Source organism: Streptopelia decaocto (assembly GCF_964273445.1).
Source record: "Streptopelia decaocto genome assembly, chromosome: 2".
Lineage (NCBI taxonomy): Eukaryota > Metazoa > Chordata > Aves > Columbiformes > Columbidae > Streptopelia > Streptopelia decaocto.
This window is the reverse complement of record NC_138655.1, coordinates 92,223,742-92,295,056: the sequence shown is the minus strand read 5'-3', so window position 1 is coordinate 92,295,056 and position 71,315 is coordinate 92,223,742. Positions and strand designations below refer to the sequence as shown.

General features: G+C 47.7%; 1 protein-coding gene across 3 annotated transcripts; it reads left to right on the top strand.

Annotated features, from left to right (window-relative positions):
* Window positions 1–22,648: 22,648 nt before the first annotated feature.
* On the top strand, window positions 22,649–41,302 carry TFAP2A (transcription factor AP-2 alpha; the record flags this gene model as incomplete). Of its 3 annotated transcripts, XM_082045136.1 has the most annotated exons (8): window positions 25,662–25,715; window positions 29,070–29,096; window positions 30,359–30,793; window positions 33,709–33,760; window positions 35,696–35,927; window positions 36,871–36,989; window positions 39,301–39,442; window positions 41,014–41,302. In XM_082045136.1, the coding sequence occupies 8 exons, from the start codon at window positions 25,665–25,667 to the stop codon at window positions 41,300–41,302; spliced, it is 1,347 nt and encodes a 448-aa protein (XP_081901262.1). The 3 variants fall into 3 exon arrangements, with proteins under 3 accessions (XP_081901261.1, XP_081901262.1, XP_081901260.1); XM_082045135.1 differs by lacking the exons at window positions 25,662–25,715; window positions 29,070–29,096 and adding an exon at window positions 22,649–22,681; XM_082045134.1 differs by lacking the exon at window positions 29,070–29,096 and having other exon boundaries at window positions 25,665–25,715.
* Window positions 41,303–71,315: the final 30,013 nt, after the last annotated feature.

Below are 71,315 nucleotides of genomic sequence, written 5' to 3'. Positions count from 1 at the left end.
GGAAATCAAAGAAATAGAATGTACACATCACATAAGCCACCTCAATGGAAAAGCTCTTTCTCAAGTATTGGTGAGCTGCAGATTTTACAGACTCATCTGAAGTTCAGGTGGAGAGAGAAGCCCAATCTAAATGTAAATCTGAACCATATTATGGCAAATGTCATTGAAAAAGCAGCAAGCTAGCAGGAGACCTGTGGGGGACTATGGTGAGTCCGTGAATTCCCTGATGGATGGCATGGCAACAGAAATTAGCCTTGAAGATATTAAGGCCTACCCGTGAGAAAGATGGGAATAAAGGAGTATCTGGAGATGTTAAGGATGTACCCGTGCAAGAGAAGGGAATAAAAGAGTAACATTGATGATAGCAAAAATAGCCAATGAGATGTTACTGCTGTAACTTGTAACCAATAGTGAAGAGACACATGAATTAGTAAAACTGTATAAAAATGCACTTACGGCAATAAATGGTATCTGCTACTTTCATTCTGGAAGAACTTGGTCTATGTCGTTTGTCCGTCTCAAGCACAACATATGATGACCCTGATGTGATCCTGCCTGAAGAGGATCTTGCATGAAGAACAGACAGTGGTGAAGCTGTGACAGACAAAGACGAGCTGTGGAGACAGCCCGGTACAGCTGATAGAGCAGCAGGGGGGAGCTGCCAAAGATCCAGATCCTTGAAAAGACACCACACCAAGAGTTGGTGAGCTACTGGGAACGGCAGGGGGGGAGCTTATCTAAAGAAGAGGGTATCATATTATCTACATGGAGATTGCTTCTGAAGAAGCAGCGTATTAGCCTTCTGGAACTGACTTTATGAAGGATGTTACTATGGGGCAAAGCACTACTGAAAGATCCAAAGAAACAACTGAACTGTTAACGACATGGCACTTGTTGCTAGAGACTTTGAGAGGATTAAAAGAGCAATGGGAACACGCAGAGACGGCAGAGAGGGGTGGTGGCTTCCCTGGACGAGATTTGCTAAAAAAAAATAAAAATAGGTGCACTGTTCCGAACCTCGAACCCCCCTGTTACTAATGATTCTCCAGCACTGTTCAAGTCTGCATTATCTGATAACTTGGATGAGGGTGAAGATCTGCAGCATTTTCTTGGAAAGTTAAAAGGAAAAGGAGTATGTGTATGTGTTGCCCCGAGATCAGGTAAACACCATGAAAGACTCAAGCAAAATTAGATCTGTGCAACGTAACAGCTATAGATCATTTAGGACAGAATGATGGGGATGCATTGAAAGGGGTGGGTATCCCCCAGTTCTTGGAAGAGACACTAATTGGCACACCACAATTACAGGCACTATTAGTTTCTGAAATCCTGAGGCAGTCAACAGACCTCGCATATCAAGCTATGACAAAGCTGCCTGAAACCGACAAAGCAGCCAAATCATTTGCAACTATAAATCAGGGTCCCAATGAGAATTACATGCAATTTATTGACCACGTTCAAGAGGCCATCAACAAGCAGGTTGAAAACTTAGAAGCTAAGGATGCACTAGTGTTGAAATAAGCAGTAGAGAATGCTAATGTTTGCTATCAACATGTTATCTACGAGTCTTACAGTACATATTACATACTTCTGTGTATTGCCTCTCTGAAAACCAAGCAGCTTGTCAGGAATGTGAGATAATTGTTTTACTGGCTTTTGTTAGAATTGTTTCTCTGTGGCATAAGTACGCCGTAAAACCTTCTCTCCACTTTTCCCACTTGCGCTGTAAGCAGCCCTGTGCTTCCCCTCCCTCCCTCCTTCCCTCCCTCCCTCCTTCTTCTCATGGTTTTTACTTATGAGATGGGGTTGGAAACTTGGTTTTCAGTCATGTTTCTAAGAAATGGGTTGTTTTAAAGGTGTTTTAAAACATAGGAAAGCACTTGGAAATATGAGGAAGGAAGATCTTGTGAAATATTATGATCAATGGTGGCTGCTGTGTAAGTTAGATGAATGGGAAAAGCGGCTGGAGGATAGAACCTTGAAGTATAATATTTTGTTGCTATTAATGTTGTTTTTAAGGTGAGAAGAGCAGGACATAATAAATCTCTACAGCGATCGTTAGATCATTACAGACAGTTTTACAGGTGGAATGGTTTGAACTTCAACAAGCTGAGAGATAGTTAACTGATAACACACAGGTCACAGTAAACTTGCTGAAGTCTGCAATATGCTTTCCTCATTAACCTGTTTTCTTTGCAGGTATCTGTTTAAGCATGTTGCAGTTTTAGTAGGTCTTTGTTGTGTGGTACAGTGAGTTCACAAACTGTTAAATAATGAGAATCCATGGACTCAAATGTGCATTTTGTGATAATACAAAAGAATCATGAGCACTTCAGTTCTTTACTGCTTGAATGTGGTGGTAAAATTTTGTGTGTAGTAGCTGTTATTTTTCATTCTAGCATGCTAGCTTTATTCCGGCAATCAGACTTGCACAACTCTGTGATAGGCTGTGTCTCATCTTGGTGTACTAAATTTGGCTCTTTTGTATGCACAGTAGGCAAAGAATCCTGGTTCTGGGATAACAGTCGTAGCAAAACAGATGAGATGCTAATATAAGCCTTGCCCAGTCCAGCTTGGTGCGGCAGTGGGGGGCAGATGCCGATTGGGCCCCAGTGTGCACTGACCTGTTTTGTCAGGGAGACCCAGTGGTGCCTCCACCTGGCTGAGGAGTAAGGAGTTCAAAGGTGCAATGCTAAAATCAAGATGTTGTGTTGAATAAGTGTAACTGTGATCCACCTGCATATTTGAACTGGGTATTTGGTTTTCATATCTGAGCTCAGTATTTTAGTTTGCATATATATTTATGTATTTGGTACCAAAAGAATTTTGTTTGGGGAGATAATTACAAAATGGGAACCAGTTCCGCTGCTAAAATACCACCTTGCTGCCCCTTAGGATGCATCCTTACACATTAGAGTAACTTTTGGGGAAATATTCTGATAAAACTTGAAATGACACCATACTCGAATGTGGCTTAAATGTGGAACTCTGGGTTTTAGTGCTGTATTGCAATTAATGTTGTTCTGTAGAACTTTGGAAAAAATTGGGTGAAGTATGGTACTGTAAGTTAATCTGCTAATTTTGAGACCAGAAAAGAATTTAAATTGTTAAACTCTGATTCGCATTGAAAAAAAAAAAAATAAACAAACAAACAACAAAAAACCCAACAACAACAACACACACCAAAACCAAAAACAGAATCAAAACAAACCCTAAATGCTATGATGGATGTGAACTTGGTATTGTATGAAGTTGTGTTTAAAAGTTGCTAGAATATGAACTGATTTGGATCTAGCAAAATGGAATAATGGGTTGATGTTTAATATGCTGGTTTTTGACATCTGTAAATTGCAAAAGGTAAATGGAGCTAAGGAATGTAACTATTGCTGAGCTACTTGGAATTGCATATAAGTATATTATGGTTGGAATGAAATGTGAAAACAAAAAAGCAAAATATCCCAGGCCTGTGTTGTACAGTTTGAATATAAATTTCAGGCCTGTGTCAAGCTGCAAGATAAACTCAGCTCATTCTAACCAAGGAGTTCGCCAGAGCCTCCCACTGCATACCAGTGATTACACCACCTACCACCTGCGTGGCCTTGGCTATATCTAAACTGCAGCAAGAAGACAAAGGAAAAAAAAAAAAAAAAAAAAAAAAAAAAGGAAAAACCTGTTTTCCTGCTGCTAAGCAGAGAAAGGGGGGCTTTATTCCCCCCGCTCTGTCTCTTTTTTTTCCTGAAGTGTTGTCATCCATCCTTGTTGTGACACTGCGTTGCTTCTTGGCTTTCAGGGTGGTTGTTATCAGTAGTGAAAATGGGAGTGGTTGTCTTGATGATTGCTGTGGTTGTGTTACTGATGTTGCCGTGCATGATTTCTTTTCTGCAAAGGGCCCTGCAGCAGACAATGAAGGCAATTTTTTTAGCACGAATACAAAAAGGGGGAATTGTGGGACTACGGTGGGTCCGTGAATTCCCTGATGGAGGGCATGAGAACAGGAATTAGCCATGAAGATATTAAGGCCTACCCCTGAGAAAGATGGGAGTAAAGGAGTATCCAGAGATGTTAAGGATGTTCCCATGAGAGAGAAGGGAGTAAAAGAGTAACATTGATGACAGCAAAAATAGCCAATGAGATGTTACTGCTCTAACTTGTAACCGATAGTGAAGAGACACATGAATTGGTAAAACTGTATAAAAATGCACTTGTGGCAACAAATAGCATCTGCTACTTTCATCCTGGAAGAACCTGGTCTATGTCTTTTGTCCGTCTCAACCCCAGCAACACACTCCCCAGTAAGATTAGCAATTGAAATGCCTTCCCGGTGGGTGAATGGGAACAGACCTTTCCAGACACAGAGGATATTACCTTTGGAATATAGTTAGTGCGAGGGCGAAAAATCATGGACTCCACACAATCCAATCTGAATTCAAGCGAAGCCATTTATTACAGAAACAAGCCTCTTTACATATGCAGTTATTTCCTGATCACACATCCACGCTCCAAGCATGCATTAGCTGATTGGATATTGTCCATGTTCACAAGCTATCCATGCGCCCGAGTCTCACTGCTAATAGGCCTTGTTAATTTACATCTTGTTGAGGCCCTGTTATTATAGAATTGCCTCACTCCCATAGCAGGTGTTGGTTTTCAGCCTTCATGCTGGCCTTGAGATTCCTTTGGCTAGTTCAGAAATAAATCTCCATCTAATAGAAACCCCGTCCACACAACAACCTCAAGAAAATTCCTCAAATCTCCCACAAGTTAGTACTCAGTAAACTGCTCCTGACCTTAATAAATATAGATAATTGGTTTCAGCTGATTTGTCAGCTAATTAAAAGGCGAGATGCACAGGCTTTGCGCATAAAGTTTTGAATTCCTGTTTGGCCTCAGTCAGTAGTGAAAAACATTACACATTTCATGTCTATTTGGAGTCACTTGGCATTTTCTGTTCTATTGTTAGGACAAAAACATCTCTATAATGACATTCCTTTTCGTGACCCTCACATGAAAAGCTGTCAGTCTGAATTGGCAGCATTGTTAAAATAACAGTGAGACCATTGTGAGCATACCATTTCTGCCCAGTGTGGTTTTTCTGGTTAGGAAATGCAGGTAGCCACAATTCCACTGTTCTGTGCCCAAGTAAAGAATCTCCTCCTCCCTCACACCTTCTTGCACTAAGACTAATTTTCCCTGGTCTTGTGCTGCTCTGGGATGCCATGCAATGAGCACAGTCTTCTCCAAAACACCCCTCTTGGAGCAGCCCTGCCTGGAAGCTATTTTTTCTAACATGTGCATTACTCACATGTCCTGCCTGAGCTGAAAGCTATATACATACTGTGGAACACCGGGAAAGAGAAAGCAGCCACAGCACAAGAACAGTTAAAGTTTATTCCTCTCTCTTCTGCCCTCCCTTTTTTTCCTATTCAGAGCAGCCCCTGGCATTCCTGCACTTCCAAGCCAGCCACAACCTGACTATTCAAAGAGAAGAAAATACAAGCCTACCTGAAACAGGAGCTCCCAGGCAGACACACTGACACCGGACAGTCACAACGCAGCAGCACTTGCAGCGAGTGGGAGGAGAGATGAACTGACACATCAAGGCAAACGCTGTCTCAGCTCACATGGTCCAATGAAAGAATGGAGTAATCTAATCATACGCAGTCAGTGAGCACATCTGTCTGCACAAACAGCAGGGGCCGGACAAGGCACCATCCCGTCCGCTTTTGTCTTGCCGTGCTCTCAAGCTCCAGAGGCAGAGCCTCTATACTGCAGCAACTTCACTGCTTGTCTGAATTTACATTAGACTTTTAGATATAAATGTTTCAGGCATAGGTAAGCCGCCTAGTCTCTAGCAGAGTGCATTTGGCAAGTCAGACTTGCAACTGGTCCAAAGCAAAGGACTCTACTCCTCCCTTCTCCAATTAATTTCCAACGGGGACTCGTACTCACCTCTGTGCAAACTACTCCTCATCAGATACTCGGGAGCAGCAGCATGGCATTCTCTTCCCTGCTCATTTATCCTCCTCCACAGAGAAAGCAAGGCATAATTAAACCTGTCCTAATAGAGGACAGGCAAGCTGTGGTGGTGAAGCTGTTTTTCTTCTATTAAATGTAACTGGATTTTATAGGTGGCACTGGTGTAGTCAAGGCATGGAGAAAGATCTGTTTTCTTGTTGCAGACAAATGTACAGGACAGCATACAGTAAAGTACCAATCATAGAATAATTTTGGTTATAAGAAACCCTTAAGATAATCTAGTCCAATCATAAACTAGCTCTAGCACTAAACCATGTCCCTAAAAGCCTCATCTATACATCTTTTAAACACCTCCAGGGATGGTAACTCAACAGCTTCCCTGGGCAGCCCGTGCTTCACAACCCTTTCCATAAAAAAAAATTTCCTAATATTCAATCTGAACCTCCGCTGGCGCAACTTGAGGCCATTTCCTCTCATCCTATCACTTGCTACTTGGAAGAAGAAAGCAACACCCTCCATGCTACAACATCCTTTGAGGTAGTTGCAGACAGTGATAAGGTCTCAGCCTCTTTTTTTTCCAGGCTAAACAACCCCAGTTCCCTAAAACATGTATATGTGCAGCTATTATTTGCAGTGGATGAGTGTCCAAAGGTAGCTTACACTGGATTTTGCAAACATCTGGGCACTTGCTAACTGTATAAGCATGAAGCCAAGGTGTTCCCCTCAGTGGGTGAAGTGGGGCAGCTGGTGTCAGACCTTTAAGGAGGTGCCATGCCCAGGGCAGTATCTCTGCATGGCCAGGGACCCACTCCCAGCTGCAGGTGTCTTAGCAGCTTGAGGAACAAAGCAACTCCATCTGCAGGTTGGGAGCGATCTGCTCTGCCAAGTAAGGCTAACCACAGCCTTGCTGCTTGTACAGGTATCTGGCTATGCCAGAGGGAGCAGCTGTGTAGATCACTCCTTTTATTTCTAATGGCTCCACTAAACATTTAGCATTATTGTGCTCTTTATTCTGGCAATATAAGTTGTTGCTGGGTGTGAAATGAGCAGAGTCCATGGGGATCTAGAAAACATTACTTGTCAGGAATGACTGAAAAGTATATGTAGTTATTTTATCATTAAAAGATTAAAAAAAAAAAAAAAGGGCAGAAAGTATTCAAATATGTGAAAATGTAAAACCAGAAGCAAATCCTGGTGCAAACAGGAAGGGAGTAGCTGATTTTCCCTCTTCTCTGTGCATAGAACAAGAACTAATCATCTTAGATAACATCAGGAAAGGTGAAGATCAGACATTAGGGAAGCTTTGTAGTGATAAACAGTTAAATGTGGATTAGATTGTCTGGAGAGGCTGGAATTTTCCTGCTAATGATTTTTAGGAGCAGGTTAGGCGTAGTTTTTTCAGCAGTTTTGCAGGTCATACTGGTCCAGACCCAGTCATTTTCTAGGTCTTTTCCAGGTGTCTTTCCTATGATTGTCTACATTACAGAATCACTTAGCTTGGCTGTAGCTGGGCTGGGGATCTTATTACACTCAGGCACTGTAAGAAAAGGACTTTGTCATCATTTAGAAATATGCGCATCATTTCTTCTCATTACCATTAGCATTGCAATTTGGGTAAGCTCAGGACAGTCCTGGAGCACTCTAGAAGGAAAAGCATTTGTATGATACTTTTGTGACTCATCCCAAGAACAAAGAAAAATAATTTAACAAATGATAAATCTGTAACTGTTTACCTATTGATGGGTATTTCGCCTCTTATGTCTTTTCTCATCGTAACACAAATTAGCTGGATACCTGTTCCATCTCTTTGCTTAGTTTTCTTTTGTTAAATTATCAGGATCCCCTTTCCCACCAGTTGTAAGCAACTGTGAGGTACCACCTGGTTTGTGGAGCTCCAGAGTCTCCCAAAGGGCTTTAGGATTCAGTGTGTCCCCACCACACTGCACTCTGGGTCTGCTCAGGAGATAATTGTAGATATCCATGACCATTAGAGCCTCACAGGTTCTCAGTGAGTCAGGACAAACCACTGGCAGAAGTAACTTGTGACAAGTGACAAATGCTGGCTGTCAGACTGGAAAAGAAGTTGGCCAGTGCTGTGCAGCTGCATTTTTCTCCCCACTAGCAGAAATGCCACCTTTTTAGCCTAGAGTACAGTGTTTTTCTTAAGGTTTGGCCCTAGATTTTCAGATTTTTTTCCTTCACAGGCTTTATATATGCCAGGGTCCCCTGTTTGTATAACCAACAGTCTGAGCAATCTATATTGGTGATCCATCTGCCTCACACTGCATAAGCCACTGTACTACCGCAAAAACAGTTTTGTTAATTTTTTTTCCTGTCCTTGCCACCCACATCTATTAACTAGTATCATCATTTGCAGATGTAGCTCTGCTTCAGACTGTATCAAGTTTTCACATCCACCTCCATGATTTTTTTCTGATTATCTTCTAGAGCTGCTGATGTACGTGGACCCAAAACAGTGCTCAGCAAAAACCCCAAACTCCACTCCCAGGTGTTTTGAATTGCCAAGCACCTTCTTGTTTGCATTTGTTTTGGGTGGAGGCTCATGCTTATGTTTTGGTCCCTTGTCCTACTGCTTATGCAAAAACTTTTTATGGCTCTCTTACGGGAAAGAGAGTGGCTGCAATCACCAGTTGCCATGAGGTCAAAGACAGACCCTGATGGCATTACTGAAGCTGAGACAATCTAGTCTCCCCATATTGGGTGCCTGGAAGGTTGTAAAGAGGCTAGAAAACTACTGGAAGCTCCTGCCTTGCACAACAGTACATTCCTCAGCTCCTGCAGCCAGCCTTGTCTTGTCTGTTCCCTTCCTGCTAAACTGCCTCTCCCAGGCCAGGGTTTTCTCACTGGGCTCCCTGGTTACCATACATACCTGGCAGCTGGTACCCTGGCGTGGGCTTTCTGTCCCATGACAGGTTATTTCAAGGTGCTTTCTGGGACCTTCCTTTTGCAGCATGCCTGGATCCTGCCTTGAACTGCAATTCCACTCTGCAGTCTCAAAATTCTGCGTCTGTTTCTTTTCTTCCAGTTTGGCTCAATTTCTCTGTTTGGGAACTACAGCTTCTTGCCTGTTGCTCACCCTGATAGTGCTCCCTGGCCTGAACACGAAGCCAGGGTTAGTTTTTGCTGTACCCATTTTCATTTGCAAAGAATGTGCACAAAGGCCTCTTTTCCCCATATCTACAACAAGCAGAACGACACAGGCTGCTTTACTCCTAAATCTCTGCACACTCCATCTCTGTGTGGTGTCTGTTCAAGTGTATGGGTAAGTTCGTGAGAGACAGGACTACTCTTGGGTACGCAGCAACCACATCCATCTCAGGAAGACCCTGGTCTGAAAATGGTTGGAGGCTGGAAGAGTATCAGAAGTGCCACATATGCTTGCCTTGCTCCTTTGTTCTTCCATAGGCCTCAGCTTCTGGCAGCTTCTTGGGACACAATACTGGGGTGGGATGTTACAACCCTCCAAAGTTTCTGCTTCCTCTCAGGGGTGCACAGACAGTACATTCCTCAGTTGCTTTTCTCACTCTCAGATCCTTTTCATATGCATGCATATAGCTCAGGAGAGCTGCAAACGCTATTCTTCTCCAGACTGTTGGGTGCCAGTGGATATTGAAGTTTCTGCGAGTCAGGTCTTGCTCAGGACACTACATGCAGTCTGTGTCTTGGACAGTGGCTTCCGTTGTTTCGGTGATGACTAAACAGTGTGGGAGCTTGAGTTGCTCTGGGCATCTCTTGGCAAGCTCTGGGGTCTCTTACATACCCAGTTTGACACATCCAGCATGAGGCCACCACATCACCTAATCAATGCAGCAGTTCTTGAGTGACTTGGCTTCTCTGTCAGAAAACAGTGGCTGAATTCACCTGCTTGTATTCAGACAGTTCCATCTCAAAAATTTCAGTTGGGCCATCTCATAGTGGAATTAAGACTTTTTCCAGGGGCATTAGCTGTGGGATCTCCAGAGTTATAGCCACATTAATCATTAATTCCCCAGGAAACTGCCCTACCCCACTAAATACACTGGCATATTTTTTAATAAGGTCACCTGCCTTGTGTCGGCTGAGATGGAGTAATTCCCACTTTCATTACCACTTTGATCAATTTAATATCCAGCCTGCTCAGGGACTGAGCCCTAGTGATGCCTCTGTGTGTACAGCATGAAATTTGCAGTATTTTACGTCCTATTCGATTTCGTCTAAAAGCACATCAAGTCTGTCGATGTCCCCCTACTTTACCTCTCTCTTTTCCTTCAGCCAGCCCTGTTGTTGCCACACCACTGGTGTTTTTTTTCATCCAATTCGTAGTGAAACATGGCTGTCATTGGATTGGGCTTTAGTCCTTTGCAACCCAGCTGATTCAGCAGGTTTCCCTCTGGGCAACAAGAAATGGCAACGTGGCCGAGCCATGAAGAGTGGGTGAGTGATAGAAATGTTCCAAAGCCCTGACCAGATCAATGTAAATATTGCAGGTTTTCTTGGGAAAAAGAATGACTATATGTTTTTTGCAGATTACTTTTACAGTCATCTTCTGCATTAGTTACTTAACACTTGAGGGTTTGGGGAGCATCCTGGCTAGCCGCATCTCAGAAAAAAAAAATTCCATGGCCAGGTGAGAGACCACTTCTACTATAATGAGCTCTGCAATCTATAAAGCAATAATAAAGCAAACTTCTCCCTACTAAAGCACTGAAAATCTATACCAGGGAGAGGAGAAAAACAAAATAAAACTACAACAACACCCCCACACACACACATACACGTCAAAACAAACAAACCATCACAGACCAACAACAAAAACCCTTCAAAGCCCAGCAGGATTTAGGCTCCACTGGCAGCCACTGTCTGAAAGCAGCTGGGTGCCCCTTAGGTCACACACTGTCCCCTAGTTAAGTTCACCCCGTTCTCCACAGCATCCCGATGAACAGCAAGCTGGTGCTAAACAGTGACGTTGCAAGCTATCAATAAATGATGTATTATACCCAGCCATTAGGATGCGGCCCAAGTTTGGGCCAACCGGTCGAGCTGCATCATCACCGAGAAAAGCGATTAAACTATGACGACGGTTCCCGCCTCCCACAGCCGAGCCGCTCCGCTGTCATTTGTCCCCTGTGCCACTGGATGGCGATGCTGACTAAAGTATCGCCGAGGCTTCGCGGCCGGTAGCGAAGACCGAAGTGGTGAGGAGGAGGAGGGTTGGCAGCGCCGTCGTGCTGAGTCCGTGGGAAACGCGTCTCGCTGGGACATCACTCCCTTTGCTGTCACCTCCAACCTGACAGGAGATGCACAACTCACAGCAGGTGATTTCTCAGGATCCCCCCTGATTTAGAATAATTGAATCAGGGCAGACTAATATTTGGTGTTAGGAAGGGGTTACCAGCAGGAGTGACTAAGAGTCACGCAATAGCATGGCTTGCTAGAAATTGCCCAGTTTTTGTACTTAAAACTGTACTTAGATTTTGTAAAAAAAAAAAAGGACTTTGTAAGCATGGCATTGCTGGGCTCAATGACTATTCAGTGAACTCATTTGAATGTGCATAGACAGGGCTTGCTTGAACTGCTGCATCAAAGAGAAATGCTGAAATGAGTCATTTGTGAATCACGGCTTATTTTCTGTTGTTAGCTCATCTGGAATCCCATGGTGATCAAACAGCCTTTTACAATGTGTTAATACATCGCTACTCCATGTGTTTAGCAACAGCTCGGTTCCAATAAATTGTAGGTAGTCACCCATTATAAAGAGCTGTGTGTAAACCAGCTGGGATGAACTCGGAGTTGAAAATGCATGAGAAAATTAATGCTGTTCCAAACACTGTTTTCCAGAGTTTCCACTCCAATTTCATACCTGCTTTCTGCCTCCTCACTTGCACAGTCCAGCCAGCAGAGACTGCCTGCAAAGGCAACTGCTCTTGTTCTTCAGGAAAGTTGCAGGCAGCCTCTCCAGAAAGAGACAAGCTTCTATCCAAGCACAAGAATGGAAGGCAGACAGGAGAAAAACACCCTCCGTAACAATTTAAGTTAAGGCCCTGGTTTCCCCATCCTACACCTTCAGCTCCACGAACTGAAGAACTTGGGCCAGACTATGATCAAGAACTGATCCACTTAAATTCAGAGGAGAGGGTAATACCCCCACTCCCTCTTTTTTTTTTTTTTTTCTCTGATCAGCTGAATCAGTCCAGCAGGTCTGCAAAAGGTTGACAGGAGGCTGAAGAAGAGGGTGTGAGTCCCTCAAGGCTGCTATTGTCACTGAACTCTGTGGTATGAAACCACAGCCTGAGGTGCTGAGCTTCTCCTTGGAGCAACTGAGGCTCAGGAACCAACTCCCTTCTACCAGCTCTTTTATTGGAGTGAACAACTGAAGATGGAAGCATCTTCAATCAGCACAACAAGCTTCACCATAACGCGTCTATCAGTGCCCTAAGCCCTGTCTACTTGTATTGGTGACATGGCCGTAAAGGCCAAATACTCTGCCACCAGCTACTTAGACTTCTGTCACATATAATTGTAGCTGAAAGGTCCTGAATAATTGCGTTCTTATTGGGCCTGGTCCAGCCCCCAATAATAATAATAATCTTAATAATACTGCGCTTAACCAGCCACATGAATCCCTTTCAATCCCCAACACAGGCTCAGTCATGCTGTAATTCAGTAGTGGAGGCCATTCACCGTGGGGCTAATTTAGTTTAAAATGCAGACAGCCTATTTATGGGACAATTTTTTGTTCCTGCTCTAAATTCTTATGCTCAATCAACAGCCTGTAAACCAAGTCAAGTCAACACATGACCCATTAGTGTAGGCAGTTGGGCCTTACAGCCCTCAGGAGCTGTATTTGTGCTGCATTCCCTCACAAGTCAGATAGATCCCCTATTTAGCTAATGGGCCCTGTTGTAGAGGAAAAATACAGAAACATTTTTTTCTGCACTGGAAATCAATTTCATGTAATCGCAGGGTTGAGTTTGACCCCACATTTACCCTCTCAATTAGCCATTGACTTTTGCAACCAATGCTGGCTTTCCAAAATGAAGGAAGAAGCACCACTTTCCCTGTGTGCAAGAAGCATGCAAAATAAAGGGAAGCAAAAGAGCTTCACCCTATTGAGATGAAAACCCTCCTCTCCCCACTTGTGCTGCCAGAAGCAAGATTCCCAGGAACATGGGGGAAAGGTTTTCCTCCTGGAGAAGCTCCATGTGAATACAGAACTGTTAATAAAGCTCAGGTTCCTTTGTGAGTCTAAAAGAAGATTAAGAAGTAGCTTACCCGCAAGTTTTGAAACTCAACCTGTAGCATGTTGCAAGACCCAAGCAGGGGTTAAGACATGCCTGTGTTCAGCAGGGAGACGGGCAGCAAGGCAGACATATTGTATCCTTATCCAGGACAAGTCCCCTGATTTAAGCACCCCACTCCCTTTTCTCTCCAAGATTACTTTTAAGCGGGCTAGCTGGCTGAGCTCAGCAGCATGCCTTACCAAAAGCTTTAGTGGGACAACCTGATAATGTGTGAGGGGAGGGGAAGGGTGGAAACAGAACAAGAAATCAAGGGGAAGAAGGTGAGAGATGCCTTTATGGAACAGCTTCCTTTGGCTTGGGGAAGATGTGGCCTGAGGGGCCAGATTTACCTGCAACAAGAGAAGGTGCAGTGGAAGTGCTGGTGAAAGGAGTTAATAAGCACCCTAGGTGGGAAACAAAGGCAGGGTAACCACCCACCCATAAATATAGACAGGGCAGTCCTACACCTACATTGCCTACAGCTGGGGCCATCTGGCTGAAGGCAGGGAAGGGTAAGATAGGTGTTGGGAGGGCCTGTTCCAGGTTAGTGAGGTTAATTGTGAAGCAGCTGATGCTGATTCTGGGGCAAGTGATAGCCTGTCTGCATTTGCATACCATATTTTTCCAGTGACACTTTGCAGAGTGTGTGCATGTTTTCTGAATAGCCCCAAATCAACACCGCACCCCTCAGACATGCACATCTCTTACATGTTTTGAAATAAGTACTGACAGCTGGAAGACAGGAAAGGGGACAAAGACTTAGGAGACTCACTTCTGCAGAGCTCATTTATACCAGGACATCTGACAGAGAAAATGTCTCCAGAACTCAGCCTGGCTGGGTTTCCTTCCTCTTTGTCCAGCTGTCTCACCCCGTCTGTGTACCCTTAGGCTACTCACTTCATTCCTTTGTGTCCTAGTTATCTTGAAGATGTGGGATAAATAATGCTGCCTACCTCACAGAAAATATTTGTGGTTCCTCTTAGGATTTTGCTATATTTTTATGTTGAATTTCCCCTGCTTCTGCCTTCACCTTTGAAGAACACAATCCCGAAGCAGGGATACAGACATCTATTTCCCACAAGTACAGGATTGCCGGTGCAGCTGGTAAATCTGACACCTTGAGACCATAAGATACATCAAATGCGTTATTTTTACTTCTTTAAGGCTCTTTCCAAACTGCACCTCATGCATACTGGGAGATACTAGGATGCAGAAAAGGTGATGACAAATGTCATGACTCCAGGAAGTGGCATTTTTAAAACAATAGTCACTTTGGATAAGGTTGCCAAAGGCGGCAATTCGGGCATCTAAAGTAGGGTAGTTAAGGAGGTGGATGTCGCCCAGCTCAATTTAGGGTCAGGTTAGCGGGTGGCGTTGTCCAGGCTGTCCTTGCAGAGCTCTCTCACGTTCAAGCGCGGGGTTTCTGGTGCTAGGTTAAAGGAAGAAAAGTCTGAGGTTGTTCTGCCACTGAATTTCCCGAAAAGGAGACACAAAGGGGCGCCAAATACTTAGGAAAAGAAACCTAAGCCTCAGCCTTTTTCTACATAGCTCCTTTCTGGACAGGCTTCTCACCCCGGGAAGCCGGGCAGTGGGAAGGGCTCTGCTGCGGAGCGGGTGGCGTTAAGGGAGTAGTTTCTCAGCCCGGGCCCGATTGCATTAGCAAAGGCACCGAGACTTCGCAATCGCTTAAACTTGCTTGATGTAAACAGGCTTGGTGGCTGCTGGCTGCTGAATAACACTGTGCTTCTGTCAAGGACAGTCCTAAGGAGGTGCTGCTGAAAGAGGGATGGTGTGTGCTTAAGTGTGGGGGGCCTAATTCCCATGGGAGGCTGGTGTCGCTTTGTCACTCTTGCACAGCACTAGCAAGCACGACCTCAGGCTCGCTCCAAACAAATTTCCCAGATAAATTCACTTCAGTTTGCTAATACCACCCTTTGGAAAATAAGAATTTTGCTGTCTAGTCTCCGAGTAACTGTTTCCTTTCATGGGTGTGGTGATGATGATGGTCTGAATCTCTGTCCAGTTGGTTTGTCCTTGTAAACTGAATCTGGCATGGTGGTGTCTGTAGCTACTGTAATGGACACCAAGGTGAAAATCCCAGGGACGGCTGTGATGTGGGTACACATCAGCCATACCCTACATCCTCCAACTTCACTCTCATTTACCTTTGCTATAGGGAGGAGACAGTGTAAGAGCTATTAAATCAGCTCTTGACTGCCATTAGATTATACATATAGCAGGTTGATATTCCTTCAGTGGCTACATGGAATGTTTGTACTGAATTATCCAGTGCATGGCCCACTCTTTCATTGACTTAAAAAGGTTTTACTCCACAGTTGTCAGGGAGGCTGGCAGCACATGCTGGTATAAAACACCACATAAACAAATCTAAGCCAAACAAACTAGATCCATAGTATAGGCTGCCATGGAAAAATGGCCATGCTGTTCACCGTTTTGTTTTGTTTTACTCTCCCCCAAGTGATATATCTTAGTGACAAGTTGCTCCAGTCATATAGCATTGCTTTTAATACCATGAAGTATCATGGGGTGTAGGCATGTGCTAGGACAATGGCTAGAGCTAATGTTAAAGGCTAAATGTATTGCAGCTGCACACAAGCTGGGCTAGATTAAAGACTAGAGCTTTGGAAGTTTCTTGTTAAAAAAAAAAGTCACTCAGAGTTTTTTTTGCGTAGATTAATGTTGTTTCGGACATCAGAGCCTCCGCCAGTCGTTTTCCAGTAATACGGCTTTTTGTAATTATTCAACACTTTAAAATATATGCCTTGTAGACAGCAGTTCTAATGTTAGCATAGACATATCAAAGTAGATTTTATTTAAACTCTGCTGTGGGTAATACCAGGCCTTGTTTCTTAAACATGTCTTAGAATTATTAGGGGGATTTATTCAATGCACTAAAGAATTAAATTCCACTTCCAATGTATCATATCATGTCAGCATGGATGCAACTCCACAGTATTGTTAGAGAAGCTGAGAGTTTCAAATGTGTGTGTCCAAGTTTAGCTATCAAACGGACTGGAAATGACCTGTTTTATAGACATCCCCATCACCTGCTGCTCATCTTAACATTGCTTTCCTGGCTATGGGACACATCGTCACCAGCAGTAGGAGGAGCGGATACTAGTCTGGTGGTTAGTTCAGTCCAAATTCTTGGTTTCCTTTCCTTCCCTTGATCTCCAGGAAACCAGCTGCAAGACCTTGGGGAAATTCCTTATCTTCCTCTTGCATCAGTTTACTTATCTGTAAAGCAGATAAACTAATAACACTGTACCTCTTGAGGGTTTGTTGAAGCTTATTATACAATACCGAGTGCTTTGAGAGGGAAGTCATTATAAAAACGACAGTGTTAATATGACGTGAACGGAACATGGAGGAGCCCCGTTCTGCTCCATGCAAGTTAGTGGAGCTCTGTTATTTGCTTTAGTAGAAGCTGGGATTTGGCCTGTGCTTGAATGACTTGCATTTGTTTTTCTTCTTGAATGCTAATATATAGCTGAGAGATAGCATTACAAGGAAAGCTCATTCCTGCCTATGTGTAAATATTTAGCAGCTGAATAGGCATTATGTAGCAGGGCACAGTTTCTATGTCTCCACAGTTTCTAAGGATGCTAGTACAGACTCATTCTAAGCTGCTACAGATCAGGAGATACACCTAAATTACCAGATCAAAATCCTTCTCATATAAGTGTACGCATACAGAATTTATTTTACTGGGCAATTAAATGTGTAAGATAAATATCCCTGGGGGAGGAGGGTTGTTTGAGGTTTCATGGCATATCTTATTATGGGCTCAGTTTCGAAATCTTTATCCAAGGAAAACTCTCCATGTAGAGACTTAACACTAGAGCATAACTTTGTGTTTCGTACTCAGGATATGTGCAGTTGGGTGGATATGTGCAGCTGCATCTGTGGATGGGGGGGTGGGTGGTGTGGTGTAAGGCAGTGAAGCTTTGCCTAAAGAAGCCATTCCTAGAACATTTATATTAGCAATAACACTTTGATCAGATAGGTAACACTGAAGGATCCTAGACAGCATACAGTTCCCTGAATTGTATCAAACAATTTTATTGCTGAAAAATTAAAAAGAAATATCAAATAAAATCTATTTGTAATTATTTTGGGGTGGCATGGTCAGTAAAACTGCAATCTACCACAACTATGACATTGTTGGCAAAATAGTTGCCTGTGTTTCAAGTGCAAAAGCTTTCTCTGAGGACATGTGAGCAGTCAGAATTGACTAGAGAATACTCCAATTGTATGTCTGATCTGCAAATGCAACTGATTACTTAAAACTAGGTGGGTGTTTGTTGTTTGTTTTTTGTTTGTTTTTTTTTCTGTTTAGGAAATGAAATGTACAATAGAAAAAGCGGCTAGGTTGTAGTAAACAAATAATCAGATCTCGGCATGCTTATAGTGGATAGATTTCTTTTTTTAAAGACAAAAGTGCTTAGTGGTTTTATTGTGCTTCACAAAAGAGACACATTCCTCACAAACGTTTGTATTTGAGATCATACGACCACTCCCCGAGGAATCCAAAAAAAGCTGAAGCACAGTTTTACACCACAAATGCTTTATTCATAGTGGTGGACTTTTTAGGAGCTCAGTTGCTGGAGATGGCAATGACAGTACCTAGCCCTAAAGGGCCTAGGTTGAGAAAGATGTATCTGGTGAAGCAGAATATACCTGTTATATTTCCATAGGACACCTATAGCATGGGAATGTGTACCATGTGGTTGCTCATGCAAACGCTGACTAGTCCTCAGTAGACGGGCTGTATTGGTACCACAGTGTGCGCTCACTTTTAACTCTCAATTACTTCCCGTTTTGCTTGTTTAGTTGCTTTAGTGTAGTTAGTTTAGCAAACAAATATTAAAGGAGCAGGTGAGACACGCGTGCTTCTTGAAAAGTCTTTGCTTTTTCTTCCTCCCCCAAAAAAGTTTTTATCTCGCTTCCAAAAAGTTGCACTCAGACTCCCCTCCTCCCCCGCTCCTTCATTTAGCATTGGAAAAAAATAGCTATTTATATGCAGAGCTGATGTTCAAATTGATCAGCCCCCTGACAACACTCCGGGGCTTCAAAGCGCCGGACCGGGGGACCGAGGGGTGTCTCTGTGGGGGGGGCCAGCAGAGGACGCGCAGAGGGGTACCGCAGTACCATATCCAGGGGCAAAGCATCCTCATCTTGCTCATCCTCCTCCTTCCGCTCCTCCGCGGGGGATGCGCAGGGGCACCGGCCACACCGCGTCCTGGCGCCGGCTCCGCGCCCGCTCCCTCGGCAACTCCACGCGTGACGCCCCACAGGCGGGACGCCTCGCATCTCCCTCCAAAGCGTGTCCCGGGGCAAAGCCGCGACGGTGGCAGCGAGAGGGGCACAGGGAGGGAAGGGGCATTGGTTTCATGAAGGCCCGGGAGCTGCTGAAGCGACCTGTTGCACTCGGTGATCTTCTCCCCCGTGGGAAACGGGCTTGAAGGAAAACAAACTCTGCTAAAACGGGTAGGCGGGAGACAGCACTGCAGGTGGGCCAGGGGCAGGTGGAAGCGGGCGGGTTTCTTCTCTTACCGTTTCTTTCCTCTCCTTCACACGCACGGAAAACTGGATCTGCCGGGAGGAGGGTTGAGACCGCTCCACGCCAGGAGCCGGCTCCCCCGCAGCACGGCAAAAAGGCGAGACATAAACTCCCAAATCAACCGAGGAAAAATCTCTGCGCTAACATCCGACAGGCAGCAGCCCCCCCTTTTCAGGCACCGGCCTCTCAAAACTAATTCAACCGTGTTGGACCGTAAAGTGCGAGGCGAGGAAGGGGGAGTGATGTCTATTTTCTTTATCTTTTTTCGCCTTTGTTTTGTTGGTTTTGGGCTGGGATGTGTTTGGTTTTTTATGTCCTGCTGGGGTTTTTTGCCCTTTTCCTTCTGCTCCCTCCTCTGCGCCAAGGTGCGCCCAGGAAGACGCCTCATCCCTAGGGCTGAGGCGACCCTCATCCAGGGGGCAACCCCTGCCCCGCTTCCCCACGTCCCCATAAAGTCGAGGACACCCATACCAACCTTAACCTCTCCTTTCTCCCTCCGAAAACACCGACGCCAGGAGTTCAGCCTGGGCAGGGGACAGGAGAGCCTTCCTCCCGACGGGGAACAAGCCCACCCCACCTCCAGCCGCAGCATTCGCGGAGCTCCCGCCCAGCCAGAGCACGGAGCTGCGCTTCTGCCGGCCCTGGCGCTGTCTGGGCTGCAAGTGGACCCACGGTCACAGGCCAGCCAGTGCCAAAAAATGAATTAAAAAAAAGGAAAAAAAAAAAAAAAAAAGGTGGCAGCGAGCCGGTGGAAATCAGCCGTGCCGAGCTTCTCTCCAGCCGGGCGACACTGAAGCAGGGAGAAAGATAAAGGAACTGTGCGAGGAATAACCAACCCTTAACTCCCCGCAGAGCATCGGGAGCCGGGTTTATCCCACCGCTCTTGCGGGTTCGCCCTGGGGGCAGGCAGCACAGGCAGGAGGGAAAAGGAAAGATCTGGCTGGCAGCTGGGGGCCGGGCAGATGCGGGTACTCCCGGCTCAGGGGTGCAAAGACTCGTCGGTAAGTCAGACCAGCTGGGGAAACTTGGCACTGCGCAGAGGAAAGCCCCCCCGAGAGCATCTCTTCCCCTCCTTCCTGGCTGGGAAGAGATGCGTGGCGAGGTTTAGCTGAAAGCGTGCTGCCGGTGGAGGGGAAAGGGAGCGGGGAGGGCTTTGTCCCGTCTGTTACCCGTGCTGTGACACACGGGCAGGGACCCAGCGCTTCCATCAGAAATAAATCAGAGGGGATGGAACTCCGCGGTGACTCTTGCCGATGCACCTGCCAAAATTACTGCCGAGCTGGAAACCAGTCGATGTGACAAGATGCGGGAGAAAATAAAAAAATCTGTATATGTCTTTGCTTTAAAATAGACAGTTTTGTCTGGAGAGATGTTTCCTCGGCTTCCTCTTCCCTTCGCACGGGGAGGAGGCAGGAGGCAGAACGAGATGACACACAGAGCTGGTACTTCAGGGGTGAGAGCAGTCCAGGGTGGGGTATTTTCAGACCCCTGCACCTTTACGTGTCGGATTTGCCCTCCAGGCTGCGAGGGAAAGGAGTCCTCTAAACGCCCGGGCCAGGAAAACTGAATTAACCCCCGAAGTGCTGTTACCAAGCAGCGCCCCAGGGAGAGGAAAAGGAGAGCTCCACATCCCCGGGGCTCTCCGGCATGCCCAGCCCATTCCCTTCTCCCCTGGGCTAAAAAAAGCGCAGGGATGAGCCCGATGCGAGCCAGGGCTGCCCCGTAGCCCTAAAAGCCCGGCTCCCACCCCGCAGGCGGGCTGTGCCGGGGCCGCCTCTCTGTCAAGTACCGCGGAGCACATTCGGGCTGTGGGACCTCGATCCTGACCGGGGAAATTTAACCCTGCGTGGGGAGCGATGGAGGCAGGGAGAAGGGAAAAATCCCAACGAGAGAACGGAAACGTGGCATCCAAGTTTACCGGCAACGTTTTGCCGAAGGCCAACCTCGAATCGGATTAATTCCCCGCCCCTCCCTGCAAAATAATAACCATTAAAAGTAGCATTTTAAGCAACCGTAACGGGAACAAAATTGCCGTCTCCCGAAGAGGCTCGGAGGGGCAAGGAAGCCGGGAAGCGGGGAAGGGAGAGACGGTAGAGTCCCAGAGTCACGAAATCTTCGTACATCTTCCCCATCTCTCTCTCTTTGCTGCACATCTTCCCCGAGCAAGAGCCTCCCCGGGCCCGGGGGGGTGGGGAAGGGGCAGGGCTGGGTAATTAAATTCCGGTGCCCGGCTAATTGCTGTAATTTGACGCTAACTGTACACCGCGGGCAGGCGCTGGGAGCGGCGGTGTGAAGCGCGCCTCGCACGGCCCATTGACCGCGTCCCGCCCCGCCGCCGCGCAGGACTCGCCGGTCCCCGCGGAGGTGGAGGCCGACCCCGGCCTGCTGGGCCAGGGCGGGTGGAAAGCGAAGCCCCGCAGGAGCCGAGGCTTCAAGTGCTGGCGGCCCTGGCACTCCCTCAGGACCGAATGGCTGCGGGTGCCGGCTCTCACCTCCCCCTTCACACCTGCCTGGAGACAGGGCCTGACCTTCAATCTGCAAGGTCTTTATCCCCAAGATCTTCGGGTGAGAGCAAGAGGGTGCATTCCCCTTCTCTTTACTGGAGGCTGAGACCAGCCTAGAACGTCAAGACCCCACCTGGCACAGCCTCATAGGTGGGCAGCAACATGCCCTGGCTTTTAGAAGGCCTCAAAGTGATCTGGGACACGATGACAAATTCTGTCCCTGAAATGCAATGGGCTTGCTGTGCAATTGCAAAGTGGAAATTAATTGCATCTCTCTACAAAATTCTGTAACTGGAGTACTGCCTCTCCCCGCTCCCACTGTGCCCAGATCCGGAGATGGGGCAGGGGCCCTGCTCCCTCTCTTAAGGGTTGTGAAATCAGAGTTGTGATACACTCTGGCAATTTCACATGGCAGTTCAGCATTTGAACGCCTGAGGGGAAACACGGGAGAGGACAAGGGGTGCAGACACCAAAAAGTCTAAGGGCTGCACAGACTGTCACAGGCCGGCTTCTCCTTGGGGGTGAAGGCATCTATCAGCTCACACAGCCCAGTGGGACAGACCGTGGCCTGCTGGGTGCTGCAGCCCCGGGTGCCACAACCACTGGACGCTGCTGCGCACCCCACTGCCTGACCCATATACCACGGGCTGGGAAGGTCGTCTGCATTTGGGGGCTCTTTGTTTCCCCCTGGACACCCCCACCTACTTGCAGTGTCTCTGTTACCCACTTGGGCTGGTTCAGTAGCCCCTGCTCTTTGTCTTTTTGGGATGCTTCATTATTATTATTATTATGATTATTATTATTATTATTATTATTATTATTATTATTATTATTATTATTATTATTATTGCTACGAGCACGCACTCAGTGGCAACTTGCTCCCGAGGAAACCTACCTGCCCCCTGGGGAAGGTGAGGATGGGGTCTCTCCCGTCCCCGCCCCGGCCGCAGGCACCCGGGCGGGTAGAGCTGTCCCAGCTCGGGGTTGGGGAAGCAGCGAGGAAGCGAAGTGAGCAGCTGCCCGGCGGCTGCAGCGCGCCCGGGGCACGCCCGGGGGCTGGCTGTGGCGGCGCACCCCCGGGGGAACGCGGGGCCGGACCGGGCGCCGTGGGAGTGCGGTGGCGGGGGGTGGCGGGGGGCAGCGCGGAGGCAGCGCGCAGGCGCGGGCAGGGAGCACACAGCTCTTTATGGCCAGGTGAGAGAGTCCCAGCTCAGGTAAGGGGAGGATTTACCCACAGGCATCCCGAGCGGGTGGCTTATCCTCGCAGTCCATGACCAGCAGGGATTTGGGGATCCGAAGCCAGAATGTCTATCCTTGCCAAAATGGGGGACTGGCAGGTAAGGCGACCCTCCTGCCGGGGGCGGGGGGGGGGTGTTTATTGTTATTTTAGGACCGGAGGCAGGGCAGGAGCGAGAAAGGTGACGGGCCGACGGCCCGGGAGGCAGCACCGCCAAACCTGGCACTAGGGTTGGTGATTTTGCGGCTCCCGGTACTGGAAGCTGCTCCCAGCCACCGGCGAGGCCCAGATGCAACAGGTAGAGAGCGGTGGTCTGGGGCCGGGAGGGGCGAGAGCTGCTCCGCCGCCGCCAGGGCTCTCCCAACCCGGCGTTGTCCCGGCCCTGGGCGAGCAGCGACCGCGCGTCGGAAACGGGCCGCGGGGGCTGAAATGTCGCTGTGCGCTCCCACCCGAGCCCGTCCCGTGCAAAAATAACGCTCCCGGGCCCTACACGCCAGTAGACGCTCCCGGAGCGCCCGTGGAAGGTGCTCCCGCGGGGATGAGCTGAAGGGAAGGGCAGCGGCCAAACGGGGAAAACGCGGCCCGCCGGGGCCTCGCCTAGCCCCGCGGACCCGGGGGGACCCACCCGCACCGCGGGCGAGCCGACACGTGTGGAGTTACGGCGGCTCCCAAGCCGGGAGAAACTTGGAAACCCTACAGCACCCTGATGTACTTCCACTTGGGCCGGGTCGCGGCTGCTTTGCCGGCTGATAAAAGGGGAGACGAACCGTACTGTTCAAACACTCGGGCTTTAATTACCAAACACTCCTTTCCCCCGCCCCGCGTCTCCCCAGGACAGTCCAGTTCAAGATGGGAGCCTAGATTATTTTTCTGCTCCCAGCTTTTCAAATCTCTCGACTAAGTCCTTATCCGGACTACCTTATTTTTATTTTTTTTAGGGTAGCAGTAAGCAGTCTGGAAAAAAAAAAAAAAAGAGATGCAGTAAACAAACATTTTAAATTATTTTTACATTTAGAACTGAAATATCTTTATCAGTTCGCTGCGGGAAAGCGATCAAAAGAGGATCTAATTTTTTTTTTTTTTTTTCACTTAAGTCAACTCTTATGTAATCGCACTTACGGGCTATCTGCCTTGAAATCTATTCCCGACTCTTCCTTACACCCCAGCCCTCCTTGCTCCTGCTCCCCGGCGCTGCGGGCCCCCCCCGCCGTGCCCGGCCGAAGGGGCCGGGCCGGGCGGACCCTCCGCGGAGCGCACAGGAGCCGCCTCCCGTTGCTCCATGCGGGTCTCTTAGGGAAAGCTGTCCTCTCCCCTCCTACCCCCGTACCCCAGTCGGCCCGGGGCTGGGGGAGAAGAGGGTCAAAGGCCGGGCCCTTTGGCCCACGGGAGTCCCGAGCGGCCGCGTGTGGGAAGCTGTCCCGGGTGGGAGGTTCTCCCGGCTGTCCCGGCTCCGCCAGCACGGCGCTAAGGGGCGATGGGCCCCTTCGTTACCCTCCTCCCCTCCTCTTTTTCTCATCTCACCCCCCCCCCCGGGGGACATTAACTAGGCTTAATCTGCCAGCTCCATTTGAACCTCAATAGGAGTAAAACCAACAATTTACTCTCCTGCCACTTACAGACAAAAGCACTGGTGAAAAAGAGCATCGGGGGGTGGAAGAAGGGGGAAGGGGAAAGAAAAAAAAATTCCATTTTGGGATGTAGATGTGCGTGTATGAAGGAGCAGGCCCGGGAGCCTGAAGGCTTTGCCGCCCTTCCTGGCGTGGGGACGCGTGCGCCGGGCCACCCGAGGGCCCATTGCGGCTCCCCCGCGGAGTGGAGGGAGTTCTTTGCTCCTGGAGGCAGTAAATTTTCCCCCGGCGTCGAGGGGTGGCCCCGGGGGGGTCTCCAAGGCCGACAGGGCAGGTTTTGCCGTTGGCAGTAAGAAGTTTCGGGGAGCGGCCGGGCAGCCAGGTGCTCATCCCCCCCACGCGTGGGGATGCCCACGGGCTTCGGGGGCCGCCTGGGGACCTGGCGGGCTTCCGGACCTGCGGCAGGCCGGACACGCAGGACCCACGGAGAGGAGGATGCTTCGCCGTTAGGAGCGGCGCGGAACAGCGAGAGAAAAATGAAGAAAATCGGGAAAACGGAGCCTTTCGGTGGATGGATCAAGGCTGGGAACACGGTGAAATAAAAGAGAATGGTGGAAAAGCAACCCCCGAGGAGGGCAGACTGAGCGCTCGCTTAGCGGCACATTGTTAAGCAAACGAAGCGCTCCACCTAAGAAAGTACCAAAGTTTTATTATGGTCATTGTTTTGTCCTTTGCTCAAGTACTTGCAAAAGACTTTTTGGCTCCTGCTGCATTTGCATTACTGCTCGCCCACTTCTATCTGGAAGGTTATGTTACGTTGAATCTGTATGGGTATATTTTTATATATGTATTTTGAAGACCAGTAGCCAACAGAATCGAGAGGAACAAAATAGTTCGCAGAAGAAAGAAGCTTTTCAAATATCCACCAAAAAGATCAAGTCAAAACCAGAGGGCAACAGAAGCCTCCGCAGGCAATAACCTCGTCAGAGCAAAACCCGAGTCTTGCTTTGGTTTCTTTAAACCTTGTTGGGGTAAAAAATAAAAACAAAAAAAAAAAGAGAGGAGGGGTGGCTTCATGGCTAGCCCCAAACACCGCAGATGAAGGGACGATCGCCTTTTTGATTTCGCTGGCCACTTTCCTCCCCACCGGCAGGCAGACAAGCAGGGCCTAATGCCCACTCCCCCCCGCCCCCGGGGCTCAGCGGGTTGGAGAAAGCACTTTAAAAAAAAAAATATATATATATATATATTTTGCTTGTGGGTCCTTTCTACCTGTGTCCAGCGCTGCAGGTTGTTGTGCTGGCGAGCAATTGGGCTGTTGTTGATATGCTAATGAGGCGATTAGGCTGTGGGTAAAGAGCTGGAAAAGCGAAAAGTTTCCACCATTAGAGGGAGATCTCCGAGCGCGGACGGGAGCGCTGCCGAGCCTCCGCCAGCCGCGCTCCCCACGCCGCCCCGGCACCGGCACCGTAGGGAAAGGCAGGGAGAATCAAATCCTCTCTCTCACGTCAATCCATGAAAATGCTTTGGAAACTGACGGATAATATCAAGTATGAGGAATGTGAGGTAAGCGCTTCCCCCTGCCGGGGCAAAGCCCCTGGCGTCGCAGATGCGAGCAGGAGTCTGCAGCACCCCTCCGACTCTCAGTTTCGCTTAGGAAAACTTCTGCTCCTTCGTCAGGCTTCCTTGCAGTCTTGCAGCTGGAGAGGGGTTGGGGTCCTTTCCTCAGGAACTTCTGGGCTTGTGGAAACCCGGCTTTGTCGGAAGTGTGCGAGGAAAGGCAGTCAGGATCCAGCAGCAGCCTGGTCTATAGGTAGATCCTCCGTAGACAAGGCTCTGTAGGATGCTACACTCATCCATATGGGTGGATGGATAGATGGATGGATGGGTGAATGAATGGACGGATGAATGAATGAATGAAACGCAAAGAGACAAAGGGGAGAGAATTATTCTTACACGCCAGGTACCCGAGGCATTCCAATAAATTGGCTCAGAACCGACGACTTAATTCAGGCTTTTCGATGTGGCTGCGGGTTGAATATATGGAGCTGCGCAAATTTGCAGCGGTCAGCTACCGAACTGAAATCACGGGTCTGGGAGTGGCGTTCCCCCAGCTTTCTAATTTTCAGGGCCATACTCCCACGGCTTTGAGTAATAATATTTTAACGGCTTGGAAAAAATTAAGATCCCCCTAATTTGGCTTTGGAGCCGTTCAGGAAGATTGTATGCACGCATCTCTGTGTGTCTGCGTGTGAATACATATTTTCAGAAACAGGCGAGTGTCTTTTATTCTGACAAAAAGGAGAAGAGGAAACAGAAGAGCGATGCCCAGGACTCTCGCCTAGTCTCAAACCAACGAATACTATTGTCACCCGTTTCGCAAAAGTTGCTTGTGCAGTGTCTTTAAACCGCGCAATAAAGGACTCCACTTCGCAAATGAACGCAGTTACTTGGTCGTGACCCACGCGGGAAGGTCTCCCCAGCCTCGATGGAGGCTTACCGACATGCATGTCTGGGTCGAAGGGGAGACCACCCTCCCATCCGATCCTTACGCTGATTTGGGCGACGCCGTAGCTTAGGAAAGGGACAGAGGACTCGACAGATTCACCGACGACTAAATGATTTGATGGTTTAGTCCCGAATCGAGGAGTTTGGATTAAAGCTGTCTCCCGAAGTGGGAGCTGAGCTCTTAGAGGCATTCGCTGGCGGATGCTTAATTTCTGGGAATGAGGTGTCAAGGATGTGTTTTTGTGATTTTTTTTTTTTTTTCAACCGGAAAAAAGAAATTATATATTTTATATTGCTCAGCTGGATTTCGGGAGGAGAGCATGTCTCTCTCCCTCCATCCCCCCCAGGATCGGTGTTCAAGTGTGCACACGCGCGAGCACGCGGATTTCACCGCAAACGGCATTTGTTGCCTTGTGTTAATGGGACTTTGCACTGAGGTGTTACTAAACACGGAGGGAGCAGCGGCTGCTGCCCCGGAGGCCCGCTGGCTTTTGTGCGTGCGTGCGCGGTTGCCTTTTCGCGATTTTCTCGGGTGGGGATGCGAGGTGACTTCTAGAGAGGATGGAAAAAGACGGTGGCTTTACCCTGGCGGGGATTGGACCTGTCTTTAAAAGGAAAGAAAAAAAAAAAAAGAAAGGCGGAATAAAAGCCCGGCAAGCCGTGCTCAGCGCCCGGGGGGCCGGGAGCAAGCGGGCGGAGCGCGGGGCCGGGCGCCGGCGGCGCGGAGGCTGCGGCGGGGCAGCGGCGGCGGCGAGTGGAGCGGTGCCTGTTTGAGGGAGTTGTTTGGGAGTTGCACAGCCAGTCCGACGGGTTGCGCCGGAGCCCCGGCTTGTCTGGGCCGGGAGAAGCGCTCGCCTTGCCTTTTTTCCCGTCTCCCTCTCCCCCCCGCCACGTCCCTCCCGCCTTCCTTCCCTCCCCGCCTCGCCGCCTCCTGCCTTTTCCCCCCGTCTTTTCACGGGTCCTGCGAAAGGGGGGCCGCGGGGAGCCCGCCGGATGCTCCTTGGGCTCCCCAGCCCCCCGGCCCCGGGCTCCCACCAGCCTCGGCGCTGGGCTCGAACCGAAGGAGGAGGAGGAGGAGGGCTGGCACCCAGAAGGGGAGACACCCAAAAAAACTTTCCCAGCCGGTTTCCGGGACGCGGGGCACGGAGGCGAGCCGGCTCGGCGGCGCGGGACGGCCGCCGCGGGGGCAGCGGCGCGGGGAGCCCCTCGGCGGGGCGCCGTCGAGGCATGGACGGGGCGGCAGCGGCGGGCGGTCCCGCGGAGCCCACCCCGCGCAAAGGCGGCGGCAGCAGCGGCGCGGCCGAGGGCGGAAAGAGCCAGGCGGGGACCCAGGAGCCGATCTTCTCCATAGGCTTTGAGGCCGGCTACACGCAGCAGCAGCCGCAGCCCGAGGTGCGCCCGCGCCGGACCGCGGAGCTGGGGGCAGAGGGAGGCGGCTGGAGGGGGGAAGGAAGGAGGGGAAGAGAAGAGGAGGAAGGGGGGATCCCGCGCCCCCCTCCCCTCTCTTCTGCCTGTCTCTCCCACCCATTGCCTCCCCCCCACCACCCCCCTCCCGCACCTCCCTCCTGGCTCCCACCCTCTCCTTCTCTCCGGATCTCTTTCTCTTTCACTTTTGCATGCCCTGCAACCTTTTAAAATGTTGCCCCTTTCCTGTGATTCGTCAGACGCAGCAGCATGTCCCCCCTCTCTCTCTCCCGCTCCCTCTCTCTCCCTTTTTGTCTCTCTCTTGCTCTCCCTCTCCCCCATCTCTGATTAGATACACTGATTCTTCATTCAATGGACGTCATTTAGAACTGGCTCTGCCTTGAGTTGCCTTCTCGCTTCACGCTCGATTTCCAGCCATTCTTCCCTTATTAAGTATTCGTGTAATATTAATAGTCATGAATATCTGCTATTAGGAGTCTCCAGGAAGGCAGCAGATCTGTTATTAGGAGCTCAAGTGAAGCAGCAGCTAAGTCAAAGGAGAAAAAGAAAGAGACAGAGGAAAAAAAAAAAAGGATTAAGAAACAAAACCACACACGCTAAAAACAAACCAAAACAAAACAAAAAAAAAAAAAAGAAAAAAAAAAGGCGCAAAACAAAGGAAAAAAAAAGAAAAAGAAAAAAAAACCAACCAACTTTGCCTCCTCACACCACGCCAGGATAGAGAGCTCGCCTTGGCAACACCCGATGAAGGGCAGCAGAGATCGGTGCAAGTTCTGATGGATTATAGCGGCGCTCCCGTGGTGCAGGAGCAGCCCCGGCGCCCCGGTCCCGCCGCCCGCGCCTAGCGCCGGGCTCCGGCCGCGCTCCCTCCGCGCCCGCGCCGCACCCGCGCCCGCGGGGCTCCGCCGGGGGCTGCGCGCTCCGCCGGTCCCTTTCCTCTGCCTTTTTTTTTTTCTACTTTGACTTGTAACCCCCGAATCTTCGCAGATGTTAGTACACAGTTTTTCGGCTATGGTGAGTTGCTTCACGTTTCTCTTGGAGGGGGTTTGGTGTGTGCTGGGTGTTGCTATTGTTGTCGGCGGTGGCGGTCGGGATTCGCACGCAGCTTTTCTGAGAGGGCTTTTTTCCTTTCTTTCGTTTTTATAAATTGAGTGGCTTATTTTTTATTTTTCCTTTTCTTTTTCTTTTTTTCATTTCCTTTTTAATTTTTTTTTTGGTCTGCTTAGAGCGAACGGCAAAAGGCTTTGCTTGGACCCCACCTCTTCGATTTCTTCACCTTGCCACCTGCAAGCGGGATATTTTCAGCTTTCTCGTTTTCCTTTTTCGGGGTCGTGGCTTTTCTCCTTGAATCATCCTCTTCCTCCGTAAACGCCATACCTTTTTTTCACGGACGTACCCGTGGTTTCCTCTTCCCGGCTGAGGGAGCCGGCAAAGCCGTACCTAAACGCCCGGGCGCATTTCGGTGCCGCTCGTCCGTCGGGGCGGCTAGGCTCGGGGCGGCGCTCCCCCCCGCCTGCCCGGCGCATTCCTCCGCTTCCCCGGCGCCCCGGCCGCCGCCACTGCCCCCTCCCCTCCGAAATCGCCCACTGGCGAGCTCGGCCGGGCACGGGGGCGGCTCTCCCCGTAGGTGGGGGGCCGTGGCAATGCCTTCTCCTTGAAACATTTGTAAAACTCGCGGGTGGAACGACCGGTTTGTTCAGAGTCTATTTCGGCGTCTTCTGGTAACAAAATGGCAGTGGGCTTGGATTTTCCAGGGTTTTCTTGGGATGCGTTATCGGTAATCCCAACGACAGTATTTGTCTCGGTTCTGTCCGGGGTCAGCGGGAGGATTTCGGGTCGTGGTCGAATTTTTATTTTAATAATGACCGCCTATGAATTATTCTTTTTATCTGGGGGAAATACCTGCTTCTGAAATGCCGGGGCGCGATCTGTTGGGAATCCACGCTGTATCGTCGCAATGTTTTATTAATTATTGTGAGCAGTCCTGTTATAATTATTACTATTATTGCCGTTATCATTATTCCCGTTATTATTTAAAAAGAGAGACTGCTTCGTAATTGTGTGCTAAGGGAAATCAGAGGCAGAGGAATGCCCAGGTCTGCTCCTCTTCACCTCGGAGTGGACGAATTGCCCATCTTTGTTTGATAGGTGAAATTCGCAAGCAGATTTTAAGGAGAAACAGTTTGATTTTATCTTTGTTTCTCTTTTCTCTCCCCCTCCTTTTCCCTCCTCCTCCCTCCCCCCCCTCCCCGCTGCCCCCCTCCCCCCCCTTTCAGGAGCGCCACGACAGTACCAGCAACGGGACAGCCCGGCTACCCCAATTGGGGACCGTGGGTCAGTCTCCCTACACCAGCGCCCCACCGCTCTCCCACACCCCCAACGCCGACTTCCAGCCCCCCTACTTCCCCCCACCTTACCAGCCCATCTACCCCCAATCTCAGGACCCCTACTCCCACGTGAACGACCCCTACAGCCTCAACCCCCTCCATGCCCAGCCGCAGCCCCAGCACCCAGGATGGCCAGGACAGAGGCAAAGCCAGGAGACGGGGTTGCTCCACACGCATCGGGGTTTGCCCCACCAGCTTTCGGGGCTCGACCCACGCAGGGACTACCGGCGGCACGACGACCTGCTGCACGCCCCGCACGGGCTGAGCTCTGGACTGGCCGACCTGCCCCTCCACTCCATCCCCCACGCCATCGAGGACGTGCCGGTAAGAAAAAGAGGCCGCCCCGGGGCCCGTTCGTCCCTCTACCCCATCCTCCTCCCCGCGGGAGACGAACTTTGGGAAGGGAGGTGGCCACCCCAAAAGAAAGAGGGAGGGAAGAGGAGAACCCCCATCCAGGGAAAGGCGAAGCCCCCACCTAGAACAATAGGTTCTTGCAGCTCGCCCCTGCATGACACCTCCCCGCTAACGCGCCCGCTAAAATATAAATAAATCAAATTACTGTCATCGTTAACAGTATCTTTCCTTCTCAATGACAATAAGCTGTTACGATTGGAAGAATATATAATATCACCACAGGGCCGTGCATTTGGGAATTTCTCACTGCCTTGGGAAAAACATGAGTCTGAAACGCAAGATTTCATTAAATGTCCTCCCAGGCAAATGTAATGGGGGGGGGAAAAAAAAAGTGGGTGAAAGTGGCCTAAGAAGGAAAAATCGGTTTCCCGTGATTGCAGAATTGGCATATGGGATAACAACCTCCAAAGTTGTAAGAAGATATGGGCAGATCCTCTTCTCTAAAGGAATTAATTGACAAATCAGGGAAGAGGTATATTAAAATGCTGCCTTATTCTTTTAACAGCAGTGCAAAGGGATGACCTCATAAATCATTAGCTATAGGTTATCAAATTCGAGCCAGACCTGCTACACCTATATTAAATTAAATGTTGGGAGCCTATTGGAGGATGCATTATTTGGGGGACCTAATTCTGTTATCGATAAACACAGATTTTTTAAAAAAATATTTCTAATTAAGCATGACATTAGCACACTGGCTATTTACAAAGCAAGCCAGGGCTATTGTTTGGTTAGGAAGGTGGCCTTATACAACGTGATAGGTCATGATAAAAGTTCATCTTCCAGGATTTCTCCCTGAAAATGGAATTAGAACATGCCAATAAATTCATTAAAGCCCAAAGAGCTTGTGAAAAGGTACTGGAGCTGCTCGACTTGCAGGAGGAAAGAGGAGAAGGGAACTGTGGTATCTGGATGTGATTTTTGCTCAAATGCCATCCCAAATTACAGGATCAAATATTACAACAAAATATTTGCTGACAGTTTAATGAGTACAGTTTCGTGTTGCAAGGATAATGCTCAGATGAACTTTCCTATTTTTGGGGGTCATTTTGAAATCTTTTGTAAATTATACTCGGGAAAAATAGTGAATTTATTACAGCCCTCATCTGGCTAAATTAGCCACAGAAAATTGCTGGTTATGTTTAGCAGTTTTGCAATAAACGCATACATTTCCCAAAGTGGAGGATTTACTAAGCAATTTGGACCCGTTAAAAGCAGGTCGATTCTTTAAACTTGATATAAAATAACATGGAGGCAATAGTAAGAATAAACCAATTTGTTGACTGCAAGCTCCTGACTGCTGTAGGAGGAACATGACCTAAAATGTTCTCTGGAATTCTCCCTCTCCTCAGTGGCTCTCAGTGGCAGTGGGCTGATTTGGGAAGCCTCCTCTGCAGATATTTTAAGTACAAATCTTTTCATTTGCCTTTCAAGGATCTATGAATTAATAGCATTGCTATAATTTGTGAAAACAAAATGCCATCTGGTTTAAATCCTTAAACCAGCCCAGACATTTTTTTCCTCTGTAAAACCGAATCAGCAGGCTACATGAAGAAAAGCATAAAAATAAGAGGCTGTATCTTTTAAGAGTATTTTATCTAGTTGTTAAAAAAAATCCTTTACAGGAATCTGAATCAGGAAAGGTAGTTTTTGGATTTTTCTGTTGCTGCAACAGTTAACCTTTAATAAAAACAACCACTAAATATTTAAGAAAATAAAGTAGATGGTGAAAATTATTTAATCATAAATATCTCTGTGGGATTTTAAACTTAACAGTCCTCTCTGTATGGAATATGTGTAGAAATAACACAAATAAAAGTATTATGCCACACTACATTTACTTTATGGGTTTAGGGTGCATGCATAAAGGGATCATATTTCCCCATATAGTTAAAACGCAAGAACTGCAGCAGTAGTCATTTCTGAACATTTCTCAATTTAATTATACTTAAATCCAGAAGCACTTTAGGCAAGTTACAAATGAGAGCATTGAGTATAATAAAACCTGTAATAAAGCAACTTAGTACCATCCACCCGGAATCATTGAGATCAGGCACAATTAACAGGAGCATAAATCCAAGACAGAATGGAAAATGTTAGAATCAGTATTATTGTTGGACAAAGACTAGAGAAGGAAGTAATAGTTTTTTAAATGGTAATGCCTGGGTTTTGTAACGATTGCAAAATCTTCTATCTCAGCAGCACTGGTGTTAATTTGTAAACACAGCCAGACATTATATTGCCTGTCAGTTTTTGGAATTAGAAAACATGATTTGACTTTCTAATCACGTCGTGACTCCACCGCGCGAAACCCAGCTGTAGCCGCGACCGCGGAACCTGCGAGGGGACAATAGTGGAGCAGCGCGGGGTGCGTGGGGCAGTCTGGGGCCGCCCGCCGGGACCTCCCGGCCCCGCACGGGTCCCCCCTCCTTTGTGCTTTCCCTCCGGCGGGCGCGGGAGCGCCGGCGGGGAAGGGCCGCGCCGGGCCGGGGCTGCTTCCCGGTGAGGAGGGAAGGGCACGGTGAAGGGAGCCCGCAAAAGCAGGAGGCCACGCGGGGGTTTGGCTCGGTCGGGCAAGCCCCAGGGCTCTGCGGATGATTATTTTTTAAATTTATTGTGGAACGAGGGATGAATGGGAAGGGATGCAGGATTCCTCCCGATAAAGGAAATCCTCCCCAAATCCCATCTCCCCGCCCCACAATATCTGTTTTTTCCCTCCCCACACCGTGCCCGGGGAGGGGGACACAACTTCTCCCGCACCCCAGCCCTCCCCACCTTCTGTTGTGGTTGTACATTTACATCCCTGCCTGTTCCTTTTGTTGCAGCACGTAGAAGACCCCGGTATTAACATCCCAGATCAAACTGTAATTAAGAAAGGTAAGCCGTTTCCTTGCGCATACCAAACATGTCGTTACAGGCTAGGGACTACTCGCAGGGAGGACTTACTCGGCCTCCCCCCACCCCCGCCGGCCCTGGGCTCCTTCCTCTGGCACATACTGTTGGCCAAAAGATTGGAGGCAGAGAAAGAAAACGGGCTATGTGGGTTTAACCCACTTCTTAAATAGGCGCGTTATGCTGGGTACTTTAATTATTGTTGTCGTTAAAGAGGAAAAATGTTAGCAGGCAATCTAGAAAATCTAAGCCGATATTTTAGTGCATTAGCAAACAATTCGGTTTCATGGTTTGCCCCATGCATCTGGCTGAGCAGCATGGTTTAATCGTTGTTGGTAAACTGGGCTGTGAAGGAGAAAACGTTGTTCCAGCCTTCCTCGGGTTTTCTTATTTAAATCACGGCGGTGATGAGGTGGGCTGTTGGTGAACAAGGGACGAGTTTCTGGAAACTGATGTCTGTTAGTCAGGGCTATTTGGTTTTCATTGGCTTTGTGAGCTTGCTTTGCTTGGTATCGATTGAATTGCTTGGAAGCTGGACCCCAAATCGTGCGAAATATTTTTGGCGTGTTTTCACTCAGCTCTCTTTTCCTGTCTTTTTTTTTTTTTTTTTTTTTTTTTTTCGGACGACCGAACGATAGGGAAAGGTGGCACAGGGCAGTTTGCAAATGAGGTTCTCGGTGGAAAGGGAGTGTTGAGAGCTGCTGTTTGAGTAAAACTGGTGGGGCAGAAGTCATAGCTACCTCCTGCCTGCTCTGAGGGGTGCTGTGCCTGTGCAGCCGCCTGGAATTTGGGTACTCCGGCCCCCAGCAGAGCAAGGTGGAGCCGTACAGAGCCTCTTTCCTCTCTAATCCTAATCGCTGTACAGCCAGTGAGCTCAAAGTTTCATTTTTCCTCTCCTGTCTGTGAAGCCTTTGTCACGTCAAATTAGATGTGCAAGGGATAAATCTTAAGAGATGCTCTTTCCAAGTCGACATGATAATTGGCTCTTTTATTAGTAATCTCAAGAGTTCGTTTAACTCTTGTTGTATCTATTAGCCTTCCCAGAGCTATTAATGTCACAAGTGATCTATCCAAAACGGAGGGAGCCCCCCGCTCGGTTGGGCTGTGCCCGCGAAGGGTAACGGGGTAGGACGGAGGAAGGGAAGTCGACCGCACGCCCGCGGCCGGGACCCGAACCCGGCGGGCACCTCACGCCGAACCGGCGCCTCCCCGCCAGCCGCCGCTGGGCAGGGGCGGCCCGCCCGGGGAGGGACCAGGCTTTATTTTGGGCAGCGACCGGCGGTGGCGGCCGGGTGCTGGCGGGGCGCGCTCCGCCGCCGGGGCACATGCGTGCCGGCTCCTCGCTGCGTGTTGGTTTTTTTCACGTGGAAAGGTTTGCGCTGAAGAGGCAGCGAGGCGGGCTGACCGGCGCTGTCCCCGGGGGAGACCCTGCCGGTACTCCAGAGCTTCTCTCTGTCGTGTACGGACGCCCGGCCGGCCGGTTGTGTCCCTCCCCCCGTTACTCCCTGCCCTCCGCGGGCACGGCAGCCGGCGGCACCCGTTGCGGGCCGGTCGTGCCCCTGACGTCCAACACGGCCGGTACTGACGTGCTTTAACAAACAGCCATTAGCCCTCCGACGGCGCTCCGCGCTGGGGTGTGGGAGAGGACAGCGCGGGGGGCCGCCGGGTTATTTTTAAGTTTCTTTGCTGCGGGTCGAGGGTTGCCCCGCTCTCCCCCTGCTCCTCCCGGCGAGCGGAGCGGTGCCCCCGCCGGCCGCCCTGCCCTCACCTGCCCCCGCTCCCCCCCGCCCCGTAGGTGGTGCGGGGCCGGGGCTGGCCGCGGCCAGCGGCTCGGGTGCCGCCAGTGGCGGCGGCGGCTTCCCCATCCCCGGCTCCCCGCCCGCTCCTCACCCTCACCTCCCTGCTCCTCCCTCCCTGCAGGCCCCGTGTCCCTCTCCAAGTCTAACAACAACGCCGTCTCCTCCATCCCCATCAACAAGGACACGCTCTTCGGCGGGGTGGTGAACCCCAACGAGGTCTTCTGCTCGGTGCCGGGCCGCCTCTCGCTGCTCAGCTCCACCTCCAAGTACAAGGTCACGGTGGCGGAAGTGCAGAGACGCCTCTCGCCGCCCGAGTGCCTCAACGCCTCCCTGCTGGGCGGAGTGCTGCGGAGGTGAGGGGCGGGGGAACACGAGGAGGCGGGGTGGCGGCGGCGGATAACGCCCGCTGCCGGGCCGGGCCGTGCGGGAGAGAGGGGGGGAGGACGAGGAGGAGGGATGGGGATGGTGGAGGTCGGGGGGGGGCCACTCGCCGCTAGGGGTCGGGACGTGCGCGGCCGCCGGGGCAGCGCGGCGGGGGGCGCTGTAGCCATGGCAACGCACAGCCTTGTGTGGCCCCCGCGCCCCGCTCGGGGGGCCTAAGACCGGTGCCCAGCACGCCCTGTGTGTGTCCCCAAACCACAGTGATGAACCGCCTCCCCATCTCAAACATACACAGACCTCCCCCGGGAGCGGGGAGGTTACCGGCAGGTGCCTAGCTGCAGGTACCCACCCTGCTGCCCGCTGCCCTGGGCCTGCGACCTCACCCAGGCAATTACGCAGTGCCCGGTCAGGGAATAACATCCACGATTAATTAAATCAGCTCCCACCTCCACAGCCTGGTTTGGCCAAGCTATGCCAAAAAGCTGCAGATGGGCCACATAGGGACTAGCATGAAGGCAGCGATGCTCTGTGGCGGTTATGTGGCACCCAGGCCACTACCTGGGGGCACAGGGAGATGTTCCTCCTGGATCCATGGCACCTTGGAGGCTCAGATGGCTGCCTCAGGGGTCCACCCCAGGTCATGACATGCCCTGGGCTTCCTGACAGCCTGGGGGCTGATTCGATCCTTAGTGAGGACCCCCATTCTCTGCACGTGGAGCCACCCAAAACCTCATCCCTATGTCTGACACTCAGCAACACCCGCTTTTCAGCCCCCACAACCATGTCCCCCCCCGAACCCCTTTTATACCCCTCTGCGGGAAGACAATACATCTCAGGGATCCATGGGCCGGAGCTGAAGTGAAAGCAGGTGCCCATCGCTGGCCCCATGTCTTAGTGCTTTTTTGTGCGGAGCAGGGCGAAGTCTAAAAACGGAGGGAGATCTCTGAGAGAGAAACTGGACAAAATAGGATTAAACCTGCCAGCTGGGAGGCGTAAAGCTGCTAACGTTACCTTGCTCACGTCGCTAGTGGAGGGTAAGTGACTCAAAGAGCCATGAGGGCTCATTTGGAAAATGTGCCTATTGCATTTACCTAATGGGAGAAGAGTTGGTGTTGGGCTGTTTTTGTTTTTTTTTTTTTTCTTTCCCTTGAGTCAGTGCTGCTTGTTGGAAATTGGAAGTGTGTTATTTTCTGTGCCTTGGAAAAATATGTTAATTGTCTGCCTTTGGCTTTTGTTTTAACCTGGAACGGACTTGGTGAGTCCTGCAGACTCAGCATTGCATTCCACCATTTACTTACTTCTAAATCTCTGAACTAAATGTTTTCTGGGCTCCATCTTGCTCCCTCATTCAAGTGAGTAATACCCCCTCCAGAGTAAGTGGATCTCACTGGGAGCACATGGGGAGGATCCCTGTGAGCAGGGGCTGTGGGTTCAGACCCCTAAGAGACCCTTGATTGTCAAGTTGGAAGTTACAGGGAGCAGAGCCTCTAATGCTTCACTGCTGTCCTTCTGCCACAGGTGGACAACCAAGCAATTTTAAATGTCAAAAACTGCAGCTACTTTAAGTTTGTTCTCCCTCCCAGCCTGCAGCCACATAACAGTAAATCATTTAAGTTTTCTGACATCTGCATTTGAGAAATGCGTGACCATTACTTCCTGAATTAATTTGGGAATCCTTGACCTCAGCCATGAATTAATGGTGTCCTGAAAGCCTCAAAGTTGCACCACCGCCACCCCCCACTCCCTTTTGGTTCTCATTTTCAGAACACATGTTCCCTTGGCTAAATCATTCTCTACTTTGCTCGGGCCAGAAAAGGTGCAACTTAACTTTTAAGGCCTTGGGATGTCCTATGCTGTCAGAATTGGGAGGCGGGAAGCTCAAGAGTTTGCAGTCATTTACTTTTGAAGCAGTTGCTGTGTCAGACCACCTGGCACAAAGCAAGCCCAGGGCCTGCAAACAGATCCTCCTCCTTTCCCCTTGCTTATGGGTTCAAAAACATTTTAGACCTATTCAGTCTGCAAAGCGCTTTTAAGCTGAGCTTGAGCTGCACAGGTTTACCTTAAGTTTGGTTGTGTAGGAGGGGATTTGTTGCTTTGTTTTGTTGTCACTTTGCATTCTTTGAGAAATGTTTCATGTTCAAAGGGATGGGGAAAGAAGTGCTGTGCAATGCCAGACTTTTTTTTTTGAACACCGGGATTAGCGGCTGCACTATATTTACATGGCGTGAAAATTACTGTGTCTCCATGTTCTTGAAAAGGCTTTGCAATCGCATCCACGGGCTGTAGTAAAAAATCACAAGGGGAAAACTTGTAAAAAGTCTAGATTTGGTAGATGCTTAACATTATTTGTGATCTTAATGAATATGGAGAAGGTTTTATGGTAATCTATTGTTCTGTTTGGCTTTCACATACAAAGGCTTTAAAAGAATGATTAAAAAAAAAAAACAAACCAAAACCAGAGGCCTGATCTCCACATAGCTTGTTGATGGTGGCTAATTTTGGGGGGGGTGACAGTATAAACAGTGCTGGGGCTTTGAGTCTTGTAGCGATGAGGCAGTTTCTAGAGTACTGTTATTGTTTATGATCCGCTCCATTTTATGGAAACAAGCTCACTGGACTGAGGCTTTGAAGCTCTAATTGGCGCATGCGTTCTTCCGGAGCTGGAGCTAATGGCAGGAAGCCCTGCAGTAAAAACCAACTGGTTCAGGAAATTAAAACCAAAGATTTGAAAATCAACAAAACAGACAGACTCGGTGGAATGACCCTAAAATTCTCATGGTTAATCGTTTGGGGGTGAACATATAATTATATGCGATCAAGTTAAATTTTAAACACTTAGCTGTTTAATGCATTTTATTTAGAAGAGCTCTAGGAGTAATTATGATCAATATTAATCACTGATGCATTGCAAAAGAGTACAGAGAGGTGGCTGAGGCAAACAAACATTTCCAGAGTAAATAGCAGTGAATAAAATGTATGTAAATGGCTGTATATAGGTATGGATATGTAAATGTAGGCACACATTCTAGGTGGAATGAAGCCTGCCTGTCTAAAAGTATCTGATAGTCAATGTAAACTTTAAAAAATCCTTTTGCGAGATTGTTGTGAAAATACACGTTTGCATTGCCCTGTGTTGACTATGGCAAAGAAAACTCCTGCAAGATAAGATGCGATTAGCATTTCTTACCCTACCTTCTTCAAATAAAATAAGTCTGAGCCTTTTAGAAGAAAAAAGCCCAAGTAGAATGTACTGCTTTTTTTTCCTAATGGATTTTTGCCTCTGTGCAATGTGTACTGATGAGCTGTGTGTTTCCCTCCCATCCCCACCCATGCCTCCCTTTTCAGGAGAAGCAGTACATCTAGCTAGAGATTTTGGGTATGTTTGTGAGACAGAATTTCCTGCCAAAGCAGTAGCTGAATTTCTCAACCGACAACATTCCGATCCAAACGAGCAAGTCACAAGAAAAAACATGCTTCTAGCTACAAAGTAAGACATTTACCTTTCTGGCACGTTGTTCAGAAGTGAGGGGAGGGCGACAAACTCGGGTTTGGGGCTTTTATTTGTGTTTGTCACATAGCCACTGGCTGATGGTTCTGCAAATGGTAAGGGGGTATATTTTCCCTCCTACTATAGGAGAACTCTATAACTCACTTAGGTTTCCATCAAGTCAGTTAGTGATGATTACCTCGAAAGTGAGTCGTGAAAAATGTGGGTGGATGTTTAGTTAAAGAAAACGCAGTAATTCTTCAGAGCAAAACATTTCCCAGGTCTTTTCACTTTGCTTATCAATTTAGGTAGAAGGGGCAGGCTTCCCATTGACAGTAAAATAAAACTGGCACATTAAACTGATTTCAGTTCATTAAAATTGGCAATGGTGCTTTCTGCCTTAGCAGCTCAGTTACTTAGTGAATATAGGGATATTAAAAATATATTTTAAATGACAATCTGTATGCAGTTAAAATGCTAGTGGAGTTGATCATTGGCGGGGCTTCCTAGACTTCCAGGTGGTGTGTGAAAAGAAAATGATCGTTTTGATATGTTTGCTGGAAATTAAAAGGGTTGTTTAGTAGCCCTTAATTACCAATGGAGGTGTCACCAAAGGGCACAGTGCCAGAGGGCGCATGCAGAAGATGGGAGCCGCTTTATGGCTGGAAGACATTAATGCGGCTTTTAGAATACAAACTGTTTAAACGCGCCTCTCAGCTCTCTCGCTATAAGGTGTGTTATTTCCCCGACCATTTGTTCAGCGAGTGGATGATATAACCTAACTTCTGCACCATGTCTTCATGTCCTCTCTTCCCACCTCCCTGGAAGGAAATTTCCAGACCCCAGTTAGCGTCAGCTTTCCCCTCTGTAGCAAGGTCCCTTTGGATTTGGAGGTAGAGAGATGTACATATATAAATGTTTCAGAATACCCTAATTTAAAGTCTGGATTCCCCTCTCTGCCCTCGCTCTTTCTTCCTGACACACAGGTGTGTTTTTGCCTTGTGAGGGAAGAGGCCCGTGCCTCTACTCCAGTTCCAAAGGAAAAAAAGATCTTCCAAAATGTAGATAAATCCCTAAACCTCCCTTTGGGTATTGCACGCCATCTATTCCCCTCTGCCTAGCTGGGGAACTTTAAACTGCTTTTCTGTGATACCTAAAATATTTTATGGTATCATCTGCTCCACAAGGCGCTGCTGGGCAGGGACGTGTGTTTGTGGAGGCCTGCACTCTAAGGGTCGGTGGGGATAGCTGGGAGGTGTGTGTGCATCTGCCTGCCTGCTATTTTTCTGTGTGTTGTCTGGGGCCGGGGTATGATGTGCGTGTAAGGTGAAGGGAAGAGGTTTGTGCATGCCAGAGAAGCATGAGAATTAGGGGGAAGGATGTGTAGAGGAGAGGGAGAGGTGAGAGAGAGTGAGTCTACGCTCGGGGGCAGCAGCCCCCTTGATCCAGGGGCTTGTGTAACCTGGCAGGGAGCACACACAGACTTTGCTGCCGCCAGTGATGGTTCATTTCTCTCCCTCTCTCTTCCACTCCCTCTCTCCCTCTGTCTCTCTGCTCCATTTGTGCTACAGACAGATCTGTAAAGAGTTCACCGACCTGCTGGCTCAGGACCGATCTCCCCTGGGGAACTCGCGGCCCAACCCCATTTTGGAGCCAGGCATCCAGAGCTGCCTGACCCACTTCAACCTCATCTCACACGGCTTCGGGAGCCCGGCGGTGTGCGCGGCCGTCACCGCCCTGCAGAACTATCTCACCGAGGCACTCAAGGCCATGGACAAAATGTACCTCAGCAACAATCCCAACAGCCACACAGACAACAGCACCAAAAGCGGCGACAAAGAGGAGAAGCACCGAAAGTGAGGATCCCCCGAACACACTCCTCTCCCTTCCCCCTCATAGCTCATCGATCCATTCATCTCCCTCCTCCCTCTTCTCTGCACCCAGCACCCCAGGCTACAGCAACAGAATGAGCGTCCTTCTGCCAATCCTGTTCTCTTGACTCTGCAGGACTGCTGTGCCCTCTCCCCACACCCCTTCCCAGCATCCACGGTTCCATTTGTTCCCGCTTAACTTCCCCCCCCTTCTCCCCACTGCCACCACCGTTTTACCCCAGTTTGGAGCCTAAGAGAACAGAACAGGGGGACGGAGCCAGCAAAGAAAAAAAAGTTCTGTCTTGAGTTTGTGAACTTTTTTTAAAAAATAATACAAAAGGAGGGAAAAAAACCCACAAAAAACCACAAAACAAAAAAAGGACTTTTTTTTCTAAAAATATATATATAAAAAATAAACAAAAAGAAATAAATAATACTTAAAAAAATTCTATGAGCTTCACCGGACTGAATCACCACCTTCCCTTACATAAACGTCAGTTAAGATTGTAGCCATATTAAAAATGAAAAAAAAAAGGCGAAAAAAGTGCAACAGCAAACAAACAAAAGGCAAAAAGGACTGATGATATTTTATCAGTATTGTGAATAAACTTGAACACAAAACACAAGCAGTTCCATGTCATATCTTCAGTTGTAGAACTTTTTCCTGTCCAAGGTAAAGCGACCAACTTGAACTTTCTATTGCAACACGATTCACGGTTATTATATAAGGGAATCAGTGTTCATGTATGTATATATTTATTTATGTGTAATTTAATGGGAATTGTAAATATGGTGAGTCTGTTTTAAGCCTTTTTTTATTTATCTGGTGATCTCGTTTACCTCTTGTTTAGTGGGTTTTAAATCTTCCCCTCTTAGTTCATCATGTGGTTCATGGTACTTATTTAGATATCGGAGGTTTTTGGGGGGTTTTTCTCTGGGATTCATCATTTTTAGCCCTGTTGTAGCATGTTAAAGGCGACAATGAAGCAGCTGAACAAATAAAGAACCATGAATTTTTATATATAATTAGTATGACATTTAGTTTCTCATTGAAGATAAAATAAAGTGATGTTGGACCCTGGCAAGGTTTTTAAACATGTTAGTGGTTTTACAACCCTTATGTGTTGTGGAAAATGAAAGAAGTTATTTTCATCCACTGTCCTCCTAAAAGCACCATCAGAGCAATAAATTAATATTGTCTTTTAAAACAATATTTAGCTTTTCTTTCTCCCCCCCCCTTTTAAAAATTTCTCCCTTCTTTTGTTTTTTATTTTTCGTCTTTTTTCTTTTTTTTTTTTTTTTTTTTTTTACAAAGAACTTAAAACATTCGGGACCACCTGGTATCCTGTATTTCCACTGGCCATATTGGAAGCAGTTATAGTTGTATTGTATTGAGTTGTGCCGGCAGTAGTTTCCATGCCTGTCAATGTATCATAGTCCTTTGTTGCCCAGATAAATAAATATTTGATACGCTTTATGTCGATTTTTTTATTCAGTGGCTGTCTTTACCCAGGCGTATTTTTGTTCTTGGCAGTATTTTTTATTCAGTATGGTTACAGTAATTGAGTTTAACTCTCCCTTGACAATTGCTCCTTGCAATAAGCAGCTGAACCCATTGTTTCCCTCAAGTATAATAAAAACTTACTTTCAACTTGGAGTTCAGAGCAGGGTATCATTTAGATATTCCACTGAGTCTGTATTCAGACAAATGACACAATAAAGCACAATGTATTCTTTTGGATAAAAAATTGTCTGTACTACTAACAAAATGACACACTATCTTTTCTTTAACTAAAACATAATTTTATTTAAAAAATAAAGTTTTATTTTATTTATGTTGACCTCTAGGTTTTTATTTATGTGTATATGTAGCGTGCAGAATTATAAACCTATAAAATTTTGTACATGTAGTTGTCCTAAAGGAGAGCAGAGATTAAAACAAAAACAAAAACGAAACAAAACCAACAAAAGCCCCATATTATCTTGAGAGGGACATTAAAAAAAAATCATTACCAAGCAAATACTCAAAATTAGGGGCTATGAAAAAAACATTATATACTGGTGAATCATAGCCGGGTGCTCCCTCCCCCTCATGAAAAAATCAAAGCTCCGTAGTTGATGCCAACAAAATCATCTCACGGTTATGAACTTTAGTGAAATCTTGCAGGAGACAGATTATTTCTGATTGATGGCTCGTGTTTTAGTGGAATGCACAGACTGACATTTTGAGATGGTTGTGTCAGTTTATAAGGGACTGAAATTTTTATCTTGAGTTTCTTCTTGTGGAAACCAGTTGTAAAATAGGGAAGTTTGCTTTTTTAAAAATTGAGTGTACATCTTGAAGATGGGCTGTACAAACATGTGAGAATTTAGACTTTGAATCTATTTTCTTTGGCCCGGGGGGTAGGTGAAGTCAGGATCAGGCTGGATTATATTATATCATAGGAAGGGAGGCTGATGCAGTTTAGAATGTAAAGGCATTTTAAAGAGATGGTCTCCTTTAAGTGCTGATATTTTGGTGGTGATGGCTGATTTTTCTCTTCCCTCCCTGACTCACTCTCTCTCTCTGTCTCTCTTTATTTTTTTTCTTTTCTCCTTTTTGCTCAGGCAGAAATTGAGGAGGTTAAGAGGGAGGTGTTTACAATAAAGCTGCAAAGAGAATTAACATTTGCTCATATATTTTGACGTTTGGTAGGGCTGGTGAAGCAAAGCATTAGATAAAGCCCAAGATGTTTCATTTTGCTTTGGTAATCTACTTATGGAAGGCAGTGTAAAATCAATCTTGCCAAGCAGAAAGAGAGTTGGTGGAGTCTAAATTCTATTTTCAAGAGCCAGCCAGTTTATAAAAATGGTGAATATTTTTATCCTATAAATTGAAAGTGAATCTTTTGAATGCAAAGCTGCAATTGTTTTAAAAACAGTTATTTATTATTTCCAAGAGAGACTGGTTAACTGTAAAGTAGATGTAACAAAATAATGAGGTGAATGAACCCTAACTGTACATATTCTTGACATAAATGAAATGCACAGTATTGTAGCAGGTGAAGTGAAGCATTGTCTATCAGGGCTGTTTTTCTTGGCTGCATCTCAGATTGTGTGTGGGATCCTAACCTCAGGCACAATAGCATTCATAAACAGCAATACATTGCTGCTCTTTCTGCAGCAACACATAAATACTCATTTTTAAACGAAAACAATCTTATTAAATACCATTCATTCATATCTGGATTTACAGATGCTTGTTACTTTTTGAAACCTGTACCAAATATAATCGTTTTATACTGGGCAATGTATAAAGCAGTCTTATGCTAGAACATTATAAGGTCATAATAAATAATGTTTTAAAGATATAATTAGCTACTTTATGCTAGGAGAGCGCATTTTAAGTATCCTGCTGCTGCAGTAGCAAGCCACCAGAAGAGAGAAACAAAATGACCTTGCATAGATTTCTTTATTGCTATTATTTCTAAGGAAGGATTTTACAGGCGATAATGGAAATCAGACTAGCTTCAGTTCAGCCTCTTCTGCTGTGACCAATATGCAGTTACTAAGACGTGCTAATTACTTTAGCATTCTTTGGAGGCGTTTTTAACGTTGTGATCAATGCGCAGCAGTGAAATTCTAGGTCATGCTTTATAAACTAAACAAAAATCTGCTGTTATTTTCCCCCCCACCCCCAGATTGGCTGAAATGAGGGTGAGTGGTGAATGAACATTAGACCGTTGCTGCCATGCTAAGCTAATTTCTACATGTGAACCAAAATGCAGCTCGGTGCTCTCTCACCATGAACAAGGACAGCCCTCCTCTTTGTACCATAATTTACCCCACCCTCCAAAAATCGAATATTAATATAATTTGAGATTTAACTGGTGGAACAGCCATCAGGACAGCAATGCCCCGCAGCTGAAATAATATTTAAAATAGAAGGGATTTGACATTTGAGAAGTCAGTGGCTTGAAATACCCAGTTGTACTTAGCTAATTCAGTCCTTAACCTCTGGTTTCAAATAAATCAATTACAGTCGATTCCACTTCAGTTCAGAAGTGCATGAGGTTTTTAGTTAATTGAATACATTTTATTCACTTGCTAGGAGTATTCATTTATCCAGACCCTTACATATAGAGGCGATTTCTTTATTGTCCATGATAAATTTCACTGTGTAATCAGATCAGCTCCTTGTTTGTTTACTTGTCTTCTGCCTCACATTTAAATTCCAGAATGTGTACTTCCCTTTGCCTCCTCAGTACATGCATGTCTCAGCCCAGACCAGATTCCCAGAGCGCCAGCCCTCGCGTTTGCAAAGAACAGCTAAAATAACGACAGGGAGCAACGTGAAACCTGTCCCAGCTAGTGAGGGCAGAGTGATTTAGACCGTCTCGATCATCAAACGCAAAAGGTCGGGAGTGTAAAAAAATAAATGGTGCCTCTGGCTTTGTCCCACGCACCTTTTCTGAACTGAAGGGCTGTTTCTTTGCTCCCTACCCTGCAAGTGGTGGATGCTCTTAACTCTTAGAGCAGATTTGGAGCCAGCTCAGTGTCAGCAGGAGATTTTTGTCAAGCACCGGGCAATGAAGTTGTCACTGATCCACTTTGAACAGGTATCAATATACGCTGTACTTTGTGTGTGTTCTTTGTGGAATCCTGCTGGTGTTGGTTTGCTGTTTCGGAAAGGAAAGGGGTTAATTAGCGTCATTATCAATCACTAATGCTTGTCTAATGTGTCCAAAGAATAATCAAGTTAGGGGACTGCATGAAGCTAACATCTGCTTCATTCCAGCTAAAGATTTTTCCCTATATCGTTCAATTATTGGAAGTCCACACCGGTTTCAGGCTTTGTCAGGGCCATAAAACAGGGTCAGATCATTAGAAATCTGAAATGGGAGGAAAGTGCAATATAAATAACAAATGGCTTCATTATTTGAGTTACAGGTGCAAGAATGGCCGTGAAAATGAGCAGGGATTACTAGAATGTGTTCCTTCTTTTTATCTCTAATATAGAGGAAAAAAGAAATCAGCCAAGCCCAGTTCTTAGGTAATTTATTCTGCATAGATTGCAGCCTCTCTATTTGCAAAATGTGGTTTGGTAACCCTGAAATCTCTCTCTCTCAAAAAAAAAAAAGTAGTTTAAAGCAAGTGACTGGAAACAGAGGAAAAGTAAGTCTTGCATGTTTCTTTACTAGCAGAGACTTACCAGCTTCAGAATACCAAACCAGCCTTTTTTCTCTTCTTCTAGTTGAAGTTCCTAGGCTTTCTTGGGTGTCTGAAACAGCTGATATTTTGGGCAAGGTAAATAGAAATATAGCTTATAATGGCGACATAGATTTTTGTCCTTGAACTGTTACTTCTTCATTCTGGTGCCTGGTGCTGTAGCTATGAAAATGACACATCTGTGGCCTTTTATTCCCTCTTACAGCCCTGTAGTAATGTCTCTCTGATGCTGAGTTCAACTTTGGTAGCCCAAAGGGCCAAAATTTCTTACCTAACCAATGAAGCGGTTAGAGCACCTTCACTGAGCAACCGCAGCGTGGAAATCAGATTAAGACTAATGAGAACTTTCTGGTAGGGTAAGAACGACCCATTGGTTCCCAGTGGCACATTTGTTTTAGGCCATGATTTTGCAAGGCGGGTGCTGGCACCCAGAGCCTGTTCTTGAGAGCCTATGTCAGTCCCTCCCTCTTGAAATCAGAGTTGTGGGGTTACTCCAAGCTCCATGATTATTGTCCTGTTCGTAGGCATAGGGCTCATTTGCACAGACACCTTCAAGCAAGAGTAAGGAGGGTAAACTGGAAAAGCATAGCCTAGGTGAAAAAAGAATCCCCTTGTGTTGGAGCAGGAAGGTGGAGGACAGCCAGGTGTGAGGTGTGAGCCATTTCACCACGTTGTTCCTTGGTTGTCCTGTGCACACACAGGCATCCTAATTTCTGTAGGAAATCTGCAGCATCTACATGAAGTCCTTCTCCATCCAGAGATGCTCTCAAGCCCCACTGCTGTTGTTGCCTGTGGTATAGTTAATTCCCTTTGTAATACTCTATTGAAAGCAGATGCAGGGGCTCTGAATAGAGTTGTTTTCTAGTTGAAGTGTGGGTTGTGCAGTTACACTCCCTGGCTGACAGATGTATATAGCTTCTACACAATGTTTTTGGTTATGTTCCTACCCACTTGTTCGTCCTGCAAAACTCCCTGCCTTGGTGCTGCTTTGGGAACAGCCAGCCCCCTCCTCTCTGTGTGTGATCCACCCTGATCCTCAAAGCAGAGGATAAAGAAGCAGAGGTATGAAATATATGGGGCTCGTTTCTGACTGTAGAGCAGAGCATTTTTTGGAGCTCCCAGAAGGAAGGGAAGAGCTGCGTTCCTTTTCTTCTTCCTCACTCCTTCTCTAAGGCTACTGGCAGTCTCCCCTCCCTCCAGCATGTCCTTCCTGCCCTCTTCCTCGCTAAAGGATGCTGCCCCATGTGTTTTTCCTGTCTCTCTTCTGATGCTGTGGCCATTCCTTTCCTGTGATGGAGGTTACCTCTCTGCCCTGCAAGCAGAGTGCCTTGGACAATAGCTGAGGAGATACTCCATGCTGCGGCACATGCTGATGTGCCTAGGCAGGGGAAGGGCAGTGGGGCAGCACTGGGCGGAAAGGCAGGGTCTGTGCCTGGTCTCAGTGCTCCTTTCCTCATTAGGTCCAATGAGCTCCACTATGAGAGTGCTGAAAAAGTGCTCCTGCCACCCCTGCTCAGGTTTTGGAGCCTGTGTCTCTCAGTATGGGTGTAGATGATGATGCAGGCCAGAAGCTGGTGTGTGTCCCATTGCCACAAAGCCTGGATGCAAGGTGCTCCTGGGGTGCTGGTGTTTGGGGTGGAGGCTGGCAGGCTGGCTGCTGTGGCTTCCCCCCCATGCCCTTGTGAGAGCTTGCAGCCATCTCGCTGGAAAGAAGGGGGTTTTGCAGTGAGCTGGGGAAAGGGAGAGAAAGCAAGAGGTGGATGCGGCCTGGAAGAAAAACAGATGCAAAAGGGACAATTGAGGTTTTTACCCTGTGTCTCCAGGAGAACCAGGACAAGGCTCTGGTAGTGGGGATGGAGATCACCCCATCCCTTGCTGCAGCTGCTTCTGAAGTTTCCTGGGAAAGGGCTGGGGAAACTGGAGCCTCCAGCAGAACTGGCTGCTGCTACGACCCTCTCAGAGGCCGGTTGTTTATTTGTTAGGACTGTTGTACCAGTGAGGTTTTTCACCTAGGGAGCCTCTTTCTCCCTGTCTATCTGTGTGCCTGTTCTTACAGATGTGTATGCGTGCGGCTGTATGTGGAGGTGTGCGTACATCTTTCTTTATGGCTGTTCGTGCATATGTGCATATTTGTCTATTTATCTTTATGGGCGTGTGTATTTATCTCTCCATCCCTGAGACTTTTGGAAAGGCTGGGAGAAGAGGGGGTGGGGTGGGCTGTCTCCCGGATAGTTGATATTCCAGGTTCAGCCTCTTTCTCCGCTCTCATCCTCTAAACCCAGCCAGGGGGAGTGTCGCCCCAGGCCGAACATATGCTTCTTTCCATTGCACTAATCCACCTTCAGCGTGGAGGAATAATTGCTCGAGTGTCCATGGCTCCTCGGCGCTTTGTCCCTCGCTGGCTCCCATCAGCTTGGCACACGCCATTTCAATCAAATCCTTTCAGAGCCTTGTCTCCTTTTATCACGTCCCCGCTCCGGCGAGAGGAAGGAGGGGAGGACCGGGCTCCCCGCCGCCCCGGCGGGGCCAGGCCGGACCGGCTGCCCCTTCACTCCCAGTGGGGTGACACCCTCCTACCCCACTGGGAACAAAGGGCCACGGAGCAACACCGGGCTGAGTTTGCTCTGCCTGCAAAAGCATTTGAGTATTTTGCTGTTGTTGCTGGGAGAAAAAAAAAAAAAAAAGAAAAAAAGAAAAGCCACTTCGGCGGGTGGCTGAGCTGTTTTCCCTGATGCAGTGAAGAGGGGCAGCTCCGGCGGGCAGCCCAGACAGCTACACTGTGCACACCGGGCCAGGGAGAAGGGCTGGGGGGGCGTCGTGTGTATGAAATCTCCACCTCTCGGTAGTTGTGCTGCTGGTGACGGGGCTAGGGCTGGGAATTAGCGGCTGGAAAACTCTCCTGGTTCCCCTTGGCCGGGGGAAGGGAGGGAGTTGCAGGAATCTGCCCTCGCCTCGGCTTTCCCCCCTTGCCCGGCGGGACAGAGCAACTGGGCATGGGAGAGGAGCTGAGATGCTCCTGCCCTCTCCGGCCGGCTCGGGACCGGTGGAGGGGCAGCGTGGGGCAAGCTCTGCCCCGCGGCAGAGAAGGGCTCCGTCTTTTATTTATTTAGTTTTTCTCCCTTCGCCTTCAAGCAAGGGAGTTGTGTATGTTGCGAACGTGCTTACAAATTCCATCTAGGAGCCCTGAGCTGAGGGAGTGAGAGGAAGGCAGGATGGTTAACAGAGGGAGATTTAGAACTGGGGAAACAGAAAAAGCTGTAAAATATGCGCGACCTTTACATACTTGCAGGACTCTTTAGCTCTTTCTCACCTCTTGTTTTTGCGCAGCTGCCTAGGACGGCTGATGGAGGCTAGCCCCCACCCCAAGAATTCCGGGGCTGGCCCCGCAGCCGACCCCGAGCCCACCTTTCCCGGGAAGGCCGCTGCACTCCCTAAGGCGGGGGGTGCTTGCTAACCTGCCCGCCTTGCTGCGGCTGCTGGGGAGCAGGGCTGCCTGCCAAGCGGACGGGGAGGGTGGTCCTGCCTCCCCCATGAGTTCTTTAGGGTCGCCACAGGTGTGGAAGGAAGCTTTCGAGAGAGAGCAAGGTGTCAGAGCACCGCCGGGATGCCCGCACTCATTCCCCGCTGCCCCTCCATCCTCCCCGCCCCAGGCTCCGGGGGAGCCCTCAGAGCTCCGACCAGGGCGAAGCTGCTGCGGGAGCTGCGAGGGGCTTTACCGAGACCCACCGACCGGGGCGGGGAGGCGAGAGCACCGGCGAGAGCCATCCGGCAAACATGCGATGGCTCAGAAGTGCGCCAGCGTTTCCTCCTCGCAATGTTTGCCCCGCGAGTCCTTAAATAGTTTTTTAACTAAAGCATGTGTCTTTGCTGCTGCTGAGAAAAATCGCCTTAAAAAAAATCCTCTTTCCACTAGGTTTGGATTTAACCGCAACACCCACAGAAACTGCCTTATGAAAACCAGACTTTTCTATGAAAAGAGTCTTCTGGCAGCAATTAGTCTGGCTTTCTTTAACAAAATTCTTTGTAATGTCATTCAGCGGGGAAAAAAAATCCCAGGATAATTCTGATTACCCAGTTTAAAAAAAAAAAGTAAAATAAAATAATCATTAAAAAATGAGTATGTTCGGGTTTGCCATGGGGGGAAAAAAAAAAAAAGAAAAAACAAAACTCGAACAAACGAAAAAAACAAACCAAGTTTAAATTTCCTCTTGACTGGAAAAAAAATCGCTGAAATTTTGCGAGGATGTGCTTTCACGGGAAACAGGCTCGTTCGAGTTCCTGTGTGATGGGCGTACAAGGCATTAATGCACACATTCGTTACCGACTTATTTCAGGGGGCTTTGCCCCAGCCTCTCCGTCTCCCCCCGGCTGGCCAGCGCCAGGCAGGAATGCCGCTGCCTGCAGTGGGAGGTTCGTGTCGGGCCCCACGCAGCTGCGCCCGCCCCCCGGCAGGCAGCGCTCAGCTGAAAATCGCGGGGCTGCTCGGCGCTCAAGGAGACGCGCTTCTCCTTCCCCCCCCCACACCCTCCCGGGAACAGGAGGTGATGGGTGTCCCCGCGTGGGTGCTGGCCCCTCACAGGGCAGCGCTGCTCACCCCGACTCCTAGGGTGCACCCGGCTTGCTCCCTGCCCACCGGAGGAGGAGGATGAGAAAGAGGGGTGGGGGTTCACCCCAGGAGGCGTGGGGGATAGCTGCCTACCTGGAAGTCTGTCGCGGATGCTCGGGCAAAGCCAGTCCCTCCGCTTCATCCGCAGGTTTTTGCTACTTTCACCCCTCCCTCCCTCCCTTCGTGCTCTGGTGAAAGGTTACGTGTTCCAGCCCAGAGGTTCAAACGTTAAATTGCTAAACCAGAGTAGGAAAGGAGGGGGGAGAGAAAGAAAAAAAATAAAAGGCATGTTTATATTTCAGATCTTTTAAAAGGTCGGCTTTAATTAGGTTAAATACAAGTATTATTGGCCCAGAAACACATACTGCAATAAACTCGTTACAAGCCTAATTGCAACGCAAAAAAAAAAAAAAAAAAAGGAGGAAAAAAAAAAAGAGTGCGTTGGAAGAGAGAAGTGCCGTACTCTTTTGGCACGACCCACGTCCCCCAGTGCACGCGTGGTGTTGCGCAGGGTGCCGCACATCCCCACGCGGGGCGGCCCGGGCAGGCTGCGCGATGCGCGTCTCTCCTCACCCGAGCCTCTCATCCTTTTGGGGTGCGTTTTGCACTTCCCCGCGGTGCTTGCCTGGGGTGTGGGATATCTGAGTGTGAATCTGCTCTGAACTTGCCGTGGAGCCCGGTCCCTTTCGACCCTCCAAAATAGCTCCCCCCGCTCCCAGCTGGTCCTGCTCTCTCAACCCCTTGGCAACACAACTTGGGGGAAGGGGGAACCATTTGCCCTGAATCGCAAATTTTCATGGCTTGGAAAGAAAAAGGTAACCCTCATGCCTAGCTCAATTAATAAACATGGTAATTTCACACCCAAAAGGAAGACATTATTTCACGGGAGCGCTATCGTCTCCATCACAAAGGGTCACAGCGCAGCTGTGGCGAGCCCGGGGTTATTATGCTGCCTGATGATAGGATCCCGCTTGCCATCTCGGCTCCTTCCTCGGGGCGACCAATAGCCCCCGGCAGGGCTTGTGCCACCTTATGATAAAGGACTTACCCGATGTGTGAGGAAATGGAGCAGCTTTCAGATGAGAGGTAATCAGCTTGCAGGCGCAGCCCCAGCCCCTCGCTTCCCCCCACCCCGTCTCCTGCCTTTCCATTTAACTTTTTTTTTTCTTCCTCCCCCCAAACAACAACAAAGTTATTTATTTATTTCAACGCAAACCTCATGCCCCTTCTCACCTTCTCTGGCCCCGCCGCGGGGAGCAGAGGCGGGAGACCCCCCCCTCCCGGTCACCCCTCACGGCTGCCGGTGGCAGGAGGAGCCGCCTCCTCTCACGGAGGGACAGTTGTGGCTGATAGATTTCTGGTGTCAGGAATTGGGTCCAGAAGCTGTGAGGCAACATATTAACTGCGATCCCATAATCTCTTAATCACATTACATTTTAAGTGAGCATGTGTAATTTCACCCATCAATGATTTATTTAAGCAAGGGAGCACAATTACTTGTCTCGCACACAAGCGCTGGCTAGGGGAGCATTGTTTGCCAGAAATAAAATCTGCCGTTTCAGGGACTATCTGTTTCCCCGTGCTGAGGAACCCCAGACCCACGCTCCCGACGACAGTAGTTACTGCGGCTGATCCGCCTACTCAGGCAAGGCGAGGGCGAGATTTTCCACGCTTTCCATCCCCTTTATAAAAATCAGCCCGGCAGCAATATCTGGCGCTGGGTCGGTGGGAAGTATTTTAAGCTGTCCAGTCCCCCGGTGCTTTCCGCAAACCCTTGCTCAGAGGAAATCGCCGGGGAAGTCAAGGGGAGGTTTGCTGACGTGTGGGGGATTTGTCCCTTCTGCACCGTTTTGACTAAAGCAGGTATAATTTATGAGGAAAGCTGATCTTCCACGGTTTCACTCTTCGACTCTTGCCAAGACATCTCCGGCGTTCTGAGAGCTGAAGGGCGCCCTGCATGTCAGCGCGCCAGCCCTTCCCTCTTTGCTCCCGGGTTGCACCCCCGCCTTGCCGGGCCGATCCTCAAAGTTGCCCCAAGAAGAACAACGCGACGTTTTGGCGGGAGGGCGGCATCTTCCATCATTCCCGGGAGACAAACTTGCCGCCGGGACCCGCTTTCCTGGCTGTGGGGCAGCATCCCCGCCGCCCCCTGCCTGGGAAGGGCGGACAGCCGCTCCGCGCCCCCCCTGTGCCTGCGGCGAGGGGAGACGGGAGCGCAGGGACCCGCAGGGACCGCCGGGCCCTGGGCCACCCGGTCCCACCGTGCAGCCTGGCCTCAGCGCCAGGCTGGAAGCAGCTCAACAGCTTTATCGTTATTATCGTTATTATCGTTATTATCGTTACTATTGTTACTCTTCCTATTACCCCCCTCCCAGATTGCTCCGTGCGGAATCGTCACCCCCTGCGCCCGCGGCGAGGAGGGAAACCCATCCGATAAACGCGTGGGACTGCCCGGGAACCGATGCCTTCCCCAGACAGGCGTTTCCAAAGGTTTCGTTCTACACGTGCCGGTATTTTTATTAAATCGTCGATGCAAGAAGGTGGCCGAGAGAGAAAATCTTTGGCTAAAGAAAGAGACCTCCTCCTCTTTCATTATCTTTTTATTTTTTGTTTCTTTTTCTGGAGCTGCCTTAGTTGTGCATTTGGCAGATTTAACGTTGCAAAGGAAGCAAAGAAAAAAGAAGTAATTACATTTTTGGAAAACAAACAATAATTACACGATACAATCCGTATAACAGTAAGTGAAACACAACAGTGGGAGTTAGAAACAACATTCTAGCCATGGAGATGGGCTCCGCCGCTGACTCAGCGGTTTTGAATACTCCAAATTATCCTTACATCGGGTTTCTTTAGTGTAGTTCAGCTGCAATCTATTGGCTTTTAAATTAAAACATATCTCGCTGATTAGGCACGTATTAGCGCCTTAAACAAACAAACAAACAAAACCAAAACAGAAAAAAAAAGCATGTTTCCCAAGATAAAAATAATTCTGATGGATCAGGAATATTTCATGAGCCCCGTTTCCTTATTTGTATGTAAAGCAGAGGAGCCGCGTTTGCAAGGGCAGCCCCCACTCTCCGGTTATTGATGCCTTTGGCGGGGCGAGGTGGGGCGGAGCAGGAGCGGCTTCCTCGCATCTGAATTGCTGCAGCACCTGTCACCTGGAGAAGTTGTGACTCCACATGCCCCGCGGCTGTGACTTCACGTTGGGGCGCATTATTCCATCACCGAGCGGTGTTGACATAAACACTCCCTCCTCCCGTGACCTTCTGTCCCCCCTCCCCCGTTTGCCCGACTTTCACACGAATATTTGGGATGATCACTAGGGTGGTAGAAAAGCTGTGCATATTCTTTTCTCATTTTTTTTAATCGACAGTCATTAGGATTAGTTGTAACGATATGAATGGTTAAGGTGGGAAGAGCTCAAGGCTGGAAAATGCTCTCTCCTCGGACGAAAATAACAGGCAGCCCACAGGAATAACCATACAGCGTGTAGGTCTTGTGTAGATGGAAAGAAAACACAGGGCTGTCCGTGTAACGTGAAGCCTACGTGAAATCTAGTGTTTGTTCAATCAAACCTTCTTTCTGCTTCCCATTCACTGGCAAATCAAAAAGAAAACAACAAAAACAACGAAACAAAAAAACAAAACGACAGAAAAAGAAAGAGACAAGGGGGGGGAAAAAAAGACATTGCTCCAAAATGCTGGTTCCCACTACTGAGGCATGAGTATCCCAGAGAAAAGTTACAAGCTTTGCTGCTGCTTAGCCCCGGTTCTGCTCTCAGGACTCCTGAATTCCCAGGGAACAGGCGCACGAACGACGACGACAGGAGCAGCAGCAAATACGTGGCTCCTCGTCGCCTGCTCTTTTGAAAACAAACCCGCTCTATTTTTGGACAGGCAATCCCAGACAGAAGTGGCAACTAAAGCTTTAAACTCTTTGGAAATTCCTTTCTGATTTAGGAGAGAGCCGGGGGGCTTTCGTCCTCTCCCTGCCGTTGGTTGTGAGGAGAGGCAACAAAAGAGGTAACATGCCTTCTCCAACTAACTGGCTCAGCGTTCCATATGCATCAAAGGCAAAGCAAGGGCTTATCCGAAAATGACCGCTTTAATGCACACAAAACCGTTGTGAACCCATGGCTACAGCAGCAAACCGAGGGGGATTTTGAACTCTCCACCACAACAAAAACCTACACTTAATGTCATAATAACAGATATTAAACAAAGGGGAATGAAAGGATCTCACGCTGGTTTTTCTGCATTCTTGAGTCTAATTAAAAATGTACAGAAAAAAAGACAGAGTTTGGGTCAAAATGGCATGAGAGCCGCCTTGTGCCAATGAAGGGGCTGCAATTATCAGCTTAGAGGCCAGATTCGAGAAGTCTTATTCACTCTTCAGCTCCAGGGGAGCCAAGAGCTGGAGCAGAGGTGAGGTAGGATGGAAAGGCTGGGAGAAGGGGGCTGAGGGACCCTTGTCCTCTCCTTTCTCCTTCCCCCAGATAGCAAAGGGGGACTTTTTTTTTTTTTTTTTTGGAGGCCACTTAGGCGGCCCTTCCATTCAAATGGAGCTGGGGTGTTTACCTAGTGTCAGGTTATGACTCCATTTCTGCCCTTGGGGCTGGTGCTCCTGGCTGGGAGGGGAAGCCTTTGGTGAGCAACAAGTGTCCTGCATGACAATACCGCCCCTCCCTGCCCCCCGGGGAGAAAATACCAGGCACAGAAACGACCTTCTCCAAAACTGTAGGCCAGAAGCTGGAGCCAGACAAATTCAAATGCGAGATAAGGCACATGCAGGCCATTAACCACTTGAATAAGCTAGTGATGGCAGCAGCAGGTCCCCAAGTGGATGTCCCCACAGAAGATGTGACTGAGTCCAGTCCAAGTAATTTGGCTTAATACAGAGTTCACGTGGTAAAACACAACAGGCTACAGTGTGAGAGACATCAGATGAAGCCCTCACAGCCATGACTCATGAATGACTTCAAGACTTCATGATTTGCCCCCCTGTAAATATCCATACCGATGTTTTGCTGGCATTGGTGCTTATCTGGTGTTACTGGTATTTAACAGTATGCAAACTGTCTTTTCCTTGGCTCATGTGGAAGACAGTCTCTTTTAATCCTTTTTTATTTATTTACAGAGGAGCCAGACTTGGCCAGGTGTCAAGAAGATGGGTCTTCTGTGAAGAGTCACCAGCATTGCTGCTCTCCATAGACCCTTTTCCATCTTTGCAGGAGAATTTCTCCATGTCTGCAGGCATCTCGGGCTGCATCCGCCAGTATGGCAAATGATGGGACGGGTCTCTTCCAGCCAAAAGTGCTCAAGAGGCCTATGGATGGTGCTCCCACCCCAGAGAAGGGACATAATTGAAATGTGGTGGAGTGGAAGTCAAAACGTAGGGAGAGGGTACCAGTGCTTCTCTCATCCCCCAGCATTCACAGGCAGCAAAGGGTACACCTTAGCTCAGTGTCCCATTTACCCCACCACAAACTGGTCTGATGGACCAACTCAGAGTGCCTCAAGGTATTGAATATATGTCTCAGTGTACAAAGACGCAGCAGAGAGCACTCCCCACTCTTGCTCTCTGCAGGACATGAGTGGCCTGATGGGTCCTTCTTAGGTACTATCTGTGCCTTGTCCTCGGAAGCATCAGCTGCCCAGGCCACCTTAGCCTTACAGTCTGTCTTGCAGGGACAAGAAGAGTCTTTCCACTTTGCCTGGTGAGATCTTCCTAACCTGAGGGCCTCTGCAAGAGGTGCAGAAAACCTCTCCCTAGGGTGCTCAGCTCAGGGCTGTATGCACACTGCAAATATTGTTTACCATCATGGTGACTCCTACTAACCTCACAGCACAGCTGTCTCACTGGAGCTAAAGGTTAAGTATTAACTACTGCCTGTAGATCCAAGGGGTCTTCTCCAGGCATCTCAGCTAACACTTCTGAGATTAGTTTTATGCTGAGTTTTTGAGAAAAAGCTGTCAAATGGAAGTTTCAGCTGACATCACTCTTCAGCCTGTAAAATCATATTGGGGAGAGAACAATATCTTAATATTTGAAGGCTTGAACTGGGGCTCTCCACCTTCCATTTTCTTTATGGCTTTGGAGCGACACCTACACAGTGGTGTTTGAAACATTTATGTGCTGTTTCCAGCGAACACCTGCAGAGCAATGCTGCTGCCCTTTGCAGGGAGCGCTGGCAGGACCAGAGAGGGAGGGATGCTGTAGCTCCTTTTCCCGCTTGTAAGTGTAGCCTCGTGCTACCTAATCCCACAGTGGTCTTTGGCTTAGTGCAACTGGGGGAGCTGAACCCCCATATTTGGCATTGCAGGGGTGCTCCCCACATGCTCCCTGGGATGGAGGCCACTTTGTGTCCCACTGGGGTGTGGAGGCTCCTGCACTGGGCTGATTGAAGACAGGCTATCAGGTCTGACAAGGAGGGAAGCCCTGCTTCCAGCATCCCATGTGCTGGAGGCAGCCCCAGCCTGGTGACGGCTTTCTCTTTGGTAGGGTGCCCAGGAGACTGAGGACCTGAACGGGAAGCTAGGACGGTGCCCACAGTGCCCTGCCCATCTCCTAAAGACAGACTTTAAGTCAAGCTCACAGTTCAGAATATGGATTTTGGAGAAGCTGAGGTGTGTAATCCTTAGTCCCCTTGGCATGAGGTGCAGTGTGTTGGTAGGGGTGCAGGTCTCAGCAGGATAAGTACATTAAAAATAGCAATGGACAGATGGATTTAAAAATAAAAGCGATTCAGTGCAACATCAGCTTTGTACTCAATTCCTTGAGAGAGGGACTTCAGTAACTACCTTATTGTAAAGCCAGTTGGACTATTGAGATAAAAACAACAGGAGGAATTTGAATCTAATGATAAAATTGTTGTCATCATCCCCTTAAAGGAAATGGTAAGAGAGAGAGCCCATAGAAGCCTGACCATCTTTCCCAGGCTAATAAAACAATATTCTGGTTCATCTTGCTCATATCTGATTAACTTTGTGCCTAATTGCTATGCCAGTTGCAGTTCCATTGCCACTATAATTTTGAAGCACTTTACTGGTGTTTTTTGCAAAAATTTGCCCTTATGTGAGTCTTGGTTTATACATTATTCACTGGGAAGTGTCAGTTTTCTTAACCAACATTATACACAATGATTAGTTAAGCCATAAAAATAAACACTGACATATTTAGGGCCCAAACTTGTCAACATTTCACTCTAACAAGAGTGAACTCTCATGGCATGTTCTGCATGGGCACATTTTTAGTGGGGCTGCTCATTCACCTCTTGGCTGACTTGATGGCTTGGTGGGTGTGCTGGGATAGGGATGGAGGTGGTGGCAGTGAGGAGACTGGGAACCAGACTAGGACCTGGGAGACTTACATTCTCTTCTGTTACTTCTGTTATGGGGGATAGGTAGGAGGAGATGGGATCATAACATAGGATGCATGTACCATGCTTTTGTTGTCTGTTTGAGGAATATAATTGATTATAATTGATAAGCATAGGCTCCTGCACTAATATTCTCCCCAACACACGTGGCTGTCTGGTGTGGATTAAGTTGCAAAACATGACTTGCAAGCTGTCAACACTTCAGAGAAGCAAAAGGCACCGTATATCTTCTGTAACCTACAGTTTGTTCTTCACATTTTCCCAGTATAGAGGCACTGGGATTAGATTCACTAGTCTGTGCCCAGTTCTGCACTGAGAGCAATGGGAAACAGCTAGGTGTCTCTCTGTACTTTCAGGTATTTCAGTGCTTTGAAAATCTGATCCCTGTGTGTCTATGTCCTTCTCTTAAGATAAGGACTGACTTGGAAGCAGGTGAAAACTTTACCAAAAATACTCTTTGGCCTGTTTCTAAGTATGCTAGAAAATAAAGACAAAAAGGGTATTTCAAGTCTATGCTATTCAAGGTTACATTTGCCAGGGGAGCATCTAATACTGTCAGATAAAGAGCTGGATCCTGCAGATAATCATACATGGGGCAGTCTGCACCCCTTGAGTTCAGGGGGACTTCTCACTTTAGGAGAGCCACTCCCATGCCTCAGCATTTGGAGATCTGGATAAAGAGATTGAGCTGCTGAGGTATCGTCATCCCTCACACCTTTACCAACAGACACTTCTAGTTTTACCAATAAAATTAAAGAGAAGGAAAATTTCTGAAGGAAAGGAAGCAAACCCCATAACTCTGCTTATAAATAATGCCAAGGTTTGAACTCAAAGTGATGGGGAAGTTACATTTTAAGCTATGCCTGTGTCCTCAATTCACCCCATTGAGCGAGAGAGCAGTACTGTCATTTCAGATTGTCTCCTCGTTGTTGCCCTGGCGGCGTCCAGGGTGGGAATGGTTGTTGCATGCATCTACAGCTGCATTTCTTCTATGGCTATGTCACATTTCTCTGGCTGCTCCTCAAAGGAGTGGTTTGTCCTTAAACTCAATGGCCTCCCCTGGACGCAGGCTTTGGTATTCGACATGAATATTGCTGGCATTCTGGCATCCTTTTCCGTAGGATGCTCTGAGTGATGGACAGACTTGTGGATCCTCAACCGTTGCCCTTCGTCCTGTCCCTAAGTGCCTCCTGTGAACTTCCACAAAAGGACTCTGAACATAGCTGAGCAGTGTGATACGTCTTGGCATCCCTGCCTCGGCCTCTTCAAAATGTGCTTCCCCTTGTTCATAGCAATCAGGCCATTTCTGATGACGGTTCAGCAATGCCTCCCAGGCAAGTGAGGGCATGATCAGTCCTTCTTCTCCAAATTTTTTTTCTGAGTGAGTCAGATAAGTCAACTAGGCAAGGAGAGGCTCTGCAAGTCAGGAGAGAGTGCTGCCTTGCAGTGTTTGCGTGCCCCTCACAGCACTGCTTGGAGAGAGAAAATTGCTTTTGGAGTCACACACCTGGGACTGTTGGGGTCCAGGGGGCGTACTGCCAACACCCCAGCATCTGAGACCATAAATTGTGGAGAATAAGGTGACCAAGCTTTGAAATTGCTCCTGTTGCCTTTCCAGTGTGTCTCCCAGGAAATTAGCTAGAAGGCTCCATTGATATTGGGGGAGGGGATGTCTCACTACCAAGAAACCTCTCTACTTTTTGGTTTTATTTAAAACTAATTGCAGACTGTACGATACAAATATCTGTCCTCTTTTAGATATGTCTATCTATATCTCTGCAGGTTGGTCTTACATTTAGTTGTCCCTAGCTCTGGGACTATGGACATCTTGGGGCTAGGAGATTGGCAGGCTCTGAATTTAGTGATTTTCATAGGTCTCTTGTCTGTAAAAGTAAAGCTGTCATTGCATCTAGCTGTACCCTCTGCAACAGTGCAGATATCTTGAGAAACAGCCATGTCTCAGTAACAGTATGATGAAATCCAGAAGCAACTTCTCTGTCAATTATCATGCAGTGGCCATCAAGGTAGGAAAGAGTTTTTATTCTAAAAAAGTAATTTCCATTGTGACTTGGTATTTCAGTCAATCCATTCACTTTTCATCAGTAATCCTGTTAAGTTCAGACTTTTAAGACATAGCTAGGCATTTGCATAGTGATTGGGCAGAGATTTTAGGTGGTAAGCGTCCACCAAGATACTTGATTAACCCCAACTATGGCCAAGCGTGTTACTCCTCCTAATCCTACTGTAATAATACATCTCAGACAGCAGAGCTGATCAACTGCACCAGTGCTGGGGCTTGCAGAGACATTTCCCTAGGAAATGCATGGCCTGCAGACCCCACTCAGATGGCTTACCCCTAAATTAGCCTCTATTTAGGCAGTTCTTGTTAGCGGAAAAAGGCCTTGGGATCAGGCCATCTGGGATTTGGGGTGAGAAGCAGCCTTGAATGGAGGAAGTGGGGGCTTTTGCTGTTTTGCTCATCCATAGAGCAGTTCCAGCAGGAACTAAAGCCATATGGGTGCTGTGCATTTACAGCGCATGACACCTCTGTCTTGGGCTTGTAGGACAGTGCATGATGTTAGACCTTTAGTGAGAGGGGAATCAAAGCACTGAATTGTTAAAGGAGTTGTTCAAGGACAAAATATCCTTCCCCACACAGACCTGGAAACAAATGCAAGACTCTTGCGTTTCAAACTCTGGTGTGAACCTGCACTCTCTTGTAGAGCCATACAGTATCTCTAGTGCACCAGGGAAAATAGGCATGGTATAGACGTACAGATTGTACAGAATAAAGGAAAGATATGAAAGAATTTACACCAGAGTGTGAATTTTCAAGAAGCAAACTACAAGCACCTGGTAAGTGCTTTTTTAAATTATCGGCTGCAAAGAAGGATTTGGCCTGTATCTATGGATGGAATAATGAGTAAGACTTGCTTTAACTAAATCCCACTAACATGCTAGTCTTGTGTGCTTGTATTGCTAATATTAGGATGTAGGCTATAGTTATAAGCTCACTGGTCAAGACATGTGGAAAGTAAATATAAGGATATTGTGAATGCAAAAGGTGAGAATAGATGTTTCGCATTCAACTTGAATTCCTGCTTGATGTGTGAATTTCCAGTGCATAAATGCTCATGGTGGTGTTCTTTTTTCTTTTGCACTGTTTGCTTTTTAAAGAGACAATTCAAACAGGATTGTAAAATCTTCTGTGTTTTATCCCAAATTCACCTTGTAGCAAAAGAAAGTGAGAATACGCATGGAAACAGGTATCCCCTGAGAGGCGGAGGAGACTCCACATGGCGACCTACGGATCCCCTCATGAAGGACTGGAGCAGCGTTCAGCAGCCTCAGCCCTCTTGTGCAAGCTGCTAATTAGATTGTCTGTGCTGGTCTCCTACCTCTCTATATAATTCATACAAAACTCTTCACAGATCATGTGAAATCTTTGATACACACAGTCTAGGATGGTTCTTTCTGTCTGCAGCAGCCACCACTGCTGCTTTTTGGGCTACAGTAAATGTCTTAGCACCAGAGTAAATTAAAATACCTGTGCAACCCAGGAGAAAACCCACCTGTATTTAGTGTCTCCTCCACTGCAGCAAGCCAGCTCTGTCTTGCCTCCCCTCTGTCCCACCAATGGGGCGATGTCCCCTTGGTCCTGATGTAGGATCCTGGGGCCAGGGGCCAAACCCATCCACAGCTACGACCCCATCACCGCAAGTGAACCTGGTGGGGCTCAAGGGGAAAAAATAACTGCCCCCAAAATTAACTCCACAGCATTGTTATAAAAAGTGTACATGCACAAGGGGCTGTTCTCTCCCCTGTGTTTATGTGGCTCTCCTGTTTGTGCTAATAGCAGCAACGTTTGTATGTCCCGTGGTGGGAACATACCTCTTAGTGAATAATGTAGTGTTAAATTCTGGGTAAGACATCAAAGTGCCAGTAAAACCAGTGCTATAAGATTACCTCTGGCAGCTCCAGCTTGTGACCAAGCTATTTTTAATATTATAAAATCTGTTGCTCCCCTCCCATGAATGGGCATACTGTATTTTGCTCTTTCAAGTCAGAACATGCTTTTGTGAATGTCTTTCTCTTCTGCCTTTTTTTTTTTTTTTAATATCTCAATACTTTCCCCTGTCCTCTCAGGAGGACAAAATTGGGAGTTCAAGGTTTCAGGGAAATTAAGGCACTCATATTTTATTTTGCAATAGAGACCCTGATGCTGCTCTTTGAAGGCAGGGTGGATGTTTGATGTCAACCAGCAGAAACTGCATGCCTAGATATGCTGGTACATGTGGTACCTAAAAATATAATGCTCTTATTGGCCTGTGGTCTCAGCAATACCTAAGCATATAGAGAGTGTGAGAGCCATGAGAAAAGGCCATGGGAACAGGAAAAGGCCCTTTGAATTCCACCTTCCTGCTCTTTCGTCCTTCCCCATTCCCTCCTTCTCCAGCAACAAACCTAGGTGTCTGTGGAACTAATTTACATGCTTTGCTTCCACTGCCTACTCCTGTAATTTATTCCATATGTCTATTGCCCTTTGTATGCAATACTCCTGGCTGTGTTCCCTATTTGCCTACAATTTCCTAATTTTTCAGGTTCTACATACTTTTTTTTTTTTTTTTTAATTTTAACCTGTTAACTCATATGTGATCTCTGTGAAATTTCTACTTAAAGCAAAGTTAGCAGCAGCTGCCAGTGCTACTTGGAGTCTTGGCAAAGTGGGGCTCTTGAAGCTATGCCTTGCTCAGAGGTACTACAGAGTCTGCAGACAGGGTGGGACCTACTAGGAGATCCAATTAGTACTAGCCCTGCTTCTGGGAGTCCATGCTCCTCTTCTCTGCTGTTTCGGGAGCCATAGATTTCTAGAATGGGGCCAAAAGGAGAGGAAATATCAAGACACCTCACAGTGTCGGGCTTGATTTATCAAAATGCTCTGATTTGAAGAAAAATGCTTGAAGTCTGAGAGCATAATTTTGAGCCTGAGATTATTTTTCAGAAGGATTAGCTGTGCTGTTTTCAAGAAAAACATGGTAGTTGCTACTGCCGCTGTTTTTTTACACCCTAATACTTGTCAATGATTTTTATTTAAGGGCAGGGACAAGGGCAGCATCTACACTGCATCTTGTGCGTCCCCTCAAACCAGACGTGTTGATGGAGACACTGTAAGCATGATCCCAGCCACAAGACTTCCAAATGCTTGGGCACCTAGATGCCTCCTGGGAGTGTTGCCTGAGCAGAACTTTTTGAATTTTCAATGACATTGGCAGCTTTGTGCCCCTACACAAAATCTGGTGAATCCATAAGTCCTAGACATGGGAATGCGTTATGTGATAGGGTGTGCTCTCTGCAGCAAACACAACTTCAAGTGTTCAGCCCACCTACGGCAAGGCGCGAGCTGCACAGGAGGCTGGCAAGAGGGCGGGTGGATTGCCGGGTGTGATACACTTCTCTGGCTTTCACACCTGGCCTGAGCTGCTGAGCCCTCACACATCTGTGTTGTGTCTCAGCAGCCACAAAGTTCAGCAGGCAAAGAGCTGCTGCTGAGTTTAGTTCGCAATGCCTGTAACTCATGGCCAGTAGCAGAACATTTTTTTTTTTTCTTAAGTATGTTAAAACAAGCAATAAGTTTGGGGTGTGTGCGTGCACTTATGTGAGCGTGTTAGCAAATTACTAGTTAGTTTCTTAGATATAATCCTTGGTTTTCTTTCTGGTGATGCAAGAATGCAAGCCTTTGTGGTTGTGTGTTTTTTTCCTTTTGTCATCTTCAGTGACTCTGTTTCCAAAGGGATGGAGCTTTAAACTTGAGAGTTACCTATTTGACTGTGGGGTCAGTCCCATAGATTCTGGATGTGGACACATGCTATCGCTTGTCATAGTCTTGGTAACCTCTTTAAGATGTCTCTTAAATCTATATCTACATCTCTGTTGAAATCTAGACCTATTCAGTGTGTCATTCCCAAAGAAGCAGTATTATACATAAATAGATAAATGAATAGACATAGGCACATATATAAAAACAAGGCATCAAATGTAATTTGTTGGAGAATTCTGGCTGTAAAAAGTCTTACAGAAACCTAGATATGCTTAAATGACAAGTATCAGCACCTCCCAAGGCATATTCTGTGTACAATCCACATCAGTGTTTCTGACCGCTGTGCAATGCAGATGCCTTTAGTACTGAAGCAGAGTTTCAGTGGGCTCAATTCCCTCTGAGCAGGTTTTTGCTGTAGCTGTGGTCACAAAGGTCAGTGACCAGTGCTCCGTCTGCTGGTATTTGCATTCACTAGTGGTTGCACAAAGCAGTTCACCTCACATTATCTCACACTGCTAAAAGGTATTGTGTGCTAGATTTCCCAAATATAAATTCCCCTGGAATTATTAACAAAAGTAATTATTGGCACATTTGGACTCAAAACAAGATGTTGATTTCTGACATTGCACCTCTTCCACCTTCTTGATTCTCTAGAGAAACTGTGAGATTGAATAGCCTGAGACTGTTTGGTAAAGGAGTAGCAGAGGCAGGGATAGAGAATTGCTGCCCCCCCTTGCTCCCTCCTGATTCCTGAAGCTTCAATCAGCTGGTAGCTTAGTAACAATGTCTGGGGGTGTCTGACCAGGGAAAGAGCTTGGGGGTGGATGGAGGGCACCCATAGGGGAAGCAAGACTTAGATCTAGAAGGAAGGAAGGGAAAGACAGCAGAGAAGAGGTTACTGAGGTCCACATGAGTGTGTGAGAACCACCACATTGCTGGAGGTGAGAAACACCGCGCAGGTGAAATAGTAGTCCTGCAGAAGTCCAGGGGAGTTTTCCCTTTCCCTTCATTGGAATCATGGTCCCAGTCCTTGCTCTCAGTACAACCATAGATATTTATATCTGCACTGTGCTTCATGTGTTCTTACCTGGGTTGGAAATGTATCCTCCTTGACCATTGCTATGTGTTGTCTATTGAGAATAGTCTCCACAGCATTACTATGGGTATCAGATCAGGGACTGTGTCTCTGTAATAGTCCCATTGCCTCTGACTTGAGCTTAAATCCCTAAGAGGCCAAGTAAGGCATTTTGTGATCACCTTGAGGTCAAGTTTTGCCTTCCGATACATGATGGCAGTTCTCACCAGAAGCATAATTTGTGCCCAGGGACTCATTCTTTGGGGGTGCCTTTTCTTAAAAAGGGACCCAAGCAGTGCATGCATGTAAAAGCAAATCCCATGGTTATGTAAGACACAGGGAGAAATGTGTTTTCCTGGGCAATGGAAAGGGATGAAGTGCATGTGGGGGGCACATCTTGCTTTTGCAAAGATAGCAGGGATAAGCCTGGCTGCCATTCATGGAACACCGCAAATTTTTGGGGGGGCTGTCCCCCTACTGCCTGCATCTCCTCACAACTAGTGTTACACATCTGTGTGTCACATCTCAACACCTGCTTCTCCACTTTTGGGAGCAGAGGCCATCCCCTTTCCCTGAAGAGCTAGGCTCTCCCTCTTGCTCTTCTTCTGGGGCAGAGCAACTGCCCAGGCTCTGCTGGGGCATGGGACATCACCTCATGGGACACAGCCTGCTCTGGCCACTGCTTTTGCCCCTGCTTGCGCTCCCCAAATTTTCCACTGAGCACAAATGCCCATGTGCTAGGGTTGCCTATGCATTATGGGGAGCAGCCAGACCAGCCCTCTTTTCCCTCCTCACCCCCTACGGTGGAACAATTAAACCCACTGCTATGTTTTTTTGTTTCCCTGCAGAGTTTTTTTGATCTACACAGAGGAAAATCCAACCTGCTGTTCAGATACTTGTCTGCAAATTCACCTTGGTAATTTTTCCTTTGTTTTATTTGACACGTCAAATTGAGACTAAGGTTTTCACTCTTCTGTGTTTTTTTTAACAGTTACTGATTTTACCACGTTTGGTTTGGCAGTTAAAAAAAAAATCAACAGAAGGATTACATTTCAATGGTGCAACACCCTAATCCTCGGGCAAATGATTTGTCCAAGCTTAATATGAAGTACTTAGGATGTATTGTTTGATGTAAACACTAGTTCTAATAAAATGGTGCCTGAGGTACAGTTCTTCAACTTGTAATACCCTATTTGTGTTGGCCTGTACACATTGGATTTGAAACCATTATGATAAAATATATCCTCTATAGCCTGATAAAAAAAAAAAAAATCACAGCATAAGGCCTACTCTCCAAGGAAGGACACGGAATGTAGCAAGGGGCCTCTTGTGTGCACTGCAAGCTATGTAAGGGTGAACCAGAATTACACCCCGTGATCCAGGGGGTGCATTTAAGGCAGAAATCAGTTCTCTCTGGGCAGCACATCAGTCTTGGTCTGTTCTCGAGCATCCTGGTGAAGGCGGTTTCCCTGCCCCACAGCTCCATACTGGTATGTTGGAGTCCATTTGAAGCTTTTCGAATCTTTTTCCCAAGTCACCCCACCAATTTGAAATTATTTGTGTTTGGCAACATAACTATGCTCCAGGTGTGACCAAGGGTCTTACTGAGATGCTGGATTTTAAATAATCTGTTAGGGGGAACTGGATGACTAACTAGGGAGGGTGCAAAGGTGTGGGGGCAGAAACACAACACAGTAGTAATTCCTGCGCAAGCTGAGCTCTGTCAAAGACTAGCCAACTTATCATCAGCAGGCAAAACCACTCGGCATGTCAAGATGTTATGTTTGTCTTACCACTCCAATAATACCTGAATGACAGAAAGTCACTTCCAGCCACCTCCCTTGCTGCTTGTACTACTTGGCTTCCTGTGAAAGGTTTTTGGAGAAATAAGAGGAAACCCCTGGTTCTGGCAGCTTTACAGCAGAGTGGCCTCCAGCACTGCCTGTCTGCCTTTTGCAAAGGGGTAAATACCAACAATTTTGGGTAGGCTTGCTTGTTCTCACCCAGCTATGGCTTGGTTGAAGCAATACAGTCTTTATGTCAACCTTTGAAGTCCTTTTACAAAATAACCAGGCTAAAAAGATAATGTAATGATAAATGGGGCAAGGATACCCCTTTCATGGAGATTGTCTGTAGCGGAAGTGAAGATTGAGAGAAAAGTGATTTAAAAGACAAGAGGAGGTGATGTAATCCCCAGAGACTTGCCCATAGACAAGAAGGAGGGAAAAAAATCGTGGGCATGGATGCTAGAGACTAAGTGCACCTATTATCAGCTGGTACAACATATTGAGTTGCTTCCTATTAAACAATGCAAGTGAAGAATGCTTTAGTTAAGGAAATACAGATATAGGCTTCACATAGCTCTGTGGTAGAAATTCCCAAGTTATTACAAAAAGCTCCTCTGCAAACTCCACATTTTCTCCCCCTTCCTTGGAGCTCTGCTCAGCTGTAGTGTCTCCCCTGTTGCTGCTTGTGCACCAGTGGGACCCTGCTCCTGTCCCCCTCCCATCACCAGGGCTAGCCTGGATGTTGAGAGTTGCGTTTTTGGCTCTTGGAGAAACATTTCACTTCACTGCAATCTCAAAGGATCCAGCAAACAGGACCTTTTGACACTGCCAGAATATTCCTTCTGGGTTCTGGCCTTCCTTGACCGAGTGAGGAAGTGACCCAGGGCATCTTGAAGGAAGGTGCTGAGTCAAGTCACAGAGGCTGAAAGGGAAGAGTTTAATGCTGCCACTGATATGACACCACTAGGAAGTAGTTATAGCAGCTCTCAAATGAGCTTTCCATCTGCAGTGCCCCTTGGAAAGTGAAGAGCTATTCCACCCTGCCTTGCAGTGTGTGTGAGACACGAGTAATGAGGGACAGCAGGACCTTGCTCAACACAGGCTTCTGAGTTTGGTGGGAGGGGAGTGGTACTGCACACCTTGCTTTTAAACGTTTTTGTTTTCCCCAAGGAGATACCGAAGCATTAGTTGTGTAACGAGAAAATGTTTGGCTTTCTTGCTCAATGCTTTGAGTTAGCTCATGGTACAAGCTCAAGAAACTGGAGCATGATCAGATATTTCAATTTCCTGGGCTCAGTATCTACTGCTGCCTGCAGCAGACCATGAGAGACTGTGTAAGTTAGCTGAGCCTCTGTAGAGAGCACAGTAGGAAAAGCCATCTGATGCTTCTGTGTGTCCCTGCACCTGATAACCTGTTAAACGGGGGCTGACCTGTCCTAACTAAAATGTGTGGGCTGACGCAATTGAAAAAAAGAAAAGGCAAAAGAGGCAACCTTTACCCCTGCTTTAGGATGAGCCTTATGGAAGTTGAATGGATTTCTGTTGAGGAGGAGACAGAGAGCTGAAAAATGCAAATAGCATCCACTCCTCCTCCCCTTTCTGGAGGCTGGTTTCACAACCAGCTTTCCAGTGAAAACAGGGAAGTGTCTGTGTGAAAAATTCAAGAAGCAACAACAGCAGAAGATGGATTTCTTCTCTCTCCTGAGAAGATACCACTCAAGTCCTAACTGGTCCCTGTTGCTGCTCTCAGCTTTGAATTTTGGTGGCTGCAGCTGCCTATAAGCAAACCTTTTTGGAGGTCCCTTTTTCGATCATGTGCTGTGACCAATTATTTGCTGGCTTTGGAAGGAATTAGGCAGAGTGCTTTGAGAAGGTGACTGGGCATTGAGATCTCCAAAGCTGTTTGGAGACACCCTCTCCTGGCTCCAGCAGGGCAACAGGAGCTGTAACTGGGGCCACCGTATCACCAGAGCTCAGACATTCCCAAAACGACCCTGGGCAACACCACCAGGCTTAGCTCCAAAACCCTACCTAGGCAGTGTGGGAACCCATACACACTGGTGGCCGTGCAGCCAGCACCACTTTTTGCTCCAGTGACCAAATGCCCATGGCTGCAGGTCCTACTCCCAAACCTGTCACCAGCTCGCCACGACCCGGGGCTGGTTGCAATCTCTGTATATCTGCTTAGTCATTTTCAAAACCGGCACAGCAATACTTAGCCCCAAACCTAGTAGGGAATTACAGATGGAGGCTGATCAGATAAAAACTGTGCCTTCCACTCCAGGAGCAGGGGCTGAAATTACACCCTGTAATTATAACGTAGTTAACCTGTGACTGCACTTTATATATATTTTTTTTCCCTTCAAGCCAATTATTAATAAAACTGTAAACTCAGTAAGACTGAGTTGTTTATCACTGCCCTGAGAGGAAATAATCATTTGGCTTCACACTCTTCAGAAGCCAGGTACACTACTTACCTTATATTTACACTGCGATTAAGATAACATTATTATTATTAATACCACAATTTTTCCTGTGTTAGCACAATATTGTTGGTATTAATAACATTTAATTCAACTCCTCCCTCAGTTCCTTAGGAGGAATCACAGCCCATGGTTATTAATAAGCTTGCAACTGGGTAATAAGCAGTTTGTCCCAGCAAAATTACAGTCTTTACAGCGAGGTGGCAATAGACCATGGGAGCCTCACCTGCTTGCTGAAGCCGATTGAAAAATGTTCCCCTGGGCTCAATGAGCTTTGTATCTGGCTTCCTGCAACTGAAAAGAGCCAGGAGGGAGCACAGGATCTACAGCCTAGCTATCACCAGGATTTCAGCAGCCTCAGGTGGGGCTGCTGGTGTCAACTGCGATCATGGCCAACATGCCACAACAAAGGTGGGTCCTAGAGAGCGGGTGACACCAAGGAGGGCAGGTTTAGCTATCATTAACTCATGGGATGGTGGGTGGGAAAGTGTAAAGCAAAGCACACTGTCAGGGCTTGTGGTGACTCCTGCAAGGCTGCCCCTGACATCAGAGCAGCACATCTGAGAGGCCGGTGTCATGGGCTGATGGTTGTGTTCTTGTCACATGCAGTCCCTGTGCATGTTCATGCAAAGTAGCAGACACTGTGGTGGAAAACTAGGGTTTGGCCCTGGGAATACAACAGTTCGGCTTGATCCCTCAAAATATTTCTCATGAGTTATCCTTTGAATCTGCTCTTTTGACAGATTATCTTATCTGCAGAAGTGTAAACCTTACTTTCTTTCTGCAGGAGTTTCTGTGGAGCACTTTTCTCCTGGCTGGCTTTAAAAACGACAGCAGATTACTCGGGGTGCTCTAAGTTCCCAAGCAAGGAGACCAGGATGTCTTCATCTGGGCCACACTGGGAGGTATGGAAGTACTTTCAGAAATCCTACATTATCATTTATCCTTTGGGTGACCTGGGAAAAGGAACCTTCTTCCTCCCTGCCCTATTCCCGCTCACCCCCAATTTTTTGGAACTTCTGAGTCTGCAGAGGAAGGGTTCTGCTGCCAGCTAAATAATCTATGTGGCAGAAGTTTATGAAAATGTTACTTTTTTTTTGCTAATTCATATTTTTTCAGGCATTCTAAACATAACATTTTTCCCCCAACAAATTCACTTGAAATCTTATGTAATAAATCAGAGATACCCTTTCCTCTATGCCATCAGATCCAAAACCAAATTTTTCTCCTCCATGCTGTTAAAAAACATTGATTTTGTAGCTATTTGCTTTCCCGGGCTTCTTTGAATAGAAACCAGCTTTGGCTTCACAGCCATTTTCACTCCAAAATGCCCAGGCTGAGTATGGGGCTCTGTGCAGGGTTGATTAATAAAATGCTCCTCTCCTGTTGCTGTGCTGACTCCTTGCAAACCCAGCAGTGGGCAGAATGTGATCAAGGAAGATTGCATTGATAGATGCATCTTACCAGAAAGCTTCCACCTAATTAACAACATTTGTAGCCGTAAGTTAGATTGCACTTTAAAGGCACTGTGGCTCTATTGCTTTCTGCTCTTCAGTTGAATCCAATGGATCTTAACTGGGCTGACTTTTGGTATTACAAACTTCATAAATGATAAAAACAACAAAAAAAATAGTGATAGTTTTT